General features: G+C 41.0%; 1 protein-coding gene across 3 annotated transcripts; it reads left to right on the top strand.

Moving 5' to 3' along the window:
• The first annotated feature begins 3,478 nt into the window (after positions 1–3,478).
• Positions 3,479–41,450, top strand: RNF8 (ring finger protein 8). 3 transcript variants are annotated; one of them, XM_030870857.2, is made up of 8 exons: positions 3,479–3,754; positions 9,361–9,489; positions 22,042–22,782; positions 25,935–25,997; positions 30,792–30,881; positions 32,943–33,050; positions 35,265–35,469; positions 40,961–41,450. In XM_030870857.2, the coding sequence occupies exons 1-8, from the start codon at positions 3,644–3,646 to the stop codon at positions 40,975–40,977; spliced, it is 1,464 nt and encodes a 487-aa protein (XP_030726717.1). In that variant the 5' UTR covers positions 3,479–3,643; the 3' UTR covers positions 40,978–41,450. The 3 variants fall into 3 exon arrangements, with proteins under 3 accessions (XP_030726717.1, XP_030726719.1, XP_060164373.1); XM_030870859.2 differs by lacking the exon at positions 35,265–35,469; XM_060308390.1 differs by lacking the exon at positions 9,361–9,489.
• Positions 41,451–72,089: the final 30,639 nt, after the last annotated feature.

Genomic DNA, 72,089 nt, shown 5'->3' on the forward strand with positions numbered 1-72,089 from the left:
CAATGGAAAACAATACATAACCTTCAAGAAGCTCATGGTAATGAGACCTTGGGCAACACAGTAGTCTCAGGTTCCTCACAGGTAAATGGATGCAGGATGGTGTGAGAATCAAGTAAGATAATATAAAAAATTTTGTAATAGGTACCAAAAAGTTGTACCTACTAATTCATCGCAGGGCTATTTGTGATCTCGAAAGACTGAAAAGAACACAACCATATATCAATAAGGGACTGGTTCAATAAACATGGTACATCAGCACAATGGAGTAATATACATCTGAAAAGAGGAAGGAGGACTATATGTTTATACTCCTATGGAGTGATGTCCATGATATATTGTTAAATAAAACAAGCAAGGTGCAGGTGTGGGGGAGGGTTGAATAGGTAAAGAATGGGGCATTTGTTCAGGGTGATGAAACTATTTTCTGTGATACTGTGCATGACATTATGCATTTGCCAAAACCCATAGAACTTTACATTCAAAAGAATGAACCTTAATGTATATAATTCAAAAAAATCATTTAGGAAGTCAGGGGATTTCAGATGGAATGCAGATGGTGGCAAAAGAATATAACTGTATGAAACAATCTCTTTGAAGGGGGTGGGGAAAAAGGGTGCTGACCTAAGTAAGTCTGGAAATAATCTATATGACTAAAGGCAAAAGACCTGTGTATAAGTTGTGTACTCTAACTGATAAAGTTGTTTTCCATGGGTGTATGGGTTAACAATACTATAACCACTATACATGTATACTGGAAATGATGATTAAGTAAATGGATGGCAGATGGTGGGAGCCAGGTTTCTCACTTTTGGAGTGGTGGAAGGTCACAGGTAAGCAAGAATGATCCAGCAATAATGCATTAGAGTTGTAAGACATCAGTATGCACATGTTTAGTTTACAGGTGGAGATATATATGTATGTTTGTGTATATATGTTTATGTATATACACATGTTATTACATAAGACATACAATATACATGCATGCATACCTACATAAATATTCATCAATGTATGGATATAAAGGGGTTAGTAGTCACACATGTATTCACTGCTCTGCCTGTTAAGAGAACCAGTAACATCCCAGTAGCGATGAGCACACCCAGTGGCTAGATCTTTTTTTTTTTTTTTTTTTTGCGGTACGCGGGCCTCTCAGTGTTGTGGCCTCTCCCGTTGCAGAGCACAGGCTCCGGACGCTCTGGAGGCGCAGGCTCAGCGGCCATGGCTCACGGGCCTAGTTACGCTCCACTTCCTTAAGGGCATGGTAACCACAGAAATTATTTGGAATTCTTCTGCATGGGAAATTTGTCTCTTCGTCCCCATTTATTTACCAAGTCATTTATTACATCAGTGTGAACTCATGGATGATTATTTTATACTTTGTGCTATAATCCAATACCACTTTATTTTGTTACTCAAATTGTACCTACTTTGGCTGTTGAGAGCTCTTTCAATTGGCTACATTGTCCCTTTGGCATATTCCCATCATTGTGTTTTACTGAGCACTTCCTTACTTTCTAGACCTGGTATGAGCCATTTCTCCAAAGAGCCCTGCTTCCTTTTATTGGAAAATGGTATTAGAAACCAAGATCTAGCCACTGGGGCTTCCCTGGTGGCGCAGTGGTTGAGAGTCTGCCTGCCGATGCAGGGGACACGGCTTCGTGCCCCGGTCCGGGAAGATCCCACATGCCGCGGAGCGGCTGGGCCCGTGAGCCATGGCCGCTGAGCCTGCGCGTCCGGAGCCTGTGCTCCGCAACGGGAGAGGCCACAACAGTGAGAGGCCCGCGTACCGCAAAAAAAACCCCCAAAAAACAAAACCAGAAACAGACTCACAGGCTTAGAAAACAAACTTATGGTTACCAAAGGGGAAGGGGGGAGAGGGATAAATTAGGAGTTTGGGATTCACATATACACACTACTATGTATAAAATAAACAACACGGTCCTACAGTATAGCCCTGGAACCTATATTTAATATCCTGTGATAAACCATAATGGAAAAGAATATGAAAAAGAACATATAGGGACTTCCCTGGTGGTCCAGTGGTTAAGACAGTGCTCCCAATGCAGGTGGCCCAAGTTGGATTCCTGGTCAGGGAGCTAGATCCTGCATGCGGCAATGAAGATCCCGCATGCCGCAACTAAAAGTGGGCGCAAATAATTAAATACGTCAATAAATATTTTTTTAAAAAGAATATATATATGTATAACTGAGTCACTTTGCTCTACAGCAGAAATTAACACAACATTGTAAATCAACTACACGTCAATAAAATTTTTAAAAATTCATCCATTGGAAGTGTATGCTTCAAGGACTTTTTAGTAAATTTATACAGTTGTGCAATCATCACCACAATCTAGTTTCATTTTCACTTATTTATTTATTTATTTTAAAAACTATTTAATTTATTTATTTATTTTGGCTGCGTTGGGTCTTCGTTGCTGCGCGTGGGCTTTCTCTAGTTGCAGCGAGCAGGGGCTACTCTTCATTGTGGTGCGCGGGCTTCTCAATGCGGTGGCTTCTCTTGTTGCGGAGCACGGGCTCTAGGTGCGTGGGCTTCAGTAGTTGTGGCTCACAGGCTCTAGAGATCAGGCTCAGTGGTTGTGGTGCACAGGTTTAGTTGTTCCATGGCATGTGGGATCTTCCCGGACCAGGGCTTGAGCCCGTGTCCCCTGCATTGGCAGGCGGATTCTTAACCACTGCACCACCAGGGAAGCCCTATTTATTTATTTTAATTCACTACAGTTGATGTACAATATTATGTGCCGGTGTATACCACAATTCAGTTTTAGAACATTTCTATCACCTCCTTAAATTCCAAGTCCATTGCATTCAACCCCCTGGCTTCCACACCTAGCAGCAGGTAACTGTGCTTTCTGCCTGGATAGATTTGCCTAGTACAGTCTAAGTTTTTTTTTTGTTTTTTTTGTTCTCTCTCTCTCTCTCTCTCTCTCTCTCTATATATATATATATATTTTGGCCGCGCCTTACGGCTTTCAGCTTGCTGGATCTTAGTTCCCCCACCAGGGATGGAATCCTGCGCAGGCAACAAAAGCGCACTGTCCGAACCACTGGACAGCCAGGGAATTCTTTTTTTTTTTTAATAATTTTTTTTCAGTCTGAGTTTTTAAAAATGCGGTAGTAAAAGAAGATCGTGCAAAAGAGGTACTGTTTAGAAACAGGTTTAACAGATTTTAAATTTATCATAAGTTAAAAGTTGGTTATAATTTTAAATAACATGGAAGTCATTACAAAGTAAAATTTTTAAAAAGAGAGAGGAAAAGCGAGAAGAGGCTCCAGTGTGGGGAGGCTAGAATTGGGGTGGGGGCGCTATAAAGGGTGAGAGAGGTGTGTCGGGAGCATCAGGGCGCGTCGGGCAACAAGTGCCGGCCCTGGGGCTACACCGCCCTCACCTGGTTTACAGGGTCCCAAGAGCCCTCCTCTCGCGCAGGCGCAGTGACTCCGGCTTGCCGGCCTTTGGCGGGCTGGGGGCGGAGCCCAAGCGAGCTTTCGCCTAGATCGTGAATGCTTAGCGATTGCTTCTGTCTGTAGTGTAGGTATGGCTCCCGCTAGGAAACCGAAAGGCGGCGGTAACCCGGGTCGGGGTCTCGCTCTGTGCTGACCGCGACCCAGGGCCGAGTGGGCTATGGGGGATCCTGGCTCCCTGGTCACGGAAGGCCGCGCTGATGACCGGAGCTGGTGCTTGCGGCGTGTGGGGATGAACGCCGAGTGGCTGCTGCTGGAGGATGGAAACGAGGTGAGGGGGAGGGGGTCTTCCTAAGGTGAGGGAAGGGAGTTGGAGGAGGCACGGGCCGGAGGAAGGCTCAACGGGCCGGAGGGAGGCCCGACGTCCCGGCGGGAGGGATGAATGGAAACGTGGAAGTGGGAGAGGAAGTGAAGAGAGCGGTGAAGGGTGGGCCCTGGGGGGGAGGGAACGGAAAAGGGGGCTGGTGCGAGTGGTTGGGGGGGGGTCTGAGGTGGGCGGTGTCCGGGGGAGGTGCTACAGTGTGGGAGAAAAGATGGCCCTGTGGAGAGCGGCCTAGGCCCGAGCTGGGGCCGAGAGGGCCGAGCTGGGGCCGGTGTCAGGGTTGCGGGAAGGAGCCTGGTAGAGGGGCAGAGCGAGAGGCGGGCGTAGAGGATGTGAGGACTGCTGGGGTTTCGCGGGGGAAGGAGGCGACTGTGTTGATGGGTTGGGGGGCTGGCACGGCACCTATTGGGGTCGCACCCGGCTGCTCCCTGCCGGGGCGGCGGAACTGGCAGGCGGAGCTGCCCCAACTTCCGAGAGTCACGGAACCGTCTGGGGTCTGGGGCGGAGCGGGGGGAACCTCGGAAGACTAATGAGAGCGTGAACTTTATCAAGTTTATTTTGAAAAAGATTGCGAGTTTGAGGTCGTGTCCCTTAAAATACTCAGACTTTTACATAAAAATGCCCTTTTCCTTTCCGACTCTTGAGGAAAATTGGCGCTTTGGTATGGGCCACAATTATCCTGTGAGTCTCGGTACTGCCGACTGGCACCCCCTTAGATGGGTTGAGGTAGGGCTACAGAAATACAAGAATTCTCTCCAGAAGCTGCTTATGATGTTCTCTAATGCGGTTATAAATACAAAGAAAAGAATTTAAAGAGGACAGGTGAGGCACGGTTTCAGTTGGGGGCCGCGAGGACTCGGGAGGTGGTTCTAGAGAGGGTGATGGAAGAGAGGTGGGGGGAGAGTGCAATCAGCTTGGGAAGGAGGGCTGGATCAGGGACCAGCTTGTGGTGATTGGGAACCGTTTTGGTTTTGGAAATGATTTGTGTGAAGGATAAAGAAGTCTTTTGATAATTTTGTATGTTTAACTAGATTTTTTCCTGTAAGTTACATAGTCTCAATTCAGTCTCCCAGGTATTTACTGAGTACTTGCATTGTTTGCTGTAGTATGAGAGGGACACATAATAATGACTTTTGCTCTCAAAGAGTTTATTGCTTGAACGGGGAAAGAGGATTTTATGCAGTGAAGCAGTTTGAGAACATCCAGGCAGACTGTATGATCAAGTGCCAAGATGTGGTTTATTTAGTCCTATTCTAAGGACAGTCAGAGGAGGAATTCAGGTCCAGCCTTAAATGTTGCTAGATTTGGGGATTATAAAGGATTACTTGTATGCTGTGGATTGAAGAACACGAGGAAGATACCTCTGCCCCCAGTCTCTCTTCTATCCACGTTATCAGTGCCTAAAAGTCCATTTTAGGCATTCATTCTGTCAGCTCGAGCACTGGCCTTCCCGGCACGACCCTTTCCAAAAGCATATACCTTTAGGAAGTTTAACAAATGAAAATACTGATACCTGAATAATAGTAACTATACCTTATTTTGTATAGGACTGGGCTTTCACATACATCACTTAATCTGAGCCCTGCACATATACCACACTCACATACAACCCTGTAACGAATTTAGTGGTCATGTTAATTGTTCTTTAAGATTCAGTTATGGTGGATTAATTCATTACTTCTGAATAGCTTGGTAGCACTGAGAGTCTTGGGGAGGGGGCAGGCAGAAAGGTTAAAGCCCCTGCAGCAAGGACAAGAGGACTATAAAGTACTCCTACACATATTTTAAAACTATCAGATAATTTTGTGTGAGACCACTGCTATGAGGGGAGAGCCATACAAGCCAGAATGAATGGTGAAGATATAGCAAGAAGACTGGCGTGCCTTGGGACGTGGAGGAGAGGCCTCCCAGGCCTGGCTGTCTGCAAGGTCGGACCTTAGGAAGTAGTTGGAGCATAGCCTGCAGTGTGTATGGACAGAGGCCTGAGTCAAAGCCAAGAGATGAAGTCTTGCTTATATTATAATGGTCCCCAAACCATAGCACAGGCCTGTGTGCACAAGATTTTAGGAGGTGTGCTGATATTACTTAGTTATAATGAGAGTAAAGTCAGTTTCTTGCCTTCCCAGTACCCCTCAGATTCTCAGCTACAATAATAAAACAAGGTTCCTCTCATTTCATTGAAGGGAATACTGTAGTAAATTGTCTGCCTGAATGGGTGTCTTTAAACTTCTTAAACCAATCCAGAGAGTTTGGTAGAAAAACAAATTAGATAGAGATTTATTGCAAATTAGCTAGTTCCCAGGCCCTGTAAGTGCTTAGGCCTTTGGGGGAAATCATAGTGTCTTCATTTTTCTCTTTTCTTCTCCTGTATTTGGTTTTCATGAAGCTCTTTGCCCTAAGAGGGTTGGAAAAAGGAAAAGGATGGTCCTAGAGGAGTTGTTGGTCATTTGGGAAACAGTAGGAGTCATGCCTAGGAGGGAAGCATTAGCGAAGGTGGGAAAGGACAAGATGAACTTGTAGACCAATACTGTCAATAAGCTCAAAGGCTTGCAAAACTGTTGTAAATGGAAACAGTCCCCAGCAACGAGTTGGCAGTTTGTTGGCACTCAGTTCCCATGGGGAATTTAGTTTTATGTTATGCATGGTGCTGGGATATTCAAATAAGCTCATGCAGACTCTAACCATGGTGTGGATGAATTATCAATATATCAAGGTCAATTCTAGGACCAAACAGTGAAGGGAAAGACAAAAAAGAGTGTTTCCTTCCTTTCCTGGATTCAGAGTTCATAGGAGGTGATTTCAGAGAAAGGTGCTCATCTCCCTTTTTTGTATTACTTTCTCCAGGCTACCCATAATGGCAATCTGACTGTCTCCCCTCAGGTATTAAAATGGAATATTTAATACTTTATTTATTAGAAATAAAGCTACCTAAATGGAAATTCTTACTGAATATGGATGACAGATAAATCCTTAAACGTTCCATTTTTAAAGGGTATGTATATTAATTCAGAGGAACTTCTGTAATTAATGGAATGTCTGGCAAACTGTCAAAGCATTGAAAAACTTCAGATTCAGAGTTTTGGTGGAGGTGATCACCACAACATTTTAGAGGGGAACAAGTCAGATTGTAAGGTTCTTGGCTGCTGCTCCATAGTTTCCAGTGGTAATAACCCATTTTCCAACTTCTGACCTAAAAAAGTGCCCATCTCCTGGAATCTGGGAGGACTCATAAGCAAGATCTCTTTATTCTTCCATTTATTCACAGATATTTACTGAGCAGAAAGAGGCTCTGAGGAGTACAGGGTACTGTGGTATACAAGACAGATAAGGTCCCTGCTCATGAAATTTAAATTCTAAATATAAATTTAGAAAAGTAAATAAAAAAAAGTAAATAAAAGTAGACAAAAATAAATGAAACAAGCAGGATAATTTTGGATGTGGTAAGTGCATGCTAATAATGTGAAGGCATGCAATGGCCAGGGAGGGATCAGGCAGCAACTTTAGATCAGGTAATCAAGGTAGGCCTCTGAGGAGCTGAAACTTGAAAGATAAGGAGCCCATGCAAATGGATGAGAGAAGGATGTTCTAATCAGAGGGGACAGGTGAAAGTACCCTCAGGTACTGTTTCTGACCATAATGTGAGATAACACTAAAAAGGTAGAGGGGGTTAGGACATTGAGGGCCTTAAAGGCTGTGAAAGGAAGTTTGGATTATTAGAGAATTTTAAGAAGGGAAAAGATCTGGTTTAAAGTTTTTACATTGCCACCCCAGCTACTGTGTGAAGAATGGGGGCTGGCACAGGAGCAAAAACAGCATAACTGGAGGAAACAGTGCTGTTTGGATTAAGGTAGTGGCCACTGAGAGAGAGAGAAGTGAATAGATTAGGGCATATTTGAATTAACAGCCAGTAGATTTTGCTGATGATTTGAATGTGGAGATGAGGGATGTAGAGTGAATCAAAGATGGCTTCTGGGTTTGGGGCTAAGCAGTAGGTTGGGTGGTAGTGTCAGTTGCTGAGATGAGAGTTTGTGGGGAGGAATAGATTGGGACAAAGCATCGTGGTGGTCTTTGAGGGACTCAGGAGGACAGGCATAATTTTGAAAGAATTCAACAGGAACAAAAAGTGCAGCTTTTAGAAAACCACAGACTATTTGGCTTAATGTTCCCAGGTTAGGTTGGGGTATGGGTCATTAAAGAGGTGGCGTGTGCACCAAGAAGAATAAGCAGGGAATTCTACGACCTGGATCCCAGAAGAATTTTATTTCCTTCCTTGACAGGGTTATTATGAACTTGACTGGTCTTTCAGGAAAATATGATAGACGTGAACTGGGACTTCTTTGCAACCTTTTCTAGAGGCTCTCATGCTGTACTTGTGGATAAGATGGAAAACAAGGACTTTTCCATCTTTTGGTTGAATTATAACTGGTTCAAGGTGTTCCTAGATTGTGTGGTGGAATGTTTACTAGGCTTTCCTGAGAGCTTTGCCTTTGGTTACAACCTGTTTTAATCTTTTCATCTGTCTTGAATGAAGGTACAGAGGGCATCATATCAATTTGGTGGGTGACTCCAAGCTGGAAGGGATATTGAGTATGTCTGATGGCAGATGAAAAATTCAGAAAGGTCTTGACAAGCTCATGATAGGCTGAACTAACAAGATGAAATTTAATAGGAATCAATGTAAGGTCCTGCCCTTGAATTCAAATTTACCAACTAGTCAAGTATAGGACAGAAGAGACATAACTTAGCATAAAAATTCTTAGGGGAGGGTTAGACCAAGAAATTTAATCATTCCTAAGCCTAAGGATACGTTGGCGGTATGATAGATCTGCTGTGAAAGCTAATGCAATTTATATGCTCCAGTGATAAAATCTAGAACTAGGAAAGTGATACTTGCATTGACTATGTAATAAAAATTAGGTTTATTTTTCTTAATGTGGCATCCAGGAATAAAAATAAACCAGGAGTCTCTTCACAGACCTATTAGGATGGCAAAAAGACTCAAACCTATGCCGTGGAGTTACGTTGAAGTAACTGGGAACGTAGGGCCGAGAAAAGGGAAGATTCAGTAGACACTTTATAGTTGTCATGTGAAGGGGGATTGGAGATTTTCTGGTGGTGCCCAGGGCAGAGCCTGGGCTGATGGATGGAATTTATAGGAAGAAAGATGCCAAGTCAGAGCCATTAAAAAATTGGAAGGACTGTCTTATGTAGAAGCTATAGTTCTTGGCAGTGTTTAAGACTAGTTGATGGGGTTGTGTAGAAGGAATTCCTCCATCCCATGAGTGGCTGAACCAGGTGACCTTTCAGAGTCCTACCAACCCTGACATTCCATGATTAATGTTCAGCTGTCTCTTGTCACAACTTTTTACCTTTCTCTAGCCAGTGGCTCCCATGGCAGCTGAAGGAGGAGATGGCCAGTGAGCTGTTTGGGTTTCATGGGAGTCTGGTTTCATAAGTCAGGACTTGTGGATACTGCTGGTTGACAAGATTGTAAAGGACCTCTCTTTTCAGTACGGTGGCTGATTGTGTCTCTTACATTGTCGTTGTCTTCCTAGGTGACTGTAGGGCGAGGATTTGGTGTCACATACCAGTTGGTATCAAAAATCTGCCCTCTAATGATTTCCCGAAACCACTGTATTTTGAAGCAGAATGCCGAGGGCCAATGGACAATTATGGACAACAAGGTACAGTAATCCATGGAAGCCTAGTTACTTTTATTGAATTTTTGTTTATTTTTAAGTTAGGGTTCCCCCCCCCGCTGAGGTAATACATGATACAAAATTGAAAGGTTCAAAATTAAAAGAAGATATCTTCTCCCCTAGCTACCCACTTGTCTTTCCCAGAGACAACTACTTCTCTATGTTGCCAGAGATTAGATTATGCCACAATAAAGTCTAATGACTTGAAGTTAGTTACTTTGTAGGGAACACCTGAATTGGGGCAATAGGTCCTATTCCAGAAACTAGATTAAGTTACCAGGGGACTTGGTCTCTTGTGAGTTGGAGGTCCAGAGATCTCGGGAATCTGACAAAGATTCTGGAGTACAACTGTGATTCAGGACATGGTGGGGGGGAGGAACTGAGCTGACTGCACTTAGCTCCTTTTCTTTCCCACTTCTTTCCATCAGAGCAAACCCCTCCTCTCACTTTTCACCTGTTTCATGTATTAGTGCACTAAGGAAGATTTCCTTTGAATATAGGGGTTTTTGTTGCTTGAAACAAATTTGAAAACCACAGATCAAATGTGAATACTAAGGGAGGTGAAATAGTGTATAAAACCCAGCAATTAGGAAATACCTAAAGTGCAGATATACAAGCACCTGCAAATAGTGAAAATATAGAGTGTGAAGTGAGAGAAATTCTGATGTCAACAGTTAAGGATTAGGAAGTGTGAAAAGTCTTTGGACACCATTTTGCACTGCTCTGGTTGAAAGGATTTTAAAGATACCTGTTAGAAGGAAGGGTATTGAAATGATTCTGAGACCAATTCCAACGGGTGTGGGGACGTCCCCCCACCCATCTGTCAACCCGAGATAGCATCAGATTCCACCAGTAAAGGGCTCAGTCCCACAAGACCACCCTCCACTTCAGATGCCAGTCACAACCCAGGTTAAAATGCCATGTTAACATCTGTGCTTCTGACCAACTGGCTATAGGTTGGAAGTTCCAAGGACCCTATCCTTGAACTTCAGGTGCCAGTTGCCAAGTCCAGGTTTTCACCTGTACTTCTGGCTGACTGGCTATAAATCAGAGGTCCCCATTGCCGCCTCCCACTTTGGATTTAATTAATTAATTAGCTTCAGGAATACATTTACTTAGATTTACCAGTTTATTATAAAAGGATATGGTCTGGGTTACAGGTGAACATCCAAATGAAAGAGACTCATAGGGCAAGGTATATGGGAAGGGGCATGGAGCGTCCATGCCCTGCCCCTCTCCTAGCACTTCCAGGTGTTCACCAACCAGGAAGCTCTCCAAACCCCATCCTTTTGGGTGTCTATGGAGGCTTCATTACATTTGTGTACTTGATTGAATCATTAGCCAGTGGTGATCAACCACTAGCCCCTCTCCCTTCCCAGGGGGTTGAGGGGTGAGACTGAAAGTTCCAACTCTCCAATCACAGGATTGGTTCCCCTGGCACCCAGCCCTCATAGGTGACCCTCCAAAAGTCACCTCATTAACATAGCAAAAGTTACCTTGATCTCTTACCACTTAGGAAATTTTAAGCGTTTTAGAAGCTCTGTGCTAGAAATGGGGATGAATACCAAGTATATATTTCTTATTATAATTCATAGTATCGCAGGTATTCTGTAGGCCTGCCCAGCGGCCTCATTTTGCATGCATAAACCTGCTAGATTTAAGCTGTTGGAATAAGTACCTTCCTGCACTAGGATTAAGTTGAGTTGGCATGGTGTTGAAAGAGAGCATAAATGCTAAGTAAATTGGTTCAGCACTCTTGGCAAGGCACTGTGAGCAAAATATAAATTGGCACCGAAAAGGGGACCTTAGAGATGATCTATTTTAACCCCTTCTGTGCACAGTTGAGTCTGAACAAACCTTGCTGCTTGGGACAATTCAACTTCTGGTCTCCCAGCAGCTAGAGCAGTGGTCCTCAGCCCTGTTTCCAATTTTGCCCATACATGGGAGACTTTTAAAAAATACTGGAGATAGCACATTAAAATTAAGAATTTCCATTCATCAAAAGATATCATTAAGAGAGTGAAAATAAGCTCAGAGTGGAAGATACTTGCTACACATATAATCAGTGAAGGGCTTATACTCGGATGTATATAGAACTCCAAATCAATGAGAAAAAGAAAGATAACCCAGTATTAAAAATGAGCAGGGGCTTCCCTGGTGGCGCAGTGGTTAAGAATCTGCCTGCCAATGCAGGGGACGTGGGTTTGACCTCTGGTCCGGGAAGATCCCACATGCCACGGAGCAACTAATCCCGCGAGCCACAACTACTGAGCCTGCTCTCTAGAGCCACAACTACTGAAGCCCACGTGCCTATAGCTTGTACTCCACAGCAAGAGAAGTCACCGCAGTGAGAAGCCTGTGCACCGCAACGAAGAGTAGCCCCCACTCTCCGCAACTAGAGAAAGCCCATGCACAGCAATGAAGACCCAACGCAGCCAAAAATAAATAAACTAAAATAAATAAATTAAAAAAAATAAAAATGGGCAAGAGGCAGGCACTTCACAAAAGATTCTTTCCAAATGTTCAGTAGCCATGAAACATTGTTCAACTTCATTAATGATCAGATTATTTATTTGATCAATAAATAATACAAATACAAATTATTTATTTATTTTTGGCTGCGTTGGGTCTTCATTGCTGTGCGCGGGCTTTCTCTAGTTGTGGTGAGCGGGGACTACTTTTCGTTGCAGCGCGTGGGCTTCTCATTGTGGTGGCTTCTCTTGTTGCAGAGCATGGGCTCTAGGCGCACCGTCTTCAGTAGTTGTGGCACGTGGGCTCAGTGGTTGTGGTTCGCGGGCTCTAGAGCACAGGCTTAGTAGTTGTGGCGCACGGGCTTAGTTGCTCTGTGGCATGTGGGATCTTCCCGGACCAGGGCTCAAACCCGTGTCCGCTGAATTGGCAGGCGAATTCTCAACCACTGTGCCACCGGGGAAGTCCCTGGGAAATACAAATTAAAAGCATGATGGAATACCACAACACACCTTGTAGTCAGAGAGTAACTATAATTAAATTTTGATGATGCCAGACATTAGTACGGGTATGGAGCAAGTAGTCTTTTGGTAGAAGTGTAAATTGGTACAACTATTTTGGAAAATTATTTGGCATTATTTATTAAAGTTGTGTATGTATGTATGTGTATATACATACATACATACATACACACATACGGTATTTTCACTCCTAGGGAAACAACCCAAATGTCTTTCAACAGTAGAATGGATAAATAAACTGTGGGATATTCTTACAATGAAACACTATACTGTAATGAATTTGAATGAATTACTGCTATATCCAACAACATGGATAAATCTCGCAAACGTAATATTGAGTGAAAGAAAACAGACACAAAAAAATACTTTTTTTTTTTTGGCTGTGCCACCTGGCATGCGGGATCTTAGTTCCCCAGCTGGGGATCAAACCCACGCCCCTTGCAGTGGAAGTGCGGATTCTTAACCACTGGACCGGCAGGGAAGTCCCAAGAATACATATTATTTCATGCCATTTGTATAATGTTCAAAACCAGGCAAAACTAACGTGTGATGTTAAGCCAGGCTAGTAGTCACTTTATGGGGTGGTGGGGGGGACTTAGTGGCTAGAAGGAGGCATAAGGATGTTTCTGGGATGCTGATAATGTGGGGATTTTTTTTTTTTTTTTAAACCTTGTGGTAGTTATACTGAGTGTTCATTTTGTGATATTCACCTAGTTGTGCATTTATGATTTGTATGTTTTTATGTTTGTATGTTATGTTTTAGTAAAGAATTTTTTAAAATATTGACTGATACACCTATTAGAATAGCTAAAATAAAACACTACCAAGTGCTGGTGAGCATGCAGAGTAACTGGAACTCTTAAACACTGCAACTGAGGAAACAAAATAGTACTGCCACTTTGAAAAACAGTTTGGCAGTTTCTTACAGTTAAACATACACTTACCCAGCAATTCCATTTTTAGGTATTTACCCCAAATTAATGGAAACTTATGTTCTCACAGAAACTTGTACCTGAATGTTTATAGTGGTTTTATTCATAATCACCAAAAACTGGAAGAAAACAACTAGGGAACAGAGAAACAAGCTGATGTACCCATACCCTGGAGTACTACTCAGCAATAAAAATACCAAGCTACTGTAATGCAACCAAGTGGACACATCTCAGAGCCATCATGCTAAGCGAAAGCAGCCAAACTCAAAAGGGTACATACAGTGTATGATTCCATTTATACAACATTATGGAAAAGGCAGACCTTTGTAGAGACCAGATGAGTAGCTGCCTGGATGTGGGTGAAGGGTTGACTGCAAAGGGTCCCTGTGTCTTAATATGATTATACACAGTGTTTATGTCTAAACCTGGCTTTAAAAATTCTGATGCCTAGGTCCCACCTCTGACCAATTAATTCAGTCTAAGGATGAGACTCAGGCACTGCTATTTGTTGTAAACGTTTCCAGGTGATTTCACTCTACAGTTAGGGCTGAGAACCACTGAGCTACATAAGTCATCTAGAGAACTGCAAGGAAACATTGGCTTTTGGCTTTGGGTTTCCACTGTTCTCAACAACCAATTAAAAATGCTGGACAGAGATTGAGCATTAAGTGAAGTAATTAGTATTTAAGGGGGTGAGGGTTATTCCACCTTTTCCTCATTGATTACTGAGACATTCGGCAGGCTTTTCTTTGGTTATCACTTTGCTGCTGCTGACATTGTTCAGACTGGTGATTATGAAAACCAGCATCAAGAAAGTATTGAACAGAGTTTGATTTGTTTAAACCATTGTATTTGAAATCATATCCTGGGCAGTACTTGACTGTTCCTGTATAGCCATGGTATTTTCATCTTTTCTACAGTCACTGTGTGAACAGAATCATTTTGGGCCTTTGGTCCAAATTATACTACTAGGTGTCACCGAAGAGTGATTAATGGGTAAACAGAGGCATCCAAGGATAAAATGTGATGGAAAAATTTTGAGAGCTTATTTTTCAGACCTAAAGGGCTCTGAAGGAAGGCAGGTTAATACAGAGGATCTAGTGGACGGCTGCCATATGTCTCAAGTGTTTGCCCCAGCTTTTTAGGGAATCCTTGTTCTCTCTCGTCTTGGGCTGCTTCTATAACCTTTATTTGTTTAACATTATCTTTGCCTTTGAGTTTTTCTTAAACGTCTGTATCTTGGCATTAGGTGGCCTCCTGTGTCATATTACTTTCCCTGAGACTGTTTTCCTATGTATATTTTAAAATGGACTCTTCTGGTCTCCATCTGCCTCCTTTGTTAATTCCTCGTGTGTTGTTTCAGAAGTCTGCAGAACCGATCACTTCCTATAATTTCTCAGGCTGAATATGAATGGAAAGTTTAGGAGAAGGTTGACAGATAAGCCAGGTTAGGCCCAAGGCAGTGAGGTAAAAGCCAGTCTTTCTGTGTGTTTCTGTGCTCGTCTTTCTCTCCCTCTCCCTGCTTGAGCCAAATAATATAGAACCAGAAACCAGGGCCTAATACCAAACCAGAGCTGAGATCCAGTCTCTACTCCTCTGGATCCTCTGTGCCTTGTGGTCCAGCCCCCTGTCTTTCATATTTGGGTTGACCAGGTATTTTTTCTTCGTGAGTGTAGGTAGCTATTTTTACCAACATAAGCATAAGCCTTAGTCCCTGTTCAGATGTGAGCTTCATCTCTGTCCTGTCCCCCAAAGTTAAGTCCTGGATATGGGTTAAAATGCCCACTTGTCTCTTCAAACTTTAAATGCTGCATTTGCTTCAGGTCTATTTTAGGACCTATCATCTCCATTTAGCATCTCTTAGCTAACCCAGCTCTATATGATATTCCTTTACATTTATAGGCTGTGCTATGTAATCCCACATTTGCTTAAATATGCCCTTGTGTTTTGCTTTCCATGGTCAGCTGCTAAAAGATGTTTTCATATCTTCTGCTTTTGTACTAGGTATATTTACTTTGCAAGATGCTGAGCACAGAGTTGACGTGATTGTTGATAAATCAGTTGAGCTAGAACAAAATAATGGTAGTGAACACTTATATATACACTTAGATAATGCTTACCATGTGCCAGGTACTTTCCTAAGTACAGTACATACTTTACCTCATTAAATCCACACAAACACCATGAGGGAGAGACTATTATTATCTTCCATTTTATAGATGTGGCAGTTGGGGCATAGAGAGGTTAAGAAACTTGCCTAAGTCACACAGCTGTTAAGTAATGGAGCCAAATTACAAACCCAGGCAGTCTGACTTCAGGTTCATGCTGTTAATCCCCACACTGTGATTTAATTTAAACCACAAAAGTAAATATCGAGCATTTGTTCTATGTGGGTCACTGTGCTAAGTGTTTTGTATGTATAACCTCAGTCATTCCTCACAGGAGCAGTATGAGATAGGAACTGTACTATTTTACAGACAAAACTGAGGTACAAAGAGGTTAAGTAAATTGGTGAAGGCCATGCAACTAATAAGCTGAGTCCAGAGCTCCAGCTCTTAACCACGTGTTCTGTTGCCCATGGACCATTGGTGCTGTTATTTGGATCAGATCCCACCTACGATTTGACCCCAGTACAAGGTATTGGTACTTTCTTTTTTGGTTTATGTGTACTGGGAAGTGTTTTTTCATTCACCAATGTGTTCAGGGGCCACACACATCCAGAGACAGTGCCTGCATGATTTTCTTGGCCAAGCATACCTTCGGAGCCTCATCATTAGATGCTACTTCCTTCACTCTTAGCAGTTTTTCCAGTCTTGGGCCATTGCCCCCAGTTTACATCAATAGGAGCTATTCGATTTCAGTTTCTTTTAATGCTAATGCATTTACTTGAGTAATGTATCCACCAGTAACAAGGTGATTCCTGCCTGTTACACAGGCACTTCTCTGGAGAAATGAACATCATATAGGTAAAAAGCCAAAGTGCTGTTTGAAGAATGCTGTTTCTAAGGATGGCAGTTTATGAACCTTTCTTTTCTATTTGTTCTCAAGGGTTTTCTTTCTTTCTTTCTTTCTTTTTTTTTTGCGGTACGTGGGCCTCTCACTGATGTGACCTCTCCCGTTGCAGAGCACAGGCTCCGGACGCGCAGGCCTAGGGGCCATGGCTCACAGGCCCAGCCGCTCTGCGGCATGTGGGATCTTCCCGGACCGGGGCACAAACCCGTGTCCCCTGCATCGGCAGGCGGACTCTCAACCACTGCGCCACCAGGGAAGCCCCTTCTAAGAGTTTTATAGTGTCTGGTCTTACATTAAGTCTTTAATCCATTTGGAGTTTATTTTTGTGTATGGTGTTAGGTAGTGTTCTTTCTTTTTTTTTTTTTTGCGGTACGCAGGCCTCTCACCGTTGTGGCCTCTCCCGTTGAGGAGCACAGGCTCTGGACATGCAGGCTCAGCGGCCATGGCTCACGGTCCACAGCATGTGGGATCTTCCCGGACCAGGGCACGAACCCGTGTCCCCTGCATCAGCAGGCAGACTCTCAACCACTGCGCCACCAGGGAAGCCTGGTAGTGTTCTAATTTCATTCTTTTACATGTAGCTGTCCAGTTTTCCCAGCACCACTTATTGAAGAGGCTGTCTTTTCTCCATTGTAAATCCTTGCCTCCTTTGTCATAAATTAGGTGCCCGTATGTGCATGGGTTTATCTCTGGGCATTCTGTCCTGTACCATTGATCTATATTTCTGTTTTTGTGTCAGTACCAGCCTGTCTTGATTACTGTAGCTTTGTGGTATAGTTTGAAGTCAGGGATCCTGATTCCTCCAGCTCCGTTTTTCTTTCTCAAGATTGCCTATTCGGGGTTTTTTGTGTTTCCATACGAATTGTAAAATTTTGTGTTCTGATTCTGTGAAGAATGCCATTGGTAGTTTGATAGGGATTGAATCTGTAGATTGCTTTGGGTAGTATAGTCATTTTCACAGTATTGATTCTTCCAATCCAAGAACATGGTATATTTCTCCATCTGTTTATGCCATCTTTGATTTCTTTCATCAGTGTTTTACAGTTTTCTGAATACAAGTCTTTCACCTCCTTAGGCAGGTTTACTCCTAAGTATTTCATTCTTTTTGTTGCAATGGTAAATGGGAGTGTTTCCTTAATTTCTGTTTCTGATTTTTTGTTGTCAGTATATAGGAATGCCAGAGATTTCTGTGCATTAATTTGTATCCTGCAACCTTACCAGATTCATTGATTAGTTCTAGTAGTTTTCTGGTGGCAACTTTAGGATTTTCTATGCATAGTATCATGTCATCAGCAAACAGTGACAGTTTTACTTCTTCTTTTCCAATTTGTATTCCTTTTCTTTTTCTTCTCTGATTGCTGTGCCTAGGACTTCCAACACTATGTTGAATAAGAATGGCGAGAGCGGACATCCTTGTCTTGTTCATGATCTTAGTGGAAATGCTTTCAGTTTTTCACCTTTGAGTATGATGCTTGCTGTGGGTTTGTCATATATGGTCTCTATTATGTTGAGGTAGGTTCCCTCTGTGCCTATTTTCTGGAGAGTTTTTATCATAAATGGGTGTTGAATTTTGTCAAAAGCTTTTTCTGCATCTATTGAGATGATCATATCGTTTTTATTCCTTAATTTGTTATTGTGGTGTATCACATTGATTGATTTGCGTATATTGAAGAATCCTTGCATCCTGGGATAAATTCCACTTGATCGTGGTGTATGATCCTTTTAGTGTGCTGTTGGATTCTGTTTGCTAGTAGTTTGTTCAGGATTTTTGCAACTATGTTCATCAGTGATATTAGTCTATAATTTACTTTTTTTGTGATATCTTTTTCTGGTTTTGGTATCAGGGTGATGGTGGCTTCATAGAATGAATTTGGGAGTGTTTCTCCCTCTGCAATTTTTTGGAAGAGTTTGAGAATGATCTGTGTTAGCTCTTCTCTAAATGTTTGATAGAATTCACCTGTGAAGCCATCTGGTCCTGGACTTTTGTTTGTTGGAAGATTTTTAATTACGGCTTCAATTTTGTTACTTGTGATAGGTCTGTTTATATTTTCTAATTCTTCCTGGTTCAGTCTTGGAAAATTGTACCTTTCCAAGAATTTGTCCATTTCTTTGTGGTTGTCCTTTTTTTTTTTTTTTTTTTTGCAGTATACAGGCCTCTCACTGTTGTGGCCTCTCCCATTGCGGAGCACAGGCTCCGGACGCACAGGCTCAGCGGCCATGGCTCACGGGCCCAGCCACTCCGCGGCATGTGGGATCTTCCCAGACCGGGGCACGAACCCATGTCCCCTGCATTGGCAGGCGGACTCTCAACCACTGCGCCACCAGGGAAGCCCCTGTGGTTGTCCATTTTATTGGCATATAGTTGTTCTTAGTAGTCTCTTATAATCCTTTGTATTTCTGCAGTGTCAGTTGTGATTTCTCCTTTTTCATTTCTAATTTTGTTGATTTGCGTTCTCTCCCTTTTTTTCTTGATGAGTCTGGCTAAGGGTTTATCAATTTTGTTTATCTTCTCAAAGAACCAGCTTTTAGTTTTATTGATCTTTGCTATTGTTTTCTTTGTTTCTATTTCATTTATTTCTGCTCTGATCTTTATGATTTCTTTCCTTCTACTGACTTTGGGTTTTCTTTGTTCTTCTTTCTCTAGTTGTTTTAAGTGTAGGATTAGATTGTTTATTTGAGATTTTTCTTGTTTCTTGAGGTGAGCTTGAATTGCTGTAAGCTTCCCTCTTAGAACTGCTTTTGCTGCATCCCATAGGTTTTGGGTCATCATGTTTTCATTGTCATTTGTTTCTATGTATTTTTAAATTTCTTCTTTGATTTCTTCAGTGATCTCTTAGTTATTTAGTAGCACACTGTTTAGCCTCCAGGTATTTGTGTTTTTTACAGTTTTTTTCCTGTAATTGGTTTCCAGTCTCCATGGTGTTGTGGTCAGAAAAGGCGCTTGATACGATTTCAATTTTCTTAAATTTCCTGAGGCTTGATTTGTGACCCAAGATGTGATCTATCCTGGATAATGTTCTGTATGCACTTGAGAAGAAAGTGTATTCTGCCACTTTTGGGTGGAATGTTCTATAAATATAAGTTAAATCTATCTGGTCTCTTGTGTCATTTAAAGCTTGTGTTTCCTTATTTATTTTCTGTTTGGATGATCTGTCCATTGGTGTAAGTGGAGTGTTAAAGTCCCCTACTATTATTGTGTTACTATCGATTTCTTCTTTCCTGGTTGTTAGCATTTGCCTTATGTATCGAGGTGCTCCTATGTTGGGCGCATAAACATTTATAATTGTTACATCTTCTTCTTGGATTGATCCTTTGATCATTATGTAGTGTCCCTCCTTATCTTTGTAACAGTCTTTACTTTAAAGTCTATTTTATCTGATACAAGTATTGCTACTCCAGCTTTCTTTTGATTTCCATTTGCATGGAATATCTTTTTCCATCCCTTCACTTTCAGTCTGTATGTATCCCTAGGTCTGAAGTGGGTCTCTTGTAGACAGCATATGTATGGGTCTTGTTTTTGTATCCATTCAGCCAGTCTGTGTCTTTTAGTTGGGGTATTTAATCCATTTACATTCAAGGTTATTATCGATATATATGTTCCTATTACCATTTTCTTAACTGTTTTGGGTTTGTTTTTGTGGGTCTTTTTCTTCTCTTGTTTCCCGCTTAGAGAGGTTTCTTTAGCATTTGTTGTAAAGCTGGTTTGGTGGTGCTGAATTCTCTTAGCTTTTACTTGTCTGAAAAGCTTTTGACTTCTCCATTGAATCTGAATGAGATCCTTGCTGGGTAGGATAATCTTGGTTGTAGGTTTTTCTTTTTCATCACTTTAAGTATATCCTGCCACTCCCTTCTGTCCTGCAGAGTTTCCGCTGAAAAATCACTGATAACCTTATGGGGATTCCTTTTTTGTATGTTATTTTTTGTTTTTCCCTTGCTGCTTTTAATACTTTTTCTTTGAATTTAATTTTTGTTAGTTTGGTTAATATGTGTCTTGGTGTGTTTTTCCTAGGGTTTATCCTGTATGGGACTCTCTGTGCTTCCTGGACTTGGGTGACTATTTCCTTTCCCATGTTAGGGCAGTTTTAAACTATAATCTCTTCAAATATTTTCTCAGACTCTTTTCTCTTCTTCTTCTGGGACCCCTATAATTCGAATGTTGGTGCATTCAGTGTTGTCCCATAAGTCTCTGAGATTGTCTTCAATTCTTTTCATCCGTTTTTCTTTATTCTGCTCCTCAGCAGTTATTTCCACTATTTTGTCTTCCACCTCACTTATTCGTTCTTCTGCCTCAGTTATTCTGTTATTGATTCCTTCTAGTTTATTTTTCATTTCAGTTATTGTGTTGTTCATCTTTGTTTGTTTGTTCTTTAGTTCTTCTAGATCTTTGTTAAACATTTCTTATATTTTCTCAATCTGTGCCTCCATTCTATTTCCAAGATTCTGGATCATCTTTACTGTCATTACTTTGAATTCTTTTTCAGGTAGATTGCCTATTTCCTCTTCATTTACTTGGTCTTGTAGGTTTTTACCTTGCTCCTTCACCTGTGACGTATTTTTTTGCCATCTCTCTTTTTTCTTTTTTATGATTGGGATTGTGTTCCTGTCTTACTGGTTGTTTGGCCTGAGGTTTCCAACACTGGAGTTTGTAGGCTATTGGGCAGAGCTGGGTCTTGGTGCTAAGATGATGAACTCCGTGAGACCTCACTCTGATGAATATTCCCTGGGGTCTGAGGTTCTCTGTTAGTCCAGTAGTTTGGACTCGGAGCTCCCACCGCAGGAGCTTCAGCCCAACCCTGAGCTTGTGAACTAAGATCCCGCAAGCCATGTGGGGTAAAAAAAAAAAAACAGTAACAGAATAAAAAATAAAATTAGACTAGGAAATGAACAGATATGTTAGAAAGAATATAAAAATAAAAATATAGATGAATCAACAACTGGAAGGTACATCACAATAGGAAAAAAGAGGAAGAGGGAAAAGAAAAGAAAAAAAGGGCGGGGTGGGGGGAAGGCCTTGGCTATGGAAGGTGGGGCCTAATCAAGGGTGAGGTTTGGGTGGTGGGTGGAGCCAATGCGCAGGACCCACAGGGCTGGAAAAGGCCCTGGGGGCTGTGGGGGGTGGGGCTTAGGCTCAAGGAACAGAAGGGGCCCAGGCGTGCCCCCCACCCCCGGTCTCAGAGGGCAGGGGACCTCACCTGGGAGCCCAGCAGGCTTCCTGGGCTTGAGTGGGTGGGGCAGTCATGCTCCCCATCTCTCTCGCTCCTTCTGGAGGGCCCCTCCCGCCTGCCTCTCCTGATCTCCCTGGCCTCAGGGGTGCCAATCCTATCTGGCCTCCACTTCTCCTCCCCCCTCAGTCCCCCTATGTCCTACCGGTTCACTTTGGGGTTCTTCCCATCTCCTTGGGCATCAGAGTCCCCCACCAGTGGTGGCAGGCACCCTAGTTGTGGGGAGACACTAATTCCGTGTCTTCCCACACCGCCATCTTGACTCTGCCTCCAAGGATTTTCTTTCTGAAAAGACAGAAGGTTTTGCAGCAGCAGGAGGGAAATTCCATTAAGAGGAGAGAAATCATGAAACTTATTTTGTCTTTCTTTTCCTTTCCCCAGAGTCTGAATGGTGTTTGGCTGAACAGAGAACGTCTAGAACCTTTAAAGGTCTATTCTATCCATAATGGAGATCACATCCAGCTTGGGGTGCCTCTGGAAAATAAGGAGAATGCAGAGTATGAATATGAAGTTACTGAAGAAGACTGGGAGAGGATTTATCCTTGTCTTTCCCCAAAAAGTGACCAGATGATGGAAAAAAATAAGGGCTTGAGAGCTAAAAGGAAATTTAGTTTGAATGAATTAGAGGGTTCTGGAGCTGAAGGCCCCTCAAATTTGAAATCCAAAATAAGTAAAGTGTCTTGTGAACCTGGTCAGCCAGTGAAGTCACATGGGAAAGGTGAAGTGGCTAGTCAACCCTCTGAATATTTGGATCCTAAGTTGACTTCTCTTCAGCTAAGTGGGAAGACCACAGGGGCTCATGTTGACCCAGGCCCTGCAAAAGTTGTAGAGCTTCATTATAAGAAGCAGAAAGCCTCAAATCCTTCAGCATCTCAGAGCCGCTTAGAGCTGTTTAAGGTAACGATGTCCAGGATTCTAAAGCTGAAAACACAGTTGCAGGAAAAGCAGGTAGCTGTTCTGAATGTGAAAAAGCAGACCCAAAAAGGGAACTCAAAGAAAATTGTGAAAATGGAGCAGGAACTGCAGGATTTACAGTCCCAGCTGTGTGAAGAGCAGGCCCAACAGCAGGCCAGAGTGGAGCAGCTGGAGAAGACTTTCCAGGAAGAGCAGCAGCATCTCCAGGTACCACACAGGAGGGAAGGACAAGAGTGACCCTTGGGATGGGCAGGCCCTTCGTGAGCCTCTGGCCAGAACTCTCTGTTTCTGGATCAGGGACCAAGTGCTGAGTGCCAGGGACAGGAGATGTAATGGGAACAGAAAACTTTGAGGTTCAGCATGATGATCAGATCAAGAGCCAGAGTTGGGATGTCAAGATGGGGAAAGGTGACTGGCAGAACCAGCCAAGATATAACAGGATGCAAAGGTGAGGCATCTCAGAACTGAGGTAAATTCAGAGAGAGGTTGGATGAAGGTGAAGATGCCCCCAAATTACAGCACACCCCAATTAACGCAATAGTTGTCTTCATGAGTAATCTTTCTCTGTTCTGAGGTCAAAGCCAAATTTCTGTACCCAAGGCAGGTGTAGGTCACCTGATTACTCTGCCCTTGATTTACCTGGCAACTTGTTAGCTCTGTAGCTAACCTAGGAAGTGGGAGGCTAGAAAGGCAGAAAATGTTTGTGTCTGACCTGAGTAGCCAGCATGGGAGGGGACAGGTACATCATGACTCAGTTGTTGGGTTGAGTGATAAGCCACCTCCCACAGGGCCTTTAGTAGATAAAATAATGACTGTCTTAGCTGTGTCAAGGTGAGGGCAAATGTGTCTGCATCCCCAAGTCATTTGGGATTAGATGACAAGCACTTGCACAAAGCTTCTAGGCTATGGCTGATCCTGGTTCTGCTCAAAATGTCAGTTCCCATCTGGCAAGAGCCACATGTTTTACTCTCACCTACTTGCTCAGGTAATACTGAATGTCAAGAATTCCCCATTGTTGACTTAGAACTAAGAGGGGCCAATCAGGATTGAAGTGAATAAGCTTTTCTCTTTCATGTACTTTACTCAGGGTAAGAAACAACCAGTTGTGTTGGCTTATTTCTGAACAATTTGTAGATTTCATTCTAATCTCAGCTATCCCCCATAAACTGCTGGTCTTAGCCAAGGCCATGGATTAAATAGGTCTTTCTAAGGGTATACACTGCTTGCTTATGTGTACCTTTTTGCTGCCCTTTTCCAGCCTGGACTAATTCTTGAAATTAATAGATGGAGGTTTATCTTCACATATTTAGTATATGACACCTTCACCAGAGTAGAGCTCTCTTTAAAGGCTTATGTGCTCAGGAACAAGAGTTACTGTTAATATTTGTGGCTCCTTTGAGCATGCTTCAAGATATAGCTGTGAAATCTTTTTCCTTATCAAAATGGTAAAGAAAGGCAAAAAGGACTGGTTTAGAGAATTTCTCCAGGAATGAGAGGGCCATATATAAATCGCTCCTAGTGACGTATATCTAGTCCTTTGTTTATTAGTTGCATTCCCCTCTCCCACCAAGCCCTAAGAATTTATCCTACCCCTACTGCTTGCTCAGAAACTCATTTAACCCTTGCTACTTCACACAGAATTTTTTTTTTTTTGGCTGCGCTGTGTGGCTTGTGGGATTTTATTTCGCCAACCAGGGATTAAACCCGGGCCCTCAACATTGAGCGTATGGAGTCCTAACAACTGGACTGCCAGGGAATTCCCACAGACTTTTTTTTTTTTTTTTTTTGCAATATAAGGAATTTATTTAAACAACATTAGTTGCTGGGGGACTGGGAAAACAAGGCTGGAAACTACACAGTCAGGAATGAGACAGACCTAGTCCAAGGAAGATGCTATGCTGTTGTCACTGGGCACAAACATCTCACCTGCAGGGCCAGCAGTGCTAATGCTGGGGTCTCAACACAAGCCTGGAATCACTTCTGCTGCTCCTCTGGAAATTAAATGTTATTGTATGATACTTCCACCACCACCCCATGGGGTGGAATCTTGCACTCCCTGTAACCTCAAGTAACCAGTTTCTGAGGGTGTCTGGTTGTTCCAGGATAGCACTTTGGGTTCAGAGGACATCATGAAAGCAAGGATGTAGCATTTTCAACTACTATAATGGAAGGAGGACCCTGTATGTTACCGAATTCTCCACGTCATTCTTTTTTTTTTTAGTTATCTATTTTATACATATTAGCCACACAGATTTTTTTTTTGAGTACCCACATTACCTGGCACTATACTTGAGTTTGGGTAGTTATAAAGATACTTAATAAATGGTTTTTGCCATTAAGGAATATATCTGGTTGAGGAGACAAAGATGTATTATACACACAAAATAATCAGAACAGTTTCAGTATATTTAAATTAGAGAACCATTTCCAGTTGGCATATTAAATGGGTAGGTAATTCTTTCTTTTTAAATATTTTATTTATTTATTTATTTTGGCTGTGCCAGGTCTTTGTTGCGGCACATGGGATCTTTTAGTTGCAGCGTGTGGGCTTCTTAGTTGTGGCATATGGACTTCTTAGTTGCAGCATGCAGACTCTTAGTTGTGGCATGCAGACTTCTTAGTTGTGGCATGCAGACTTCTTAGTTGCAGCATGCGGACTTCTTAGTTGTGGCATGCATGTGGGATCTAGTTCCCCAACCAGGGATCGAGCCTGGACCCCCTGCCTTGGGAGTGCAGAGTCTTACGTGGGAAGTCCCGGGTAGGTAATTCTTAAGGAGGGAAGGGCCCAGAGGTTCTTCTGGAAGATGCTGGATGTAGGGGAGTGATGATGTAGGAGGCATCTACATTCAAGGGGGCGGATGGAGGAGACATAGCATAAGCTCAGGCAAGGCAGGAGGAGGAGCAGTTTATGGGCTAGAAGTGGTAAAGACTCAGAGTGAGAGACAGAGTGGCCAGAATTGAGGAAAGAAACATGGTGGAGCTTGTGAGTGCCAGCTCAGGGGATTGTGTTTCAGTTTAGATACTTGGTGACTCAGAAGCTCTCAGTTTACATCCTTTTGGGAGTCACAGCATTAGCCAGTGAAGGGGACTTGGAGTATTAATCCAGAGTTTCTCCAGAACACCCTGAGTGGTGGCTTGAAGGTGACAGCCCTGAGGTGTGCAGTATTTGAGCAGTTTAATTCTGCTTAAGTCCCTTACTGCCAACAGCTTGAAGTAAAATGGGAGATTTTCCACCCACTCCCTGCCCCCTGTCGTTTCCAGATGCTCACGCTAGCAGGTCTGCTCTGCTTGTTACTGGATTTTGTCCCTTTTTCCCCCTTCCTGCATGGTAACCTTACATTTTGTTTTTGGCTTTGCAGCGTTTGGAGAAAGAACAAGGAGAAGAGGACCTGAAGCAACAGCTGGCCCAGACTCTGCAGGAGGTAAATCTCTTGCCATTGTCCTGAGCTTATAGTGGGTGGTGGAGTGGGGGGCAACCAGGCTTCTTGTGGCCACCGGCTGCCTCTGCTGCTTAGTGCACACCTCTGTGGCATCTCCAGTCTGTAGACAGAGCAGGTGGCAGCTGCTCATGCCATCAGGTCGGAGACTTGGAGCCTCACAGACATGCCAGACCTCAGCATGAAAGCTTACATCTTCATTTGAGCACGAGTTGCTTTGGTGAAGATGAAATGAGCCTGTAGCAATTAGGAGGCTCTCTAGGAGAGTGGCTGCGCTTCCAGAAAGGTGAGAGCAGCAGAGGGAAATTGAGAGCTGTGACTTGGCCACCAGGGCCTGCAAGGGCCTCCATTACCTCACCATTCCTGAGCTGAAGCCATCCTGAAACCATCTGAGAATGTTCCAATTAAGCATTTTAGGTTAGGTTGAGAATGTGCAGTTTAACCTTCAGCAAAACGTATCAATTTACTGAAGGAGGCAAGGCTCACAGGAATAAAATTATCCTAAAAGATTGCCTGTAATTTATTTAGTTTAACTTGACTACCTCTCTCTTCTGTTTATTTTTTTATGAGTTCTTTTGCATCTTTAAAACCTGCTTTGTCTTCTTTATGTGTAATGATTAGTAGTTTGTTATAAGTCAGGAGGTAAGTGTTTGCATCTCCTTGAGAAAAATGAGTAATCGCATTAGAATTTGTTCAGGAGAATTTATCATTCGGTTCTTTTATTGCTTACCTACCTCCCAACCTTTTTACAGTGCTAACAATCACATATTACTTCATGCTTGGGAGGGTGCCTACCTTGGGTGCACAAACAGCCTTGGAAAGCATTAGGTGAAAAATTCAGTCTTTTTAGAATTTTATTTTCTAAGCTTGTGTATTTTCTAGGGTGGGGGGGTAGGCATGTTTCCCATTTAGAGGATTATTAAATTAATATTCAGATAATGTTTTGAAATTGACTGGAAAAGAGTAAGGTTCTGCTCTTGGAAATCCCTGAGGAATCATTAAGCACCCTGCACCCACAACACCTCACCCTCTACTGAGACAGACTGGAAAACACACTATCATTTAGCATGATGCATTTGGCCAGTCTCCATTCATTAACCTAAAATAGGATACTTTTAGGTCATGGTTCTATAACAGCATGCCTGGGGGACCTACCACTCTCAAATGAAACATGGTTATTGTTCGGTCCACCTGGTGGTCCTTCTGAAGCTGTTCTTTTTCATTTTCCAGGCCTATAATTATAATAACTTATATTTACATAGAGCTTTAAAAACTTTTCTGAGTGCTCTCATATATGTTATTTTTTTTCTTATTAACCCCAACGTAGGGGGGCACCTATTTTCCCATTTTATAAATGAGAAAATTAAGGCACATGCATCTAATTAGTGGCCAAGATGAATACTCAGGACTTCTGACATAACTGCTTTTTTTCTGCAGACCTCACATTTTATTGTTTTTTTATTTTTTAAAATTAGTTTATCTTTGGCTGCATTGGGTCTTTGTTGCTGTGCGCGGGCTTTCTCTAGTTTCGGTAAGCAGGGGTTACTCTTAATGCGGTGCGCGGGCTTCTCATTGCGGTGGCTTCTCTTGTGGAGCACGGGCTCTAGGCGCGCAGGCTTCAGTAGTTGTGGCACGCAGGCTTAGTTGCTCCACAGCATGTGCGATCTTCCCGGACCAGGGCTCAAACCTGTGTTCCCTGCATTGGCAGGCGGATTCTTAACCACTGCACCACCAGGGAAGCCCCCAGACCACACATTTTAAAATGTGTGTCTTGAATAATATCTTTTCAGAAACACCACCTTCGGCACCTGCCAAGAGGAAGGCAGGGGAGAGCTGGGCTCCAAAAATGTCGCCATGGCGGTGGTGGAGATGTATAGGAGTTATCACAGGTGAATGTAGGTTGGGACCCTTCAAGTCCTAGTGGGTCGGAGGGCAGTGGCCCTTGTTTTTTGAGGAGGGGAAGACAAGTCCGTTTCCTCGAACAGGACCTGAACAGCCTCTTCAGGTCTGCAGCCAGGGATACCAGCTCAGAGATGAGGAGACTCTACCCAGCCCAGAAAGATCTAGCTCGCCCGGGTTAGAAACCTAGTCTTTCATTAGTTCAAGAACTTAGTGAGCAGCTCACTTTGCCAGGCGTTGGTAGGGGGTGAGGACAGTCAAAGACAATTAAATTAGGTGTTTCCTGGCTTTAAGTTCAGCCACTATCATGGGGATTTACTATTTCCCCCTACTGTACGAGGAGATAATTTTAAAAAAAGGAAGAAGAAAGCAAGCAGCAGAAACTTGGGAAGTCAGACTTGAGTTGAAAATCCTGTTGCTTGCACTTGCCTTTTTCTGTGTCTGTTTATCTGTAAAATGAACGTACCTACAAATGGTAAACTGTGTGTAGCAGTGAACTTTTGGCCAGGCACTGTGCTAAATGCTCTATGTATAGTCTTTTCAAATCCTTAACAACAGCCCTGTGAGGTAACTGCTGTTGTTTTCCCCATTTTACTGATGATGAAATAATAATTGCATCAAACTCAAGAGTTTTTGTGAGAATTACACAATGTATGTAAGCCACTTTGCACAATGCCTGGCACATTAAATATTTTTGTTATGACTGTGTCTCCTAAAAGAAGCCAGAAATAGGTACTAGCCTAGAAAGGCTGCTGAGTTATAGACAGTGTAATAATTTATTACCTTCTATGTAGGTGCGCAGAAAATGGTTAAATTCTTATTCCAAAGTATTTCCTTATAAGCAAACAATGAGCATAAAAGGACTCCTGTGCAAAAGAAAATGTTTCTTCAAGTTTTAACTCTTCTAGCCAACATTTTAAACACAGCTATAAAAGGGTAAAAAAGCACAAACACAGTTTTAGAAACTACCCGTACTTATATAGCACTTTGCATTTTACAACGCACTCATCACAAATGCCATTTTGATGTTTGCATCTTATAAGTAACTATACTTTAACCGCAAGTAGTTAAGTGACTTGGTTAAGTGACTAGACTTTGTAAGTTACTGGGATTCTAAGTCCATTTCTGTTTTCAGAATGTCCGTTATATAGTGTGATTCTGGACATGTAGAAGGTGAATTGGAGTCAGCTGAGTTATCAGCAAAGCACACTTTCAGCTGCAAAGTGTAAATTAGCTAACTGACTTGGGGGATTTTCTTTCTTTCTTTTTTTTTTTATATGTTGGTTCATTGGTTTGTTTATTTATTTATTTTTGGCTTGTTGGGTCTTCGTTTCTGTGCGAGGGCTTTCTCCAGTTGCGGCAAGCAGGGGTCACTCTTCATCGCGGTGCGCGGGCCTCTCACTGTACTGGCGTCTCTTGTTGCGGGGCACAGGCTCCAGACGCGCAGGCTCAGTAGTTGTGGCTCATGGGCCTAGTTGCTCCACGGCATGTGGGATCTTCCCAGACCAGGGCTTGAACCCGTGTCCCCTGCGTCGGCCGGCGGATTCTCAACCACTGTGTCACCAGGGAAGCCCTGTTTTTCTTATGTATATGAAATGTGGAGGTAGGCAGTTTCTGGTATTGGTTCAGCTACCAAGAGTTGCTTTACCATTTTCTCTCTTTCTCCATGTGTATATTTCTTTATGAATTATTTAAAAGTAATGGCATATATTATGTCCCTTTACCCCAAAGTACTTAAGTATTTAAAAGTAATTGCATGTTTTATGTCCCTTTACCCTAAAGTACTTCAGTATTTGTTTCCTCAAAACAAGGGCGTTCTCTTACATCATCCTAGCACTGTTATTAAATTCAGCAGATTTAACATAGATACAATATTATTATTTATTCTTTTTGGCCATGCCACATGGCTTGTGGGATCTGGGATCTTAGTTCCCCCACCAGGGATCGAACCAGTGCCCCCTGCAGTGGAAGCACAGAACCCTAAGAACTGAACCACCAGGGAATTCCCAACCCATGGACTTTTAAGTCAGCAGGTCTTCCTCAGTTTAGTTATGGGCAGAAAGAGTCCACCATTTGAAAATATAGTTCTCATTAAAACAGAAAAAAAAAGAAAAACACCAAATAAAAGAATTAAAATAATAGAAAAGAAAGATCACCTTCTTTAAAAAAGGATTTGAAATGAGATTTAAAATATAAGCTATACTTAAGTATGAGGGAGCTCAGAAATTATGTTTCATAGAAATGGAACCTCTTGACATTTGATGTAGGCAGTTAGTCACAATGAATGAGCTGCTAGCTCTTGGGCATGCCAGCTTCCAGAAGACACAGCCAGAGTTCAGGCAGCATTACCTTATGAGCATGTAGTATGTGATTTATAGAATAAATAGTTAAAAGTCTTTTTCATTTCAAAGAAAATGATTATCTAGTTTTCCTGAATCCATATTTCCCTGATTATTTTTTAAAAGCTGCTACCAGTGCTGGGTAACCTTAGAGTGAGTTACTAGTTCTTGAGCATTTGTTCTCAGGATCAGTTGTGTGGCTTTGTAAAAAATGTACATCCCTGGGACCCAAGCCAAACCCACAGAATCAGACTCTCTGGAAGGCAGTGTAAATTCTTCAGTTGATTTGGATGGCCACAGAAGTTGGGTTATTTCCAGAGGGATTAATAGATTTGATGGCATCCCTCCCTATCTGCCCCTTTCCCTGAAAAAAGCAGTATGTAAGTGGGATGTCCTGACGGAACAAAAACATTATTTTGAAATTGCCAATCCATTGATCTCTTGAACCAAAGCTGCTGACAGAGGGAGAGACAGGCATGGTGGCTGAAAGGAACAATGCAGTGTAACGCATCTTGAGTATGTATCTGCTATGTTTCTGCAGCATCGGGCTCTGATGGAAGAGCTAAATCGCAGCAAGAAGGACTTTGAAGCAATCATTCAAGCCAAGAACAAAGAATTGGAGCAGACCAAGGTACTGGAAAGAAGGTGAAGGTTTAGAATTTGGTTAGCACATGCAACTCAGCATTTTCCACAGTGCAAAGGTTGGTATGGTGAATGAAGGGAGAGGTTATGGCTGTTTCCTTCCTCAAGGGAAATAATCTGTAAAATTAGTTAGGGCTGTAGAAGGTTCTGCCTGTAAGACAACATCTATTTCCTTCCTTTATCCAGAAGCAAAATGCTGGGAATAAGACACATCCTGGAGACTAGTCCACTGTCTGTGGTAAATGCTCCTTCAGAGTGTTTCACTCACATAGGCTAAGGGGTGGTGTAGTCAAAATAAAAAATAGTTCATCTTGATGCATTTATGTAGTTATTCCCCGTATCGAATCAGTGGAACTCTTAAATTAGGGGTTGTAAACTCAAGTGCCCACTGGGGTCAGACCGATAATAGGAGTAAAGTGGCCTGGGTGTAAGAACATAGTGGGGAGCTGTGAGGCAGAGGTGCACCCTCACCCCCACCCCCAGAGGCAGCTCTTCTCTGATGCAGCCAGTCATTGCCATCCAGATATGCAAGCCCAGTGTTGTCCGATCTGAGTTTTCCATGGAAGATGGAAATCCAAATGTTTATGTAAAGTATCCCAGTTTTCAAGTATTGGTAACAGTTCAGTGTTTTTTGATACCATGAATGCCAGACTAAATAAGCCTGCAGGCTGGATCCAGTCCACAGGCCACCAGTTTGCATCCTCTGACCTGAAACTTATGCTTGAGTCTGACTGCATCTCTCAGCCTACCCCTCCTCATGTACATATCTGGAGCAGAATACAGAAAAGGAGGAGACTTTCTTGTTTGTTTGATATCCTTATCCTCTGTTTAAATCACATAGTTCCTTCTTCCCCAGCCTCCAAGAAACCACCACATCTTTTTAAATCCAGTAATTCAAAAGTTTTCAGGGAACTTGACTCTAGTTATAACTGGGTCCAGTCAGTCCCTCTTCACTGCCCTAAGCAGTCTGACAGTCTTTGCTTTGATTAGAAGAGAAAGTAAAACATGAGAAATAAATGAACCCTAATATTTAGGGTATATCAAATATACCCTAAATGGCTTTTCCTCTCCGCCTCAGGGGCTCCTCATCCTTTCTGTTTTGGAGATGAGGTGTTAACTTAATAAATGTTGGCTTCAAGAGAGCACACCTGGGCTTCCCTGGTGGCGCAGTGGTTGAGAGTCCGCCTGCCGATGCAGGGGACGCAGGTTTGTGCCCCTGTCCGGGAAGATCCCACATGCCGCAGAGCGGCTGGGCCCGTGCGCCATGGCCGCTGAGCCTGCGCGTCCGGAGCCTGTGCTCCGCAATGGGAGAGGCCACAACAGTAAGAGGCCCGCGTACCGCCAAAAAAAAAAAAATAAAAAGAGCACACCTAGATCCTCCTTAAAAAGTGTGTCTACAAGCAGTCTGACCTGTTGGGGAAAGCACAGGGAAATTGCACTGCAGGAGTGGGAAGTGACAAGCATCACAGAGTGTGGGGCCTGAAGGTACTTCAAGAGGCCATCTCTCTAGCCTCCTGCCTCTAGGGAACATAGGTATTATCCTTATTTTATAGCAGAGGCAGCTGCAAAGAATGGAATGGACCTTACACACTAATTCAAGCTTCCTACCTTTATGGACTGTTCCTCATTTCTTTCTTATCCAGTGAGTTCTTGGTTGCTTGGGATGATTTTGTATCACCTCTGAACTGCAGTTTGCTATAGGATACTTAATGCCTCATTCTGGTCTTGGGTGGTTGGTGGAGTGGGTATGCTACCTTCAGTTTTTATCATTTGGTTAATTTTTGGGAAGGAGACAGAACCTGCAATGCGAATACATACTAAAGAAGTCGAGAGAGGGAAAAAAAGGAAGATAGTGTCCTATATTAGAAAGCAGTTCTGAGAAACAGTAACCCTTGCGGAAAGAGTTTTATTCTCGTGTTGCTGTGCCAGGGTGAATTTTTAATTTAGATTCCTTCTGAATCCTATTGCAGACTAATAACCCTGCTTCCTGTCCTGTTTTGCATTCTCGTTGGTTCTCCCGAATGACAGGTGGGGTTGTGTGTTTTTGCAGGAAGAGAAGGCGAAGGTGCAAGCACAGAAGGAGGAAGTTCTTAGCCATGTGAATGACGTGCTAGAGAATGAGCTCCAGTGTATTATTTGTTCAGAATACTTCATTGAGGTAATTATGAATGGTGGCTCATGCCTTCTCACTCTCCCAGCCCTGAATGGAGCCTCGGCTACACAGACTGCTTCTGCTGTAGGGAAACATTCTGAAGAATGTTTTTCCTCCAGGAACTTACTGTAGCTGTTTGACTTCAAAGTGACTGCTAGAGATGGTCACTTCTCATTTTTTTTTGTAGTCGTCTTTACCTCCACTGTCTTTTTTCTTATTTCATTTGTTCTTGAGTATCTGTTTGGCAGAATCAGTGTTTTGGGCTGTAATAAAGCCTTTATCTCTTTGGTGTTGGGGAGAAAACACTTTGGTTTCAAAGAACCACCTGAGAGCTGCCCCACCCTCCCACAGGTCAGAATGTCCTGTGCTTTCTACTTTTCTGACAACTATGTCCTGTTGGATTTTGTGCCTAGTGTTGAACTCCTACAGGTTTTTTACCTCCCGGGAACCACTTGATTCTGGCACAGTCCAGAATTAGATGGCATTAGAAATTTGAAGTATCAGAATAAAGCTGCTCAATAAAACTATTCTTTCTTTGCTCTGAATGGGCACAGTGCTGAGAGTAGGTGTGCAGTGCAGCCTTTGAACAGGGCGGTAAATGCCATTGATGTGTGGTTGCTGGGAATTCAGTGGCCAAGTGGAACATATTTCAGGAACTCTGAGGCTCCTTATGAAAATGAAACATCTCTCCTGGGTTACCATCGGTTATCCTGTCTTTTTTTTTTTTTTTTGCCACGCTGCGCGGCTTGTGAGATCTTATTTCCTTAACCAGGGATTGAACCTGTGCCCTCGGCAGTGAAAGCACAGAGTTCTAACCACTGGACCACCAGGGAATTCCCTGTTATCCTGTCTTGTTTTTGCACAGGCTCTCCTTTTTTTTTTTTTCTTTTTATGGCCACACTGTGTAGCATGTGGGATCTTAGTTCCCCAGCTAGGGATGGAACCCACACCCCCTGCATTGGAAGCGTGGAGTCTTAACCACTGGACTGCCAGGGAAGTCCTGCACAGTCCTCTTTTATTTTCACACATTCTACTATCTGTGTCCAGTTCATCTTACACTACAGGTGTTAAACTCAATTTGTTAAATGACAGTGCTTTTCAGACTCCTTTAAAAAGAAAATGCATACACACACTGCTTCCTTTTTTCTGGTGGACTTTAGGGAGATTGGGTCTATTAGCCTCCTGAAAAATCTCTCCTGGGTAGACCTGTTTCTTTTGCTCTGGATCTACTTTGACTTAGGGTCATAATTTCCCCCATAGTTTCTAGTCATTTGATTCCCTACTTTGGAGAAACTCAGTTCGTGCTCTTTTGACGTGGCTTACAGACCCTAATAGAAGAAGACAAGGAAAGGGTGGTTGGAATGGGTGATGAGTTAGCCAACCCAGAGCATCTGCACGACACGTAAGAGACAAATAACTTGACTTTGTTTGGTTTACAGCATGTGCCTGACCTTTTCTGTGGGTCACCTCCTAAAATCAGTGTTGGGAAGAGGTTTCATTTTAATCAGATAGGTTTTTAGTCCCGTTTATGACAATTTATCTCATTCATTATCGAGAAGGTCTCCTAGTTGGCTTTCTGGTCTCAACTTGGCATTTGAAAAATACATGATTTCTGTGTTATTTTCCACTGCTATCCTAAAAACAGGAAGGAAGACTTTTGAGCCTCACGAAAGTTGTATCTTAGGAGATGTACATAAACAAGAGTAATGAGGAGAATGGTTTATGTTTTGGGGAGTGAAAAGTGTCCTGGCAGAAAGCTGACCATTGGAGTTACTCATAGGAGCCCCTCACATACAGGCTTCCTTCTGCTTTCTCTCTTCTCACAGGCTTGGTTACTTACTTAAGGCACTATCAGTTGAACCCACTACATTTTTTCCCAGCCTAAGTTCTCTTTTACATATACTTTTTTAGCTGCTTTTGAGTAAAGATGATGCCTCCTACCATTCTGTATACTGAGTATTCACTGTGTGTTCCCCTTCATATATTAAAATTGAGGTGCTAATTCACCATTAGGACATAAATTTGTTTTCATGAGAGAATTAGTGATGTATTTATACCAAACATTCACATGCTTACTAGTCCTACTTACGTCCAGTGACATTTGTTTGTAGGGTAGCTAACCCACGTTGGCAGTGTGATCTGAGTTGGTTCTGAGATCGCAACCGCCCTGGGGAAGTAAGCATCACAGTTCTGATCTGTATGTTCACATTCCCATTATAGGCTGTCACCTTGAACTGTGCACATAGTTTCTGCTCCTACTGTATCAGTGAGTGGATGAAGCGGAAGATAGAATGCCCCATTTGTCGGAAGGACATCAAGTCGAAAACCCACTCCCTGGTTCTAGACAATTGCATTAATAAGATGGTAGATAATCTGAGCTCGGAAGTGAAAGAACGACGAATTGTCCTCATCAGTGAACGAAAAGGTGAGTGGGTATGAACAAGAGGTAAGTCCCCTCAACAAAGGACTTACAAATGTAGGCAGAGTTTTTGGATAGGGAAGAGTAAGATAAATGATTCTTGAGCTAAGGAAGAGGTGGAAGAAATTGGGAAAAGTAAAGGGAGTTAAAGATAATGAACATGTAAGAAAGAGTTGAGGTAGAATTAACTTATTTGACCAGCAGGGAATGGGGAGGCTTAGGTGTATGTGTCTTGGTTTTGGGGATAAAAAAGGATGTGATTAGAAAAACACATGGTCACACAGCTTGCTCTGCTGGTCACTAGATGGTGCTGTTGTTCAAGACAGTTTAGTTGCTGTCCGGGTGTTGCAGAAATCTTGGGTTGGGTATACAATAAATTATAAACAGGATGTGGTACAAACAGGTTTCCCAGCCAGAGAGAGTTTAAATAAAGAGATTAGGGAAGGGGTGGGTGAGTTTCCTCAAGGAACCATACTTCCATAGTGAATATCTGCTAATTTAAACAAGTGATCTTATCATACTTGGGGCCTGCTGTGTTGAAGGTTGCAGAGACACTCTGCTTGAGACTTGAATGTCCTGGTAGCAAAAGAATGTGTCCTGGGGCAAAGCACAAGGAAGCCAATGGATCGGAAGGATTGGTTATTGGGCAGAGATGAGAGTAAAGAGGAGCAGAGTGGATCTGATTATCACGTTCAGTCCCTTTAGAAATCTAGTACGGTACTACCCTCTGGGAAAGCTCAGAGCCAAAGTGCTGTGAGGTCAATTGGTTGCACATAAAGGCCAATCAGAGGAGAAGAACCAAAAGCTCACTGCCCTTCCAGTTGCTTTCCACCACCTGGCCATCGGGAACCCATGTTCATGTGTGTCTTTGGATATTCCCTTCTCTAAGTCCAGAGAAGCTGGAGGCTTAAAAACCACACTGCTAAGAACAGGATCTTCTGTCTGTCACTCTCTTTCTCCTAGCCCTTCAACAGATGTCAGCCTCTTTGAGTAGGGCCAGAAATCTGATGCTGATTTGCAAGCAGCTATGGTATGGAATTGGCCCTCTGTTGGTCAGCCATTGTGAGGGCAGCAAGCCTGTCACAGGCCAGGTGTTGAGCCTGTTATGCCCAACGAAGACATTCTGAGGGTGGGGTGGTCCTCAGGCAGTTCTTTGAAACCAGAGTGTTTTCTACTTTTCTGACAACTATGTACTATTGGACTTTGTGCCCAATTTTGAGTCCCCATAGGTTTTTTTACCTCCCAGGAGCCACTTGAATCTGGCAGAATTCATTGCTCTTCCTCTCCACCTCCCATCACTCCATAAGCATTTATAGGAACACTACACTATGCACTGGGATAAAGAGATAAACAGGGTATTGTCTCAGCTCTCATAGTCTACGGAGGAGACAGAAAAGCAAGTAGGTAATGTGACAAGTTCCATAATAGGGTGCTGGAAAATTGCAGAGGAGAGGACAGTCAATTCGGCCTGGACAGGTGGAGGTATGGGAGCAAGCTTCACAGAAGAAGTGCCATTTGAACTGAGTCCTAAAGGTTCCCTAGGGACATAGCTTTCCAAGCAGAGGAATTAGCATAAGCACAGAGGCATGAGAAGCAGTGACCTGTTCTAGCAGTGCCGCCCTTGGTGGCCCAAACAAGACATGTCTACACAGTGCCAGAGGAGCATGAGGACAGCCAAGGCTTAGGAAGTGTCTACTGAGGTGTTGTGAATGCCTTCTGTTTTCTTTTCTCTTTCCTTTCTGAGAGGAACACTGACCTGGGAACCCAGATTTGACCGAGGTCAGCCTTTGAGCTTAAGTTTGCTGGGTCTCTGTGTGGGTGGGGACACCCATGTACTTTCTCTTTGTTTTTTGGGGGTTATTCTTGTTTTTATTTTTTTCTTTGAAGTATAATTGATTTACAGTGTTGTATTAGCTTTAGATGTACTACATAGTGACTTGGTATTTTTATGCATTATAGAATGATCACCATAATAAGTCTAGTTACCATCTTTCACCATACAAAGTGATTACAATATTACTGACTGTATTCCCTATGCTATACATTACATCCCCGTGACTTAATTTATTTTGTAAGTGGAAGTTTGTAAGTGGAAGTTAATTCACTTCCCCTGTTTCACACATTCCCCCATCCCTCTCCCTTCTGGCAACCACCATATTGTTCTTTGTATTTATGAGTCTATTTCTGTTTTGTTATGTTTGTTCATTTGTTTTGTTTTTTAGATTCCAGACTTAAGTGAAATCATATGGTATTTGTCTTTCTCTGCCTGACTTATTTCACTTAGCATAATACACTCGAGGTCCATCCATGTGTTGCAAATGGGAAGGTCTCATTCTTTTTTATAGCTGAGAAATAGTCCCTTGTATATATATACCACATTTTCTTTATTCATTCATCTATCGATGGGCACCTAAGTTGCTTCCATATCTTAGCTATTGCCAAAAATGCTGCAGTGAACATTGGGCATGGATTTATCTTTTTGAGTTAATGTTTTCATTTTCTTCGGTTAAATACCCAGAAGTGGAATTGTTGGGTTGGGTTGTGTGGTAGCTCTATTTTTAATTTTCTGAGGAACCTCCATACTGTTCTCCATAGTGGTTGTACCAGTTTACATTCTCACCAACAGTGCAGGAGGGTTCCCTTTTCTCCACACACCCATATGTACTTTCTTCACCCAGCCCTCTGTCCAGGTTTTTTCTCAAAAGTCTGAGCATGGTAGATGCATGCAGCCACTGGAAAAGGAAAGAAGAACCCTGTGTCCTAAATTCATCTCTGACTCTCCTCACACAGAGTTAATACCACAGAGTAGATAATATCAGACCCCTCTTTTCTCTGCAGAGGCTAAATCTGGTGTCTTGCTGCCTTTTTAGTAACACTAGGAGCCAACACAGTAAACCGAATCGGCCTCCGTGTCCCACTCACTGGCTGAGAGCAGTTCTGGCACCAGTCTCGGTTTCTGCATTTATCGCAGCAAGTGCAGCTTTGAGGTTTTCTCTAGAGACAGACAGAAGGTTCTGAGGCCTGATTTAGGAAAATGTGCCAGAGCCATCAGCAGCTTCATTGGGCTGCAGTGTGGAGTTTAGAGAAAATTCTCAGTTCAAATACCAACCTTCTTTGCCAATTGAAAGCTGGTTTAATCCCCAGTGCATGGGAATTTTTAAAGGACCAAATGTAGGATCTGGGAACTAGAATTGGCAAGCCTGTAATTTTCACAGTTCTGACACTGGCAGGACCATTTTCCTCCTGGGCAGCGGTTGCTCTGATCCTGAGTTCAGAGAGAAGGACCTGCCCGTCTGTGGCAGCACAGGCCTCTGATTCCACCGAGAGCAGCCCCACTCCAGGCCTCCTCGGCTGGTTGCTGTCTTCAAGGCCCATATCCGCACGGGAGGAGTAATGCCTCATGACTGATTAGCCATAGATCCTTTGTAAAGTCTGGGAGGCCAGGTTATCCAGAGGAGAGGAGGAGGAGGAGAGTGTTAGGATGCCAGATCCTGTGTTTGGAGAAAGGGTGCCCTGGAGCTGGGGCAGGTAACGAATGTTGAGTAAGTGCTTGTCGCATGAGTAATTGTGGCTTGCTGGGATATTGACGTGAGATTTTCCTGAAGAGAAGACATTTTGTGACATCCGCTATGGAGGATCTCCCTCTGGAGCTGGGGAGGTGCTGGAGCAGAGTCTTCTGTCAACTGCTCCCCCATTTCCATTTGTTCTGTTCTCATTAAGTGTTGGTTGGTTGACAAGAGTGTTAACATTCTCACTTTAAGCTTTCCCTAGCAGTTTCTTTGGGTTGTGCTCAGAAAAGAAAAAAGCAAATGATCTAGAAATAAAATCTAGTTGGTCCTTTAGAACAGTGATTTTCAGTACAGGGGCTTTTTCAAACTGTACTTCCCAGCTCCCTTGATACTATAATATTGAGCCAAGGCTACTGGTGGGAGTGTGCCTTGGCCTTCAGGGGTGCTGAGGTGGGGAGAAAGGTTTATGAACCATAGCTTTCCTGAATCTGAGACAGAGGTCCCTCCAGAGGTTGGTGGTCTCTGGGAAGATTGGCCCAGGTAAGATCACATGGCCTGTGGCTCTTGCCAGCTTCCTGTAGGCTAGGAGGAGCGTGATCCAGACACAGGACAGGAGAAACTCGCAGTCTCTGAAGAGGGTATCTGCCTGCCCACCTGGAAGGCTTTCCCTGGTGTTACCCATCATCACTTGTTGAAAGACAGAGCCTTGTAAAGGACTATATGGGGAATGGCAGCAGTAACAGTGTCTGCCAAGTTGACCTCATCCATAGAGGATACTTGTTAGCAAGTACTTTTAATCTACCCAGTATTGCCTCAAGAATCCAGGGTGTCATGTGCATGAAGTCAGCATGGCTGCCTGGCATAGGACAGTGTTTAAGAGAAAGTGGCACTCAGCAAGATTGGCATGGGTTGGGGTGTCCACCTGCATGCACTCAAGTAGTTTATAACACTGGATTCTCTAAAAATTTTGACTTAAAAATTCATGCTTTGCAAAATTACCATGGGATCAAAAATTAGACTTATTAATAGAAGCTTTTTTTCTTATTCTTCCATCACCACATCCCATTTTTGCCCCACCCTTTTTCCTTCCCTTCTCTTCTTTTGTCACTTACTGTCCTTCCTTGCCTTATCCCTTGATGTGTGTCTCCCCCCAAAACTCTTATTGTTCCCTTGTATATAAATTTAATAACACTTTCAATCTGCCTACCAAAGGATTCAAGACCTTAACCTCAAGGAAGTTCTTGAGATTGCCCTTTGTGTAAGCCAAGATCCCTGCTTCTCTGGGATCAAGGAAGCACAGCTATTGGAAAACACTAGAGGCCAGTGAATAGCCCCTTGCACCCCCCCTCTCTCTGGACAGAGGAAAAACTTGCACCTCTCCCTGCCTGTTGCTGTGTATGTAATTCCTTCTTTCCTCCAACAGATATTAATTGAAGGCCAGCTTTGTGCCAGACACCCTTCTAGGTATGAAGAATAGAAGAAGTGAAAATCTAATAAGTTAGATGTGATTTGTGCTATGGAGAAAAATTAAGCAAGAAAGGGGTCGGGAGTGATGAGGAGAGCGTTGGCAGTTTTTGATAGAGTAGTTAAGGTAGTCACTGAAGAAGGTGGTATTTGAGTAAAGCTCAGTAGGCAGTGGCCATGCTGCCATCTGGGGAAAGGGTGTCCTAGGCAGAGGGGATAGGAGGAACAGCAAGGAGGTGGTGTGGCTGGAGTGGAGTGAACGATGGGACGGGGAATAGAAAGTGAGGTCAGGAGGTTGGGCAGGGGGCACATTGTATAGGGCTTTATAGACCTTTGGAAGGACTTCGACTTTTACTCTGGCGAAGTGAGGAGTGGGCTTTGAGCAGAGTGATTTGATCTGCCGTCTATTTTCTTGGTTCACCATGGCTGCTGTGTGGGGAAAAGACTGAGGGTGGCAGCAGGGAGGCCAGGGGAGGGACATGCAGGCTTCTCCTTTATCTCTCTCTGTTTTTTTCTCTCCAAAGCAAAGAGACTGTCCTGAAGACCGTGCTCCAAGGACATTTGAAAAACTGCCAGGCGGTGGGAACTTGGGATGGTCTGGAGGATTCTCTATGGACAGGCGTGGGGCCACTCTGAGACAGAGCATGGGATAGAGCCACGTGGGACAGAGACTGAGTTAGGAAGTCGTCCGTCACGACCCTCCATGTTGGCCATCCCTGCTGCCACCATTGTCTGAAGCACCGACTGCTTCAGAGTACTTAAGAGACTCTGCTTCACTACACTGAACAGGTTATGTATTTCTGTTGTGCTTTTTAAATTTGTTGTTGTTGTTGTTGTTGTTGTTTTGGTACCTCAGAAACACCTCTGTTGATATATGTTTTGGGCAGGTTCGGTGTATCCCTATGGCTGCCCCTGAAGGCGAAGGCAGCCTCTCTTTGAGAGGATGGCATACCTCTTCTTTGTGAAAACAATGTCATTTCCTGGAAATAAAATGTAAAACCTATCAGTTGCTCAGCTGGGCTTTGGTGTATTTATCTTCCTTCCCTTCCAGCTCCCAGACAGTCTCACAAGTAAACACTGGCAGCTCATAAATTGCAACCAAGAAAGTGACTCTATCCGATGATAGACTCAAGTGCATGTCAGCCTAAGAAGCCAAGGCCAAGATCATGGCCGTAGCAGATGGGCTCTGTTAAGCCCCCAACTGGTATGTCTCCTTTTCATTCCAGAGATGAGTCACTGCTACCTGGTTTTGGGATGGAGTGAATTCCCTTCTTTCAGCTGGGGTTCTGAAGTGGTTTCCAAATCTATTTTACCCAATGTCAGCAAACATGGGCAGTGATTTTATGAGAACTTGATATGCTTTTTAAAAAAAATTAAAAGTGATTTCTCTTTTACTGCTTTTCCATTTTAAACAAAGAAAGCTAGTTTGATGTTTGGGAAATAGGAGCTTAGGAAAATCTGTGGTATCCTTGGTTACCAGTGATGAGAATGAAGGAAAACACAGGAAGTTGAAGAGTAGTTATTTAAAATGAGGAGCTCTAGTAGGAAACTGGTTGTGCTTTATGTCATTCAATGATTTGCTTCCAGATGGAAAGGTATTTTCTTCTCCCTTTTTACTGCCTACCTAGAGAACAGTTCTCTGTAGTTCTTTATTTATACCCCATGTGTTTCATAGGGATGGTAGGTTTTTCCTTTGTTGAATCCTGTGTGTATTGGGATTCTGGCGTCCCTAGTCTTCATTTTCATCTTTCTCAGTGGGATTACTGATTGAAATACTGGTGTAGTCAAGGAAGAAGTTAAGTTAAACATAGAAAATAATACTTTAAAAATAGCCGTTATAACCAAATCAAAAATTTCTGGAGAAACAGAGAAAAGAAGGAAAAGATTATTACATCTTGATGTAACAGTCTCCTGTTTCCCCATACATTTTACATATGTTTTGTTTATAGGTTGCATGGGATATATAAATTTTTAGAAGAGTACAGATATACCTTTTTTTTTTTTTTTAAAGAAAGGAAAGGTGCTTTAATAAGAAAAGTCGGCAATCTAGGGAGATGGTGGACTCGTGTCCAGAGACCAACTCCAAAGATTCTGCTCAGCCATGACAGTTTGTTTGTTTTTGTTTTTTAATTTTTTAAATTGAAGTACAGTTGATTTACAATGTCGTTAATTTCTGTTATACAGCAAAGTGATTCAGTTATACATATATATATTCTTTTTTTAAATAAATTTTTAAAAAATAAATTTATTTATTTATTTTTGGCCATGTTGGGTCTTGGTTGCAGTGCACGGATTTTCTCTAGTTACGGTGTGCAGGCTTCTCATTGTCATGGCTTCTCTTGTTGCGGAGCATGAGCTCTAGGTGCGCAGGCTTCAGTAGTTGTGGCACGCAGGCTCAGTAGTGGCTTGCAGGCTCTAGAGCTCAGGCTCAGAAGTTGTGGCACACGAACTTAGTTGCTCCGCAACATGTGGGATCTTCCCGGGCCAGGGCTTGAACCCGTTTCCCCTGCATTGGCAAGCGGATTCTTAAGCACTGCTCCACCAGGAGAGCCCATATATATTCTTTTTTTAATATTCTTTTCCATTATGGTTTATCATAGGATATTGAATATAGTTCTCTGTGCTATACAGTAGGACCTTGTTGTTTATCCATTCTATATATGATAGCTAACATCTGCTAACCCCAACCTCGCACTCCATCCCTCTCCCAACCCTTTCCCCCTTGGCAACCACAACTCTGTTCTCCATGTCCGTAAGTCTGTTCCTCTTTCGTAGATAAGTTCATTTATGTCATATTTTAGATTTCACAGATAAGTGATATCATATGGTATTTGTCTTTTTCTTACTGACTTCACTTAGTATGGTAATCTCTAGTTGCATCCATGTTGCTGCAAATGGCATTATTTCATTCTTTTTTATGGCTGAATAGTATTCCACTGTATATATGTACCACATCTTCTTTATCCATTCATCTGTCAGTGGACATTTAGGTTGTTCCATGTCTTGGCTATTGTGAATAGTGCTGCTGTGAACATAAGGGTGCATGTATCTTTTTGAGTTAGAGTTTTGTCTGGATATATGCCCAGGAGTGGGATTGCTAGATCATATGGTAATTCTATTTTTAGTTTTCTGAGGAACCTGCATACTGTTTTCCATAGTGGCTGCACCAACTTACGTTCCCACCAACATTGTACGAGGCTTCCCTTTTCTCCACAGCCTCTCCAGCATCTGTTATTTGTAGTGTTTTTAATGATGGCCGTCTGACCAGTGTGAGGTGGTACCTCATTGTAGTTTTATTTTGCATTTCTCTAATAATTAGCAGCATTGAGCATCTTTTCACATACCTATTGGCCATTTCTATTTCTTCTTTGGAGAAATGTCTAGGTCTTCTGCCCATTTTTCGATTGGGTTTTTGTTTTGGTTGTTGTTGGATTATATGAGCTGTTTGTATATTTTGGAAATTAAGCCCTTGTCGGTTGCATCATTTGCAAATATTTTCCCCCAGTCTGTTTCGTGTATGGTTTCCTTTACTGTGCAAAAGCTTGTAAGTTTGATTAGGTCCCATTTGTTTATTTTTGTTTTTATTTCTATTGCTTTGGGAGACTGACCTAAGAAAACGTTGGTACGATTTATGTCAGAGAATGTTTTGCCTATGATCTCTTCTAGGTGTTTTATGGTGTTATGTGTTAAGTCTTTAAGCCATTTTGAGTGTATTTTTGTGTATAGTGAGAGGGTGTGTTCTAACTTCATCAATTTACATGTGACTGTCCAACTTTCCCAACACCACTTGCTGAAGAGACTGTCTTTTTCCCATTGTATATTCTCGCCTCCTTTGTCTGTAGGTGTGTAGCTTTATTTCTGGGGTCTCTATTCTGTTCCACTGAGCCTCATATGTCTGTTTTTGTGCCAGTACCACGCTGTTTTGATTACTGTAACTTTGTAGTATTGTCTGAAGTCTGGGCAGGTTATGCCTCCCGCTTTGTTCTTTTTCTTCAGGATTGCTTTGACAATTTTGGGCTTTTATGGTTTCATATAAATTTTAGGATTATTTGCTCTAGTTCTGTGGAAAATGGCATGGGTAATTTGATAGGGATTGCATTAAATCTGTAGATTGCTTTGGGCAGTATGGCCATTTTAACAATATTAATTCTTTCAATCCAAGAGCATGAGATATCTTTCCATTTCTTTGATTCATCTTCAGTTTTCTTTATTAATGTTTTATAGTTCTCAGCATATAAGTCTTTCACCTCTTTGATTGGGTTTATTCCTAAGTATTTTATTTTCTGGGGTGCAATTTTGAAAGGTATTTTTTTTTTTTACATTCTGTTTCTGATATTTCATTGTTAGTGTAAAGAAATGCAACCGATTTGTGTATGTTAATCTTGTATCCTGCTGCCTTGCTGAATTCATTTATAAGTTCTAGTAATTTTTTTGTTCAGTCTTTAGAGGTTTCTATATATAGAATCATGTCATCTGCATGTGATGACAGTTTTACCTCTTCCCTTCCAATTTGGATGCCTTTTATTTCTTTTTCTTGTCTGATTGCTGTGGCTAGGACTTCCAGTACTATGTTGAATAGAAGAGGTGAGAGTGGGCATCCTTGTCTTGTTCCAGATTTTAGCAGGAATGCTTTCAGCTTTTCCTCATTGAGTATTATATTGACTGTGTGTTTCTCATAAATAGCTTTTATTATGTTGAGATATGTTCCCTCTCTACCCAATTTGGTAAGAGTTTTTTTTTTTTTTTTTTTTTTGGCCACGCACTGTGGCATGTGGGATCTTAGTTCCCCGACCAGGGATTGAACCTGTGCCCCCTGCAGTGGAAGTGTGGAGTCTTAACCACTGGACTGCCAGGGAAATCCCTGGTAAGAGTTTTTATCATAAATGGATGTTGAATTTTGTAAATTGTTTTTTCTCCATCTACCAGATATACATTTTTTGAATAGGCAACATGGTCACATGTTTTGAAATCAGAAGGTACAAAAGGACCTAAAGAGAAAAGCCTGTCATCTTTGTCCCCCAGTGACACTTCCCTGCACCGAAGTGACAAGTGTTGCTGTTTCCTTGTATATCCTTCCAGAGATCTTCTCTGTCTATACTAGCAAAAACACACATGTAGGCCTTCTTTCCCTTCTTTTCCACAAATGATAACAAACTGTACAGTATTTTGTACCTTGCTTTTTTTCAGTTATATCTTGGTGATTGTTCTATGTCAGAACGTAAGGAATTTCCTTTCTTTGTTACAGATGCCTATTATTCCATTCTGTGTTTGCACCATAATTTGTTTTTCCAGTTTTCCTTTTTTAAGATCCAGGTTGCTTTAAACCTTTTACTCTTTCTTTTCTTCATACAGCTCTCAAACAAAGTCCTATTAAATAAATATCAGAGTATATACTTTTAACTAAAACAACAAAACAAAAATAATGGCAACAAAAATGACATAGAGGGCTTCCCTGGTGGCGCAGTGGTTGAGAGTCCGCCTGCTGATGCAGGGGACACTGGTTCGTGCCCCAGTCCAGGAAGATCCCACATGCTGCGGAGCAGCTGGGCCCGTGAGCCATGGCCGCTGAGCCTGCGCATCTGGAGCCTGTGCTCCGCAACGGGAGAGGCCACAACAGTGAGAGGCCCGCGTACCGCAAAAAAAAAAAAAAAAAAAAAAAAAAAAAAAAGACATAGAACCCATAAAGTGGTATGTGAAGAAGGAAAAAAGGGAAATTTGGAAATCCACCTAATGGGAGTTCTCTATTAAAATCAAGGAGGCTCAATCTGTTTCTTTTTAAAAATATTTACAGATATAACTTTTTCTAAATGTTTTGTTAGTAATGGTCTAGTAAGTCTTTTTCTATAATCTAGTATAACTACTTCCATCCAAAGGTCCATTAGTCCACATTGAAATAAGAATGAAATCAATTAGGCTTCTGATTCCACAAAACCCTACAGTGCAAAACTTCAGTAAAGCCAAGGCAGGGTATCTGAGGTAAAATCAACCTGCTCCCAACCATCCAAGAAAAAGATAGTGCAACCATCACTTTGTATGAATAGCCATTTACATTTTGACAAGGTAAGGGCTTCAGAAAATCAACTTCATTTCTAGTAAGATTCGTGTCATTGCCACTGAAATTCTTATAATTTATGTTGAGTGACGTATAATTGTGTTGGGTTACTACAAATGAGCTGTGTAGTTTGTATAGTTAACTGGTTCTTGCATGGTCAGGTGGCTATCATATTGGGGACCAGTGCTTCCCACTTTTTACTCTTTAAGACAATTCTGCGGTGAACCCCCTTGTACATCATTAGAGGAAAGATCCTCAAAGGAGACACATCTCAACTCAAAGAGCCTGAAGGCCGTCTGCAGAGACTGATCTCACAGAATGATCCTTCTCTTCCTTGGCTGCTGGACACAAGAGTGACTTGCAACCTCTCCTTCCAGAACACCACATTCCTCCCAAGTGTGCCACCAGGTTAAGAAAGTGAGCTCTTAAATACAGACTTAAAAAAAAGAAAAGAAAAGAAAAAAGAAAATATTTGAAAGTCAGACTAGTTGGGTTTGAATCCCAGCCCTGCCATTTGTAACTGTGTGACCTTGGGCAACTTAACCTCTCTGAGCCTCAGTTTTTTCATCTCTAAAATACCGTGATGTATTATAGTGAGGCCTAAATAATTATTCCAGTTATTGCACTGCTCACAAACATAAACTTGAATGTTCTATTATTAAAGGACACAAACCAAAAATTAACCCAAACTTTGAAATCACTTCTCCAAGCTACAGTATGTTCTTTTTCTCGAGGGAAATCTGATATTAAACACCATCTACATTTTGCTTGCCTAGAAAGATACGTGGTAACTTTTCTGCCTTGCACCAAAGGCAGAAAAGTTACCATGCACCAAGCACCAAACCACAGTATAGCTGAGCCCCACCACTGTGCTGTCTGGCTCTAATTAAAGGCATGTTCTCTAAAACAGGGCTCTGAGAAACTGGGTAAAGAGGGTTTGTTTCAGATTCTGGCCTTATTAAGCAGATGAATGCAGCCAGCTAGCTCTGTGAAGTGCTTTGCAGTGAGTGGCAGGTGTCCCATATCCATCTGATTACATTAACCTAGAAAGGGCTTACTCTACCTCTAGGCAGCCTTCATCCCAGCAATCAGGCTGTGCCAGGGTGGGGGACTTTGCCCTTTGTGGGTTGGATAGCTGGATACCTGTTATCTGTTTTTCTGATTTGAAACTGCTGTTTTTATAGAAAGACCTAAATCCGCTCATTATCTCCAGCTCTTGTCTCTCACTACTTTTTGCTCTGTGAACAACCATCCAGGCATTCACCACATCTGCAAGAGTGCCTGGGATGGGCAGGTCTCTCCCACTGCCTGTTTGCTTTTTATAGCCTGACTCTGTATAGAATCGCCTCACTTCATATCTAAGGATAACTCAGGGGTGCCCTAGGTTTGTTTGTCTCAACAACTCATTCCCCTAGGCCTCTAAAAAATTCTACAATTAAATCTGCTTGACATAGAAATTAAGAGAAAGAACATCTAACTTGCATTGTGGTCCTAACCTAAGAAGTATCTAAGAAGGTTAGAATCCTGGAATCATTGTCTCTTACCCAGAGAAGCAGTCTTGTTAACAGATGCAGGGCCTGATTTGAGCAGAATGCTGCCATTGTTAAGCGTAGGCCGAGGGCTTGTTCTTCTGAACACCAGTAAAACTTCCCAGCTGGTCAACTCTTTTAGCTTTTTCCATAAATGGGGGTTGAGGCAGTAGGAGTAGGAGTTCCTGAGGAGAAGATGGGGCCTTGTGTTGATGAAAAGTAATGAACTGTCTTGTTTAGCTGATTTCTTCGTTTTAGAAGAGCCTATGAATCCTGCACAATAAATGCTCAGTTGCTGGACTTCCTTTCTCTGCAGCGTTCCCAAACAATGTCCCCAAACAATGTGCCCACCAGGGGTTACCTGAGCTCATTAATTTAATCTCCAAGTGGTATTTTCAGCGTGTTGTTGCTTTACCAGAGTCTAACCTAGATCCCCACATTAAATCCAATTTCCAGACCCACTATCCCTGCTGTCCACCTCCTTCGGGCTCTGTGAATACGTGAATCTGGTGTGACTTTTTTGTCATCTAGTGGCTATTTGAATTCTGGATATTTCCAATAAATTCTATTCAGCAATAGTTATTTGATGCCCATTTTTTACTAGGCACTGCTCTAGGTGTTTACGCCCTGAACAAAAGAAAAAAGCCATTGTGAGCTACATCCTAATAAAGGGTCAAAAGGTCAAAAGCTTCCCACAAAGGTTTTATCAGATTCTGTGGAAGTGGTTTAGCAGTGCTGCCTACCCACACAAGAGCTAGCATACTGGGTGTGTCTTCACCCACACCCACACATTACAGAGTTGGGATTTTGGTTAAGGGGGTGCCAGGGGGTTGAAGTGATGGAGCTTGGATTCAAGGCTGGTTAGGGTGAAAAATGAAGACAGGAGGGAGATGATAATTAGACAGTAGATGAGTCCAGGGCCTGCAGGAGGTATCTACAGGGTCAAAGAACAGTATTTGAAGGAGAGAGCTGGAAGTCAGAGAACTGATGTGTGGATTTAGTATTTAAAGGCTGGAACAGTTCTACAACCAAACATGGATGTCCTTATCCCAAAATAAAATGATGGGCTTTGTTTCATGAGCACTTTCCCTCATGAAAATAATTTTGCTCTTTTTAATTATATAGATCATATATATTTATATAATAAATTATTATTGTTTTATTTATATAATAAATTTATTCAAATATAAAATGATAATTTATATATAAATTTTAATATTATATATGTTAATACACTGTTCTTATGGATATATTCTTATAGGTATATTAATTTTAAAAATAGTATATTAATATATTCATAAGAACTTTTTTTTTTTTTTTTTTTTGTGGTACGCAGGCCTCTCACTGTTGTGGCCTCTCCCGTTGCAGAGCACAGGCTCCGGACGCGCAGGCTCAGCGGCCATGGCTCACGGGCCCAGCCGCTCCGCGGCATGTGGGATCTTCCCGGACCGGGGCACGAACCCCTGTCCCCTGCATCGGCAGGCGGACTCTCAACCACTGTGCCACCAGGGAAGCCCAGAACTCCTCATTTTTGAGAATATATTCTTATTATACCTCGTAATCTCCCCCTCTGTCTTCCACCTTAATCTCCAGCTGCAACAGCAGGAACAAATTAAGCATTATTTTAAGATGCTGTTACAAAAGTCTTTGGTTCCTGTTCTTTTCCTGCATCTACCTCACCTACATTTGTCCTTCTTTTTGGCTATCCAGCACCCAAACTACTTTCACATTATTAACTAGTTCCCTTCCTCATGAAGCAAAGCCCACTTCCCCAGAAAGAAGCTGAAAGTATCAGATACTTGCTTTCCCAGAATCCCTTGTGGCTAGAACTGCATATAGAACAAGGATCCCTTAATTAGGCATATTCAAGCTGTGAACTGGAAATGTGATGCAAAGATGCTAGGACAAGCAGAATGGTGTTCTGTGAGAATCGTGGCTGATGAGGTGTTTCTAGAAGCAGTCGTGACAGTAGTGCTTGCAGCATTGTCCATAGTCACAGGTATTTGCCATACAAGCTTTGTTGTGCATGCCCAGGTGCTGGCAGCAGTAGTGACTATAGAACCACCAGACTGGTTCTGTAGTACCATTTGGGGTGTTATTCCTGGCCACATAACTGCTAAACCTCTTTCTGATATATCCTTTTAATCCTTTCAATATATTCTGTTTCTAACTACTGTACCCAGAAGCCATTCCTTTTGCTTACACCTGAGTCAGAAGACTGACACAGCCTGCTCCAGCCTTGCCTTAATCCTGTGAGCTGGCCTGTATCCTTCCAAAACATTTTCTTTTGGTTTGAGTTGGCAGCATGAGGTTCCATTACTTGTGTAGGTGGCAAATGTGATGGCGAAGAGTCTGAGCTTCAAGTCTACCTTTTTCTTGCTCTGTGACCTTCAGCCAGTTACCCAGCTTCTGTGGGTCTCAGTAACCAACTCTAAGACATAAGAGGGCACTTCCCACTCTGACCTGCTCTGAAAAAGGGCTCATCAAGGAAGTGAGGCTTCTGCCAACGACCATTTGAGTGAGCTTGGAGGTGGATCTTCCAGCCCAATCAAGCCTTCAGACGGCTGTAGTTCTGGTCAATACTTTGACTTTAACCTCAGGAGAGACCCTGAGCCAGTACTACTGAGCTAAGCTGCTCCTAGATTCCTCACCTTCAGAAATGGTGTGAGATAATAGATGTTGTTTTAAGCTACTAAATGTTGGGGCAATTTGTTATGCAGAATTGATAACTAATACAGTAGGCAACAAGCCCCAGAACATTAGATTATCTGTGTCTTTGCCATCAATAGAAACCACAGCTATTTTCATATCACATTAAAGTTGCTGTGGATATTTAAAAATATTTCTACTCATCCTTCAGAATTTAAGTATTATTAGATTTACTACTAGATAATACATGACTATGGTCTTCCATGTTTGTGTTATGTAGCTGGCCAGCCACTGGGCAATTCTGTACTGAGTGATCAGTGTGTTTCTCACATTGATATCTTTGCTGCTTTCGAGGAATTTCTATCGAAATTCCTCGAGGAATTTTTGTTGATCAAACAAAAACAAACAGAAGTACATTGTTTCCATTTTTGGTCCAGGTTTTGCAAACTAGACAGTTCAAATGAGAATTCTTAACTCTCCATAAGGCAGCTTGGCCTTGTGTAACATGAGCAAGTGTGCAGTCTAGAAGTGTGGACTAGGAATTTTCAAACCTAACAGTTGAGGTAACTGTTACAGGATATTATTTAAGATAATTTATTATTGCTGACACATAATACAGGCCATGTATAGAGTAACAAGTTATGCAAGTAGCAGAGGTTCTTGCTTTTACTTTTCCCTTTGAACTCTCTTTTTGCACATTATCTGTGTTTTGAAGTAAAGGCATGAATGAACACACAGTACTTGTACAGGCTATATTTGCATATTATTTTTCCTTAGAAAATACTGAGCATTTAAAATAAGAAAACTGGAGGCAGGACTTTCAGGTATGGCCAAGTGAAGAGATCAGCATATCATTTACCCCAAAAGAAACTAGGACAAAAGGAATAGTTGACATAAAGAAAAATTGACAAAACCATTTCAGTTCCCCAGAAACGAAACAAAATCATACAACAATCTGAGAAGCATTTATGCTTGAAAAACTGCTGAACTTCAGGTAAGAATAGTGAGCATCTGTGATGTTCTGGCCTGGGCCTGCTCCATCACACTCTCCCTCTGGTTATCTGACACAGAGGTTCTGAATTTTAGGACAGTCAGGACCGGCACCTTCTCTGCTGTGGTCAATGGGGGCTCACTCAATTTGGAGCAGAGGACAGTGGCCACACCCAACAGTGTTTTTGGTGAAAGTGACAATCTCAGAGGTAGAAGTGAGGAGGGCCAGTGGCACTGCTAGCTTGAGGTTGTAGTCTTGGGTGGGGCAAGCATGTTCCAGGCTGAGGCTGCATGCATGCACAGAGATCAGAGAGGGCCCAAGTCAGCGACACACTCCTGGCCACCCCTGAGGCTTTATGTATGTGCAGAGGAAATACAAAAGGATGTGGCAGAAAGTAAAAGCTGGATAAGACTGAAAATGGCCTAAACTATGAATACACTCCCCACCCATACACAGATCTGTCAGTAGAGAACAGAAGATTTACTGGCTTGAGGTGGCTGTAGACAAGCTCTGTTTGATCAGGATCATTGGCTGGCCACTAAGCTACACAATACACGAGGCAATCCTCAGGAAGACAGAAATAAAAATAAGAATAAAAAATAACAGGGACTTCACTGGTGGTCAGTGGTTAAGAATCAATTGCCTGCCAATGCAGGAGACACGGTTCGAGCTCTGGTCTGGAAAGATCCCACATGCCGTGGAGCAACTAAGCCTGGGTGCCACAACTACTGAGCCTGCGCTCTAGAGCCCCTGAGCCACAACTACTGAGCCCACATGCCACAACTACTGAAGCCCACGTGCTTAGAGCCTGTGCTCCGCAACAAGAGAAGCCACCGCAATGAGAAGCCCACGCATGGCAATGAAGAGTAGCCCCCGCTCGCCGCAACTAGAGAAAGCCCGCACACAGCAACTGAAGACCCACCACAGCCAAACATAAAATAAATTAATTTAATAAAAATAACAGAACAGAGACATCATTAGCTGTATACTGCAGGAGAGACAGATTTCACGGATTTAGCCCAGACAAGTTGCTAATCAGAGAAACAATAAAGAAACAAATAGCAATAACAGTAACCTGCGGGGGGGGATTAGAATTCAGAGTTGCTACAAGACGTTATCTAAAATGTCCAATTTTTAACAAGAACTACAACAACCACAAATTATAAGATACACAAAGAAATGGAAATGTGTGACCCATACTTGGGAAAATAGTCAATATAAATTGACTCTGGGGGACTTCCCTGATGGTCCAGTGTGTAAGACTCAGTGATCCCAATGCAGGGGTTCTGCGTTCGATCCCTGGTCAGGGAACTAGATCCCACGTGCATGCCGCAACTAAGAGTTTGTATGCTGCAACTAAGGAGTCCGCATGCTGCTACTAAGAAGTCCACATGCTGCAACTAAGGATCCTGCGTGCCACAACTAAACATGCCTCAACGAAGATCCCGCGTGCCGCAGCTAAGACCTGGAGCAGCCAAAATAAATAAATATTTATAAATAAATAAATAAATTGACTCTGAGTGACTATAGATATTGAATTTAGCAGACAAAGACTTCAAAGAGGCTGTTATAATTATGTTCAAAGAACTAAAGGAAATTTTGTTTAAAGAATTAAAAGACGTTATGACAACAATGAGTCTACAAATAGAGATTCTTCATAAGGAGATGGAAATAGTAAGAAAGGAACCAAAGGATGTTCTGGAGTTGAAGAATACAGTGACTACCCAAAGCAATCTATACACTCAGTGCAATCCCTATCCAAATCCCAAGAACATTCTTTTTTGCAGAAATAGAAAAATCCATCCTAAAATTCATATGGAATCTCAAGGTACCTCATAGCCAAAACAATCTTGAAAAGCAAGTTGAAGGTCTCACACTCCCTGGTTTCAAAACTTACTACAAAGCTACAGTAGTCAAAACAGTGTGGTACTGGCATAAAGACAGACATATTGACCAATGGAATAGAATAGAGGGCCCAGAAATAAACTCTTGCATATATGGTCAAATAATTTTTGACAAAGATGCAAGAACCTCAATGGGGAAAGGACAATCTTTTCAACAAGTGGTGTTGGAAAAATTGGATATCCATATTAAAGAAAAGGAGGTTAGACCCTTACTTTACATCATCTACAAAAATTGACTCAAAATGGATTCAAGACTTAAGAGTGCAACTATAAAACTTTTTTTTTTTTTTTTTGCGGTACGCGGGCCTCTCACTGTTGTGGCCTCTCCCGTTGCGGAGCACAGGCTCCGGATGCGCAGGCTCAGCGGCCATGGCTCACGGGCCCAGCCGCTCCGTGGCATGTGGGATCTTCCCAGACTTGGGGCACAAACCCGTGTCCCCTGCATCGGCAGGCGGACTCTCAACCACTGCCCCACCAGGGAAGCCCTAAAACTCTTATAATAAAATATAGGGGAGAATCTCATGACATTGTATTTGGCAATGATTTCTTGGATATGACATCAAAAATATAGGCAGCAAAAGAGAAAATAGATAAATGGACATCATCAAAGTTAAAAACTTCAGTTCATCAAAGGACACTGTCAACAGAGTGAGAAGGCAGCCTGTGGAATGGGAGAAATATATGCAAATCATATATCTGATAAAGAATTAATATCTGGAATATATAAAGAACTCCTACAACTCAACAACAAAAAACCCAACCCAATTGGAAAATGGGCAAAGGATTTCAACAGATATTTCTCCAAAGAAGATATACAAATGGCTAATAAGCACATGAAAAGATGTTCAACATCAATAATCATTAGGAAAATACAAATAAATACCATAATGAGATTGCAATATCACTTCATTATCACCCCCATTAAGATGGCTATTATGAAAATAAACAAAACCACTAAAAATCCCCAGAAAATAACAAGTGTTAGTGAGGATGTGGAGAAATTGGAACCCTTGTGCATTGCTAGTGTGGATGTAAAATCATGCAGCTGCTGTGGAAAATAGTATGGCAGTTTCTAAAAATATTAAACATAGAATTACCATATGATCTAGTAATTCCATTTCTGGGTATATACCCAAAAGAATTGAAAGCAGGGACATGAGCAGATACTTGTACACACATTTTCAAAGAAGCCTATTCATGATAACAAAAGTTGGAAGCAACCTGAGTTGCCCATTGATGGATTAATGGATAATTCCTTCTTTTCTTGACTGTCCTAAAAACCATGAGATTATAACACTGTATTACTATGTGATATATATGATAAAAACTTTGTGAAAAATCTGTGATGTAAAAAACAAGAACCATTATTTCTAGGAAGGCACAGAAAACCATTCAACACCATGTTCAACAATAGTGAGATTCTTGGAAGGATACAATTTTTGAGCTACTGCTGCTATAATCCATATATCTGTCTGAGGATTAAAAGTCATTAAAGGTGATAAAACCAGATAAAGTGTAAAACTTGCCATGTTTTATAACTTAGTATACATATTTTCTTGAATATCATTTTACTTAACATACAAATTACTCATTTATCTGTAGGTTCATAAAAACAATTTACTGAAAAACCATATAAAAATTGTGTCAAAAATGTCACTTGGAGCATTAAAATAAATAACAGTAATGTATAATAACCTAATGCTATTAAAACCACATACATATATACATACTTACATTAGGGAGAAGGAAGAGTTCTTACTTATAATAGAATGCCAACCATAAAATTCAGAAGGAATGATGGAGTTAGAAAGCCACCGTTTAGAAGATAATACGGTGAACATTGGTTTAGGCAAGAGTCATCCTCAGATGCTAAAACTAGTTGGTAAAGGTTTGATGAGGAACAGAACATGTATATAGTTTCAAAATACTTATTAATTGCAAAGGGAAAAGTAGTAACTTTACAGGGGAGAAACTTAGACATCCCCTTAAACAGCTGATCAAAATACTACCGCTAGTAATGGTACAGATTGACATCATGCCCCTCCCCTGCAATAAGAGGGGCACAGCAGTGCCATTTCTGTGCTATCCTTGCCAAAAGTTCATGATTCCAAGTTAATCGTGAGGAAACCTTAGATTCCAATTTGGGAGCATTTCACAAAACAACTTTTTAAAAATGTCAAGGTTATGAACTACAGAGACTTAGGAACTGTTCTGGGTTAAAGAGAACTAAAGATACATTCCATAATTTGATGTATAATACTGGATAGGTCCCTAGACCAAAAAAATATTTCCAGCTTATTGAGGTATTATTGACAAATTAAATTGTAAGATATTTAAAGTATACAGTGTAATAATTTGATATATGTATACATTGTGAATAGATCCCCCTCCCCATCAAGTTAATACGTCTGTCACCTCATGTATTTACCCCTTTTTTTGGTGAGAAAATTTAACTTCTACTCTTTTAGCAAATTTTAATTATACTATATAATATTATCAACTATAGTCACCATGTTGTACATCAGATCCCCAGACCTTATTCATCTTATAACCGACAGTTTGTGTACCCTTTTACCAAGCTCTCCCTATATCCTCCACCCCCCATCTCCCAGCCCCTGGCAATCACTTTTCTATTTTCTGTTTCTATGAGATCGACTTTTTTCCCCCCTAAATTCCTCATATAAGTGATACCATACAGTATCTTTCTCTATCCGGCTTTTTTCACTTAGCATAATCCCCTCTAGTTATATCTGTATTGTTGCAAATGATAGGATTTCCTTATTCCTTTGTATATGTATATGTGTGTGTATATCTATATCTATACCTATCTATCTATCTATATCTATATATATCACATTTTCATTAGCCATTTATCCAAAAAAAATTATTTACTACAAAGGACATTATGGGACAATTGGTGAAATATAAGTAAGGTCTGCAGATTAAAGTAGCATATCAGTGTTAACTTCCTGATTTTGATAATTATACTGTGGTTAAGTAAGAGACTATCCTTATTCTTATGAAACAAACACTTTAGTATTTAGGGATAAAGAGGTATCATGCCTGGTTCATAAAAACAGTGTGTTTATATAGAGAGGTAAATGTGTATGTATGTGTGTATAAAATGATAATAGAGAAAACTACATATATATAAAGAGCTGCATATGTGTATAAATAGAAAATTATAAAGTAAACGTGGTAAAATGTTAACATTTGGGGAATCTAGTCCAGGGTATCTGAAAATTCTATGTATTATTCTTGAAACTTTTATTTAAGTCCAAAATTATTTCAAAATAAAAAAATTAGGGGCTTCCCTGGTGGCACAGTGGTTAAGAAACTGCCTGCCAATGCAGGGGACATGGGTTCGAGCCCTGGTCCAGGAAGATGCCACATGCCGCGGAGCAACTAAACCTGTGCGCCGCAAGTACTGAGCCTGCACTCTAGAGCTGTGAGCCACAACTACTGAGCCCGTGTGCTGCAACTAACGAAGCCCGTGCACCTAGAGCCCACGCTCCGCAGCAAGAGAAGCCACCACAATGAGAAGCCTGTGCACCTCAACGAAGAGTAGCCCCTGCTCGCTGCAACTAGAGGAAGCCCACGCACAGCAACAAAGACCCAACGTAGGCAAAAATTTTTAAAAAATAAAGTAAAAAAAAAATTGTTTTCTTACTGTTGAATATTGAGAGTTCTTTATATATTGTGGATACAAGTATGTAGTGGGATATATGATTTGCAAATATTTTCTCTCATCTGTAGCTTCTCTTTTCATTTTTTTAATAGTATCTTTTACAGAGCAATAGTTTTCAGTTTTGATGCAGTCCAATTTATCAATTTTTTTTAATATAGATCATGATTTGGTGTCACATTTATGAACTCTTTGCCTAACCCAAGGTTGTGAAAATTTTCTCCTATGTTTTCTTCTAGAAGTTTCATACTTTTAGAGTTTATGTTTAGGTCAATGATCCATTGTGGTTTAATTTTTGTATCAAGGTACGGTTTAGTTGAAGATGATGGTGATAATGACAATTGCATATGGATGTTGAAATGGTGTTCCAGCACCTTATGTTGAAAAGACAATTCTTTCATCACTGAATTGTCTTTGTACTTTTGTCAAAAAGCAATTGACCACATTTGTATGAGTCTGTTTCTAAACTCTACTCTGTTCCATTGATTATGTGTCTATTCCTTTGCCATTATTACAATGCCTTGATCACTGCAGCTTTATAGTAAGTCTTTTTCTTTTAGTAGTAAGTCTTAAACATCAGATAGTATGGACTCTCCAGATTTATTCTTCTTTTTCAAAATTGTTTTTGGTATCCAAGTTCCTTTGCTTTTCCACATAAATTTTAAAATCAGTATGTTTATATCTACAAAAATTCCTTCTGGCATTTTTATTGGAATTGCACAAAGTTGATAGACCATTTAAGACTACTTGAAATCTTAACTATATTGAATCATCCAATCCATAAATGTGGTATTTCTCTCTCTATAGGTCTTTGATTTATTTCATCATAATCTTGTAGCGTTTTTTAGCAGATACATTCTGAACAAGTTTTTTAGACCATTTCAGTTTCTTGACACTTTTGTAAATGGTATTTAAAAAAATTTGATATCCAATTGTTAATTGCTAATATATAGAAATATCCACTTTTGTCTGTTGACCTTGAATTCTGCAAACTTTCAAAACTCACTTATTAACTCTAGGAACTTTTTGTGTAGATTCTTTGGGATTTTCTATGTAGACTTCATGTCGTGTGTATAAGATCCTCTTCTTTCTTCCTTTCCAATCATATGTCTTTTATCCCCCTGCCTAGGACTTCCAGTAGGATTTGATTGAGCGGTGAAAGTGTTTATCCTTGCTTTGCTCCTGATCTTGTTACCAACTCCTAGCTCACACTGTCACCACATGACAGGCCAATAAATCAAGAGACGAGGTGTTGGGGCAAGGAATAGCAACTTTATTTGGAAAGCCAGCAGACCGAGAAGATGGTGGACTAGTGTTCCAAAGAACCATCTAACCTGAGTTAGAATTCAGGCTTGTTTTATACGAAAAGAGGAGGGGGTGTGGCTGGTTGTTGCAAACTTCTTGGTGCCAGCCAGACGCAGAGAGGATGTGATAATCCTTTGTTCTTGTAGTTATCCATGTAGGGTCTGGTCAATGATGTTCCTGTAAACCTCCAACAAGACAATGTTATTCTCTATTCTGCAACTTTTTATATGTGAATGAAAATTGTTATACCTTTAAAGGTCAAGCCTGGGAGGCAGAGTCTTGAGAAAGGGCTATTATGTATATTTCAGGCTATAGGCTGCATTCCTCTACAGATGTGCAGAGCAGGCAACAGAGCACAAAGGTTAGAGCTAAAGGAATATATCCAATGTAGAGGCAGGTTTGTTCTTCAGTTTTGTTGCAATCTCAGTGGGAAATCATTCAGACTTTCACCATTATGTAGGATTTTATACATGTATGTATGTATATATAAACATACTAATTGTAATAATACATGAGTATATATACCCTTCCCTTTTATCACTAGTTTTTAATCATAAATGGGCATTGAATTTTGTGAAATGCTTTTTCTGCTTCAATTAATGTGATTATGAAGTTTGATTTTTATGTCTGTTAGTGAAATGCTTTTTCTGCTTCAATTAATGTGATTATGAAGTTTGATTTTTATGTCTGTTAATAGGAATTACATTGATATTTTAATATTTAACCAGTCTTGCATTCCTGGGATAAACACTACTTGGCCAAGGTGTAGAATTCTTTTCATACATTGCTGGATTTGATTCACTAGTATTTTGTCTAGGACTTTTGTTTCTAATGTTCATGAGGGATGTTGGACTGCAATTTTCTTTTCTTTTCCTTTCCTTTCTTTTCTTTTCTTTCTTTCACCCGTGCCATGTGGCTTGCGGGATCTTAGTTCCCCAACCAGGGATCAAACCTGCACCCTGGCCAGTGAGAGGGTGGTGTCCTAACCACTGGACTGCCAGAGAACTCCCCAATTTTCTTCTATTGACCTTTTCTGGTTTTGGTATCAGAATAATGCTGGCCTCATATAACACTTTGGAAAATGTCCCTTTCTCTTTTATTTTCTGGAAGATATTGTGTAGAATTGGTATAATTTCTTCTTTATATGTTTGTAGAATTCTACAGTGAAGCCATCTGACCCTCAATTTTTTTGAAGTTTTTTTAAAAAATTAAAACTATGAAGTCAATTTAAAAAAACAGATATAGAACTATTCAGGTAATTTATTTCTTCTTGGGTGAGTTTTGGTATTTTGTAGTTTTTAAGGAATTGGTTCATATCAATCGGTCCATTTATATGTATAGAGATGTTCTCAGTATTTCCTTGTATCTTTCTAATGTTTGCAGCATCTATAAAGATACTCCCCATTTCATCCTGAAATTGGTCATTTGTATCCCCTTTTTTTTCTCTGGATGGCAAGAAGTTTATTAATTTTACTTACTTTTTCAAAGAACCAGCTTTTGTTTTCTTTATTTTTCTGTTTTGAATTTCATTGGTTTTTGCTTTCATTTTTACTACTTCCTTCATCTGCTTTCTTTGAATTTATTTGCTCTTCCTTGTCTAGTTTCTTAAGGTGGAAACTTTGATTGTTGAATTGTGACCTTTCTTCTTTTCTGATAGAATCATTTAATACAATAACATTTACTTCTAAGCATGATTTAGCTGCATTCTGCAATTTTTGATATGTTGTACTTTTATTTTCATTTTCTTAAAAATATTCTGTAATTTCCTTTGAGATTTCTTTTTGACCCATGGATTATTTAGAATAATTTCCAAATATTGGAGATTTTTTAGGTACCTTTCTGTTACTGATTTCTACTTTAATGCTATACAGAGAACTTACTTTGTTTGATTTCAATTATTTTAAATTTGTTAAGGTTGTTTTATGATCCAGGATATAGTCTATCTTGGTACACATGTGTACTTGAATGTGTATTCTGCTGTTGTTGGGTGAAGTGTTCTGTATGTGTCAATTAGATCCAGTTGACCAGTGATGTTGTTTGTTTTTCTATATCCTTGATGATTTCTGTCTCCTGTTCTATTGATTACTGAGAGATGAGGGTTGAACTCTTAAACCATAATTTTGGGGTTGTCCATTTTTCCTTTAATTTCTATCAGTCTTCACTTTTATTTCGAAGCTCTGTTGTTAACATACATATTTAAGGTTGTTATGTCTTCTTGATGAGTTTACTCTTTTATCATTATTGTGTCCCTCTTTCTCCCTGATAGTTTTTCCTTACTCTGAAGTCTACTTTGACTGATAATACTGTAGATTTTTAAGCTTTCTTTTGATCAGTTTTCTTGGTATATAATTTAAAAAATCCTTTTAATTTTAACTGACCCTTGTATTTAGTGGAGTTGTATAGGCAGCATATAGTTAGTTCTTGATTTTTGTAGTCTTTTATGACAGTCTCTTTTAATTGGTCTACTTAGACCATTGACATTTAATACAGTTATTGACGTGTTTGGATTTAGGTCTGCCATTTTATTAATTTTGTTTATTCTCTGTTTTTCATACTTCTGTTTCTCCTTTCCTGCCTTCTTTTGGATTATTTGAAATTTTAAAATATTCCATTTTAATTGGTATAGTGAGTTTTTTACTATATCTCTTTGTATATTTTTAAAATTCATACTATTAATTTTTAAAGTAGTAAATAAAAATACATCTTCTTAAGTTACCTCTGACTTGTTTTTCTGATTAGGAGACAGGGATGAGTGTGGCAGGGAATATAAGACAGAGAATTCTGAATATAATTTCTTTACTGTTTTCATTTGCCTACTCCCAAAATGAATTTGAAGCAGCCTTTACTGGGTGTTATATATTTCTTTGTGTGGATTCAATTTACTGTCTGGTGTCCTTTCTTTCAGCTTGAAGGATTCCTTTCAGTAGCCTGTAAGGCAGTTCTCATAATGACAAATAATCTGATTTTGTTTATCTGGGAATGTCTTTTTTTTAGACTTTTTTTTTTTAATGTGGACCATTTTTAAAGTCTTTATTGACTTCGTTACAATATTTCTTCTGTTTTATGTTTTTTTTTGTTTTTTTGGCCACAAGGCATGTGGGATCTTAGCTCCCCAGCCAGGGATCAAACCCGCACCCCCTGGATTGGAAGGTGAAGTCTTAGCCACTGGACTGCCTGGGAAGTCCCTATCTGGGAATGTCTTAATTTTTCCTTTATGACCCTCCTACCCCCACACAGTGATTTTTTTTTTTTTTTTGCAGGATAGTTTTGCTGGGTATAGAATTCTTAGTTGATGGTCTTTGTCTTTCAGCAATTTGAATATGTCATTCTAGTGCCTTCTGGCCTCCATGACTTCTGATGAGAAGTCAGGTGTTAAACTTGAGGATCCCCTATTACTCCATTTAACCTTAATCACCTCCTAAAAGCCCCATCTCCAAATAAGTATCATTGAGAGTTAGGACTTCAACATATGAATTTTGTGGGGGACACAATTCTTCCCATTACAAGCCTCAGTAGTGAAATTTTCATATCAGTTACTGTATTTTTCAACTCCAGAATTTCTATTTGGTTCCCTTAAAAAAAAAAATTTCTTTATTGATGTTTTCTATTTGGTGAGACATTGTCCTCATACTTTCTTTTAATTCTTCAAACATGGTTTCCTTTGATTCTTTGAACATATTATAATAGCTGATTTAAAGTCATTGTCTACTAGGTTCCACTTCTGGGCTTTATCAGGTATGGTTTCTATTGACTGCTTCCCCCCACCCCGCTGTGTTTGGGTCATACTTTACCATTTCCTTGTGTATTGAAACTGAATATTTAAAATAATGTGGCAACTCTGGATATAAGACACCCACCCCCTTCCCCAGTTTGTTTTTGTTGCTGTTTTTCAGTGATTTTCCTGAACTAATTCTATATAGTCTGTGTTTTTTGTCATGCATGGCCACTGAAGTCTCTGCTTGGTTAGCTTAATGGTCAGCTAATGACTGGACAGATTTCCTTAAATGCTTGAAGCCAATAAATCTCCTAGCCTTTGTTGGGATGTGGCTTCAATGAACTAATAGGCAGTTTACAAATCTGCCTTAGCCTTCACCCCCTGCTTGTATAGAGCCTCACCATCAGTCAGAGGTGAGAGATTAGGGCATTCTCAGGTCTTTCCTGGGCATTTGCATAGCCCTGCACATTCATGTGGCCTTCTAGATACCCAGGAATATTCTGGGGCTTTTCAGAGATCTCTATGGGCAACTCATTTCCAGATATTCCTTTTAAGGTTTTTGTTATCTCCATCTGGTAATGATGCTTCAGGCAGCTGCTATGTTAAACAATTGCCACTGATTATTTTTGATAATGCCTTGCAAATAGAACTGTTTGCACAGAGTGACCTCTGAGTCAGGTAAAAGAAGACAAGCCATGAGAATGGAGACTTTCAGCAAGCTGCCAGATAGGTCAAGTAGTGACAATTCTCTGGGGATAGGGCTTTTGGGGAGCTCCAAACCTGTTTTATTCTCTTCAGTGGCTTCTAGGTTGCTGGTTTTCACAGCCACCATAGTTACAAGGCTGGTTTTCAAGTCTACCATGGAGCTGGCAATAAGGAGATAGGATTGGGGCAAGTTAAAATGCCACAAAGTGCATTGTTCTTACTGAAACAATTTTTTTTTTTTTTTTTTTGCAGTATGCGGGCCTCTCACTGTTGTGGCCTCTCCCGTTGCAGAGCACAGGCTCCGGACGCACAGGCTCCGGGCGCGCAGGCTCAGCAGCCATGGCTCACAGGCCTAGCCACTCCACGGCATGTGGGATCTTCCCGGACCGGGGCACGAACCCGTGTCCCCTGCATCGGCAGGTGGACCCTCAACCACTGCGCCACCAGGGAAGCCCTGAAACAATTTTTATTGAAGAAACACTCCTTGGATTTTTGCAAGTCTTTGGTTAATTTCCAGAGTTCTGAAAAAGTTGATTTTGACAAATTCGCCTGTGCTTTCATTGCTTTTATGAAGGACTGTATTTTCAGAGGTCCTTACTATGCCACTTCAGAAGTTGGAATTCCTGAATCTTTTTTTAAGAAGTTCTAGGAATTATAATATACATACTTAACTTTTCACAGTCTATTTAGAATCAATATTTTACAACTTTCGTGGAATATAGAAACCTTATCACTGTATAGGTCTTTTTGCCCCCCCCATTTATGTTATAGTTGTCATAAATAGTATGTTTATATACATTGAAAGCGCCATCAGACAATGTTATATTTTTTGCTTTCAACTCTCATGTAAACTTTAAAGAACTTAAAAGAAGAAAAACAGTCTATTATATTTACCTAGATATTTTCCATTTTTATTGTTCTTCCTTCATTCCTGAGATTTCTGATGTGAAATCTACAGTTGTTCTAATTGTTGTTCTCCTATATGTGATACATGGTTTTTCTCTGTTTTCAAGATATTGTCTTTGCTTTTAGTTTTCAGCAGTGTGATTATGACAGGTGTGGGAATATATTTCTTTGAGTCTTTCCTGTTTAGAGAGTTCTAGGCATCTGGAATCTGTAAGTTTATGTCTTTTGCCATCTTTTGGAAGTTTTCAGTCATTATTTCTTAAAATATTTTTTCTGCACCAAGTATTTTTTCTTTCTTCTTTCATTCTGGGACTCTGATGACACGATTGTTAGACATTTTGGTATTTCTCCACAGGCCACTGAAGCTCTGTTCAATTTTTTCCCTCATTTTTTCTCTTTGTTGTTCAGATTGGAGTTTCCATTGATTTATATTCAGTTTCAGTGATTCTCCCTCTGCCATCTCCCTTCTGCTATTGATCCAATCTAGTGAAATTTTTGTTTTTCTTACCATATTTTTCAATTCTAAAATTCCCATTTGGTTATTTTTTAATCTTTTCTTTCTCTGGTGAGACTTACTATCTTTCTATTCATGTTAAGAGTCTTCAGGCCTTCTATTAGATCGTGATTATAATAGCTGTTTTTTTCAATTGTGGTTAAAAAACATATAACACAAAATTTACCATCTTAATAATTTTATTTTTATTTATTAATTTAGGCTGCGTTGGGTCTTTTGTTACTGCACGTGGGCTTTCTCTAGTTGTGGTGAGCAGGGGCTACTCTTCGTTGCGGTATGTGGGCTTCTCATTGTGGTGGCTTCTCTTGTGGAGCGTGGGCTCTAGGCACGTGGGCTTCAGTAGTTGCAGCATGCGGGCTCAGTAGTTGCGGTGCGTGGGCTCTAGGGCACGCGGGCTTCAGTAGTTGTGCGCGGGCTTGGTAGTTGTGGCTTCCGGGCTCTAGAACACAGGCTCAGTAGTTGTGGTGCATGGGCTTAGTTGCTCCACAGCATGTGGGATCTTCCTGGACAAGGGATCAAACTCGTGTCTCCCGCATTAGCAGGCAGATTCTTAACCACTGCACCACCAGGGAAGTCCACCATCTTAATAAATTTAAAGTGGATAGTTCTAATTATAGTCATATTGTTGTGCAACAGATCTTTAGAAGTTTTTCATATTACAAAACTGAAACTCTTTACCCATTGAACAACAGCTTCCCATTTCTTCCTTTCACCAGTCCTTGGCAATTCTACTTTCTGTTTCTATGTGTTTGACTACTTTAGATACTTTAGGTACCTCACATAAGTGGAATCATACAGTATTTGTCTTTTTGTGACTGGCTTATTTCACTTAGCATAATGCCCTCAAAGTTTATCTGTGTTATAGCATGTGATAGAAGTTCCTCCTTTTTTAAGGTTGAATAATATTCTATTGTATGCATATACTACATTTTGTATATTCACTTATCCTTCGATGGACACTTGGGTTACTTCTACCTCTTAGCTGTTGTAAATAATGCTTAGGGAACATGGGTATGCAAATAGCCCTTTGAGACCCTTCTTTCAGTTCTTTTGGATATATACTCAGAAGGAGAGTTGCTGAATCATATGGTAATTCTATTTTTATTTTTTTGAGGAAACTCTGTACTGTTTTCCATAGTGGCCGCACCGTTTGACATTACCCCCAACAGTGCACCAGTATTCCAATTTCTCCACATCCTCTCAACACTTGTTATTTTTTATTTTTGTTTTTTTGATAGTGGTCGTCCTAATGAATGTGAGGTGGTAACTCATTGTACTTTGGATTTGCATTTCTATAATGATTTGTGATGTTGAGCATATCTTCATATGGTTGTTGGCCATTTCTATACTTCTTTGGAGAAATGTCTATTCAACTCTTTTGCCCATTTTTAAATTGGGCTATTTGTTTTTATTGTTGTTATTGTATAATATCTGTTAAAAAAAACCCTTTGTCTTGGAGGATACAAGATAATATACAAAAGTCAATCACTTTCGTATATACCAAAAATGAACAAATGGAATTTGAAATAAAAAATGCAATACTATTCATGTTAGCATTCCCCAAAATGAAACACCTGGGTATAAATCTAACAAAATACATACAAGGGACTTCCCTGGTGGTCCAGTGGGTAAGACTCTGCGCTTCCATTGCAGGGGGCATGGGTTTGATCCCTGGTTGGGGAACTAAGATCCTGCATGCCACACAGTGCAGCCCCCCCAAAAAAAAACAAACAAAAAAAACCTAAACAAAAAAATATATATATACAAGGTCTATATGAGGAAAACTGTAAAACTCTGGTGAATTAAATCAAAGAAATAAAATGGAGAGATATTCCATGTTCATGGATAGGGAATTCTCAGTATTGTCAAGATGTCAGTTCTTCCCAACTTGATCTATAGATTCAGTGCAATCCCAATCAAAATCCAGCAAGTTATTTTGTGGGTATTGACAAATTGATTCTAAAGTTTATGTGGAAAGCGGGAATAGAGGGAATGTACCTCAACATAATAAAGGCCATATATGACAAACCTACAGCTAACATTATACTCAATGGTGAAAAGCTGAAAGCATTTCCTAAAAGATGAGGAACAAGACAAGGATGCCCACTCTTGCCACTTCTATTCAACGTAGTTTTGCAAGTCCTAGCCATGGCAATCAGAAGAAAAAGAAATAAAAGGGATCCAAATAGGGAAAGAAGAAGTAAAACTGTCACTGTTTGCAGATGACATGATACTATACATAGAAAATCCTAAAGATGCTACCAGAAAACTACTAGAGCTCATCAATGAACTCGGTAAAGTTGCAGGATACAAAATTGATACACAGAAATCTCTTACACTTCTATACACTAACAATGAAAGATAAGAAAGAGAAATTAAAGAAACAATCCCATTTACCACTGCATCAAAAAGAATAAAATACCTAGGAATAAACCTACCTAGGGAGACAAAAGACCTGTACCCTGAAAACTATAAGATGCTTATGAAAGAAATCAAAGATGACACAAACAGATGGAAAAATATACCATGTTCTTGGACGAAAGAATCAATATTGTCAAAATGACTCTACCACCCCAGGCAATCTACAGATTCAATGCAATCCCTATCAAATTACCAATGGCATTTTTCACAGAACCAGAGCAAAAAATCTTAAAATTTGTTTGGAGACACAAAAGACCCCGAAGCGGGCTTCCCTGGTGGCGCAGTGGTTGAGAGTCCGCCTGCCGATGCAGGGGACACGGGTTCGTGCCCCGGTCCGGGAGGATCCCACATGCCGCGGAGCAGCTGGGCCCGTGAGCCATGGCTGCTGAGCCTGTGTGTCCGGAGCCTGTGCTCTGCAACGGGAGAGGCCACAACAGTGAGAGGCCCGCGTACCGCAAAAAAAAAAAAAAAAAGACCCCGAAGCAATCGGGGTCTTTTGCCAAAGCAATCTTGAGAAAGAAAAACGGAGCTGGAGGAATTAGGCTCCCTGACTTCAGACTGTACAGTAAGTCTGCTACACATGAACCTTCAAGTTGTGAACTTTCAAAGATATAAACGTGTGTTCGCATGTCCAATCATGTAAGTTAGTTCATGTGTCTGGCATACATTGTCACACGTGTGCATCCTCTACAAGTGGTTGTACAGTACTGTATAGAGTACAGTAGTACAGTATCTTTATTTCAAGCCCAGGATGTCCAGAAGCAAGTGTAAAAGCAGTGGTATATAGCTGATTGTGTTAGTTGGGTACCTAGGCTAACTTTGTTGGACTTAGAACAAACTGGACTTACGAACATGCTCTCAGAACAGAACTCGTTCATATGTAGGGGACTTACTGTACTACAAAGCTACAGTCATCAAAACAGTATGGTACTGGCACAAAAACAGAAATATAGATCAGTGGAACAGGATAGAAAGCCCAGAAATAAACCCACCCACCTATGGTTAATTAATGTACGACAAAGGAGGCAAGACTATACAATGGAGGAAAGACAGTATCTTCAATAAATGGTGCTGGGAAAACTGGTCAGCTACATGTAAAAAAGTTAAATTAGAACATTCTTCAACACCATACACAAAAATAAACTCAAAATGGATTAAAGACCTAAATGTAAGACCAGATACTATGAAACTCTTAGAGGAAAACATAGGCAGAACACTCTTTGACATAAATAGCAACATAAGTGCCATAATGACATAAATATGACATAAATATCTTAATGACATAAATATGACATAAATATCTTTTTTGAGCCGTCTCCTAGAGTAACGGAAATAAAAACAAAAATAAACAAATGGGACCTAAGTAAATGCAAAAGCTTTTGCACAGCAAAGGAAACCATTGACAAAACAAAAAGACAACCCAGAGAATGGGAGAAGATATTTGCAAATGATGCGACTGACAAGGGATTAGTCTCCAAAATTTGCAAACAGCTCATGCAGCTCAATATCAAAAAACCAAACAACCCAATCAAAAAATGGGCAGAACACCTACGTAGACATTTCTCCAAAGAAGACATACAGATGGCCAAGAAGCACATGAAAGATGCTCAACATCACTAATTATTAGAGAAATGCAAATCAAAACTACAGTGAGATATCACCCCACACCAGTCAGAATGGCCATGAAAAAAAATCTACAAATAATAAATGCTGGAGAGGGTGTGGAGAAAGGGGAACCCTCCTGCACTGTTGGTGGGAATGTAAATTGGTACAGCCACTATGGAGAACAGTATGGAGGTACCTTAAAAAACTAAAAATAGAGCTACCATATGATCCAGCAATCCCACTCCTGGGCGTATATCTGTAGAAAAACATGGTTCAAAAAGATACATCCGGGGCTTCCCTGGTGGCTCAGTGGTTGAGAGTCCGCCTGCCGATGCAGGGGACATGGGTTCGTGCCCTGGTCCGCGAAGATCCCACATGTCGTGGAGCGGCTGGGCCCATGAGCCATGCCCGCTAAGCCTCCACGTATAGAGCCTAAAAAAAAAAAAAAAAAAAAGATACATCCAACCCAGTGTTCATTGCAGTGCTGTTTACAATAGTCAAGACAGGGAAACATCCTAAATGTCCATCAACAGATGTATGGAAAAAGAAGATGTGGTACATATATATAATAGAATTTTACTCAGCCATTAAAAAGAATGAAATAGTGCTATTTGCAACAACATGGGTGGGCCTGGAGATTATCAAACTAAGTGAAGTAAGTCAGACAGAGAAAGAAAAATATAATATGATATCACTTATATGTGGAATCTAAAAAAAATGATACAAATGAACTTATTTACAAAACAGAAAAACAGACTCACAGACTTAGAGAATGAATGTATGGTTACTGGGGGGAAGGGTTGGGGGGAGCGATAGAGTGGGATTTTGGGATTGGCATGTACACACTTCTGTATTTAGAATAACCAACAAGGACCTACTGTATAGCACAAGGAACTCTGCTTGATATTCTGTAAAAACATAAATGAGAAAAGAATTTGAAAAAGAATAGATACATGTATATGGGAAAAAAATGTAGTTGAATGCACAACAATGTGAATGCACTTAATACCATTGAATTGTACACTTAAAATGATGAAAATGGAAAATTTTATGTATATTTTACCCCTATAAAAAAACAAAAATATATTTGCAATAATATAAAAAAAAATAAATTCTCTGTGGATAGGCAAAAGATCCAGAATAGCCAACACATTACTGAAGAAGAACAAAGTTGGAGGACTGACATTACTCAACTTCAAGACTTACTATAAGGCCATAGTGATCAAGATATAGCAAAAGAATAGACAAATAGATTAATGGGCAAAATATAGAGCCCAGAAATAGACCTGCATATATATATAGCCAACTGATCTTTGACAAAGGAAAAATGGCAGTACAATGGAGCAAAGATAGTCTTTTAAAAAATGGTACTAGAGAGAGAGAAAAAAATAATACCAGAACAACTGGGCATTCACTCTTAAAACTCTTAGAACTTAATAATAAGATAACAAGGGACTTCCCTGGTGGTCCAGTGGTTAAGAATCCATCTTGCAATGCAAGGGATGCCGGTTCGATCCCTGGTCAGGGAACTAAGATCCCACATGCTGTGGGGCAACTAAGCCAGCGTGCCACAACTAGAGAGCCCGAGTGCCGCAACTACAGAGCCCATGCGCTCTGGAGCCCTCGCATCACAATGAAAGTCCCCGTGTGCCACAACTAAGACCCGACGCAGCCAAAAAAAAAAAAATAATAAGATAACAAACAACCTAATTAAAAAATGGGACAAAGACCTTAACAAACCTCACCAAAGATACACACATAATAAATAAGTATATGAAAAGATGTTCCACATCATAGGTCATCAGGGAAATACAAATTAGAACAAGATACCACTACATGCATACTAGAGTGGCCAAAATTTGGAATATTGACAACCCTAAGTGCTGATGTGGATGTGGAAAAGTGGGAACTCTCATACATTGCTGGTGGGAATGCAAAATGATACAGCCACTTTGGAAGACAGTTTGGCAGTTTCTTATAAAACTAAACATACTTTTAACATATGATCCAGTAATTGTGCCCCTTGGTATTTACCCAAATGTATTGAAAAATTATGTCCACAGAAAAACCTGCATATGAATGTTTATAGAAACTTTATTTGTAATGTCCAAAATTTGGAAGTAACCAAGATGTCCTTCAGTATGTGAATGGATAAATAAACTGGGATACATCCAGACAATGGAATATTATTCAGTGTTAAAAAGAAATAAGCTGGGACTTCCCTGGTGGCGCAGTGGTTAAGAATCTGTCTGCCAATGCAGGGGACACAGGTTTGATCCCTGGTCCAGGAAGATCCCACATGCTGTGGAGCAACTAAGCCCATGCGCCACAACTACTGAGCCTGCATTCTAGAGCCCATGAGCCACAACTACTGAAGTCCGCGCACCTAGAGCCCATGCTCCGCAACAAGAGAAGCCACTGCAATAAGAAGCCCATGCACCACAATGAAGAGTAGCCCCCCGCTCGCCACAACTAGAGAAAGCCTATGTGCAGCAAAGACCCAACACAGCCAAAAAATAAATAAAGAAATAAGCTATCAAGCTATGAAAAGACATGGAGGAACCTTAAGTGAATCAAAGAAACAAAGCAAAAACCATGAGATTTCCTCCAGTTTCTCTGATCTATAGGGACTTATTTCTTGCTTCTGGGATAAGAAATAGATGGTTTCTTGGAGCCCTTTCCATCTGCACCCCTTGCACGTTCCAGGTTTCAGGCTGCCTTTCAGTCTTGGCCAGGAGATACCAGAGGGGGAACAACTGGGAAACTCACCCTGACTTGGTGGTTCTTTGACTTCTGTTTTTCCTTCCTCAAGAATTCTGCTGGACTTCCCTGGTGGCACAGTGGTTAAGAATCCACCTGCCAATGTAGGGGACATTGGTTCGAGCCCTGGTCTGGGAAGATCCCACGTGCCGCGGAGCAGCTGGGCCTGTTGTGCCACAACTACTGAGCCTGCGCTCTAGAGCCCGAGAACCACAACTACTGAGCCCACATGCCACAGCTACTGAAGCCTGCACGCCTAGAGCCCGTGCTCAGCAACAAGAGAAGCCACCGCAATGAGAAGCCCGTGCACTGCAACAAAGAGTAGACCCCACTCACCACAACTAGAGAAAGCCTGCGCGCAGCAACAAAGACCCAACGCAGCCAAGAATAAATAAATAAAATAAATAAATGTATTTAAAAAAAGAATTCTGCTACCATTTACTTTTCATAATCTTCAGATAGGTGTTGCATGCATTCTGCCTAGGTTATAAATTGCATTCAGTGGAAGAAATGGGATGGAATGTGTTTTCTCTATTTTGACAGGAATTGGAAACTTCTGTTTCTCTTTTTGTTGTTGGGTATTATATATTTTTTTGGAAATAAGTCATTTGTCAAATATTTGTACTGTGAATGTTTTTCTTTCAGTCTGTGGATTGCTGTTCAATTTCTTAATGGTGTCTTTTGATGAACAGAAGCCTTTTTATTTTGTGAAGTCTATTTTTCTCAATTTTTTTCTTCTGATTAATGCTCTCTGGGTCCTTTGTAAAAAATATCTTTGTCTACTCCAAGTCTGCAAAGATATTTTTCTATGTTTTCTTTTTTTAAACTTCTGTTTTCCCCTGTTTTATTGAGATATAATTGATATAACATTGTATGTTCAAGGTGTACAACATAATAATTTGATATATGTAT

Source organism: Globicephala melas, chromosome 11, assembly GCF_963455315.2.
Source record: "Globicephala melas chromosome 11, mGloMel1.2, whole genome shotgun sequence".
Classification (NCBI taxonomy): domain Eukaryota; kingdom Metazoa; phylum Chordata; class Mammalia; order Artiodactyla; family Delphinidae; genus Globicephala; species Globicephala melas.

Coding starts and splice junctions, on each gene's coding strand:
- RNF8 (XM_030870857.2), top strand. CDS start 3,644: ATGGGGGATCCTGGCTCCCTGGTCACGGAAGGCCGCGCTGATGACCGG. Junction 22,783..25,934: donor AAGAGCAGCAGCATCTCCAG/GTACCACACAGG, acceptor TTGGCTTTGCAG/CGTTTGGAGAAAGAACAAGG. Junction 30,882..32,942: donor AAGAATTGGAGCAGACCAAG/GTACTGGAAAGA, acceptor GTGTTTTTGCAG/GAAGAGAAGGCGAAGGTGCA.